The sequence below is a fragment of the Amborella trichopoda genome, chromosome 8 (genome assembly GCF_054954075.1).
Source record: "Amborella trichopoda isolate Santa Cruz 75 chromosome 8, AtrichopodaSantaCruz75HAP2 v2.0, whole genome shotgun sequence".
In the NCBI taxonomy this organism is placed as follows: domain Eukaryota; kingdom Viridiplantae; phylum Streptophyta; class Magnoliopsida; order Amborellales; family Amborellaceae; genus Amborella; species Amborella trichopoda.
Window position 1 is genome coordinate 23,790,411 of NC_142343.1, and position 72,089 is coordinate 23,862,499.

Sequence of the window (72,089 nt, forward strand, 5' to 3'; positions counted from 1 at the left end):
AAGGTTTTATTCCTAAGACATAAACCTTTATCACTTGGACGATAGGATCAATCTTGAGTGTGAGAGGCAGTACGCCTTCAACTTGTCTCTTGGTCCTATCGTATGCAGCGATAGTTAGTTGACATGGCTCAAAGTCATACGGGCTTTTGCTTATCTGCTTCACTGTTTTCATAGGCATATGTTTAAGGATGCCCCATTATTAACAAGCACTTTCTGTATAGGAGGTGAGTTCTCCCCGTAGACCCTAAAATGACGAGAGAAACAGAACACATCCACCTCCCATGGGCCAAGCATCAGTACACGGTGATCCACCTGCATCCTTCCAGGACCAGCATAACGCAGTCTCCCAGGCCGCCTCAATAACCTTCACTCAAGAAGATGTCCAAGCGATGATTAACAAAAGCATCCAAGGCCTCTCGGTGTCGAAAAAGTCCAAAAATAGCAAATACAAAAATCCTTACCCACCTTCAATTGACCATGTCCCTTTCCCCACTGGATATCAACAAGGGAAAATACATACCTTCAATGGGACGGGGTCACCGGAACAACACATAGCCCACTTCACGTCCGCATGCCAAGAGTCAGCCGCAGACACTAGACTACTCTTACGACAGTTCGTCAAAATACTCGAGGGACCCGCATTCAAATGATATGCACGCCTGCATACAAACTCAATCCATTCGTGGGAAGAAATGGAACAGCTCTTCTACAAGCGCTTCTTTGAGGCCAAATTGGAAATCCAAACCATAGAGCTCCTCACTATGATGCAAGAACTAGATGAGTCAGTGGGAAAATAAATCCAGAGGCAGCATGACCTTACCGTATGACTAAGCAGCCCTATGAGTGAAATAGAAACGATGCAAATGTGCGTAAGGAATATGAAACAAGAGATTTCCCTACATGTCGAGGCATCCAACCCCATCACCTTCTCTGACATGATCACTAAGGCTACCAAGATTGAAAGCCTATTGAAACATCATGGAGGAGACCAAGCCCAAGGCTCAGCCACTAGTCAAGCTCATAACATCGGGGGGCACACTAGTCAACCTAAGAATGTAATCAATACAGCCGTCACAACGGTACCCCTCGATGCTAAACAAGCAGCCAATAGCTCCCGCTGTCGATCCTATACATGTCACGAGGGATACCAACCAAAACTCCGACAGACATGTAGCCGCAGGCCCCTCAGAAGCAGAATTATAATAATGTGCCGTCACCCCAAAAATATCATCAAACTAAGGAATTCTCACGCAGACAAAATCAGAAGTACAACTTCAATAAGGAGTGGGTCCCCACCCTCCTAAAATTCTCCTTGATCAAGAGATGTTGGTGCTCCCTGACGTCAAGAAGCCGGAACAAGCATAACTCATTGATGACCCCAAGTATTGTGCTTACCATCGGAGTGTGGGACACCCAGTCTAAGATTACATCCAGTTGAAAGAGCACATCGAAGCACTGATCCAAAATGGACAGATTGACCTAGAAAGCCTCAAGAAAGCTTTTGAGACCCCAGAAACCTCCCACATGGTCATAATCCATGAGGAGTCAATCAGCGACTCTTCTGCAGCCAGGCTGGCTCCCAAACGGCTTTCTTCCCTATTCAACATGATGACCCAACATGAGATGATAACACCTTATGGTCCCAGGAGACAAGAATCGATCATGAAAAGAGACCAAACCCAGTGGTGCAAATACTATCAAAGAAAGGGCCATGACTTGGCTAACTGTAAGGCATTCCACTCTATCTTGAAAAACTACATCCAAATCGATCAGATAGTCCTAACAGATGGACAACCTTCACAAGGAAACCAGGAAGAGCAGACTTCCTCACGGCAAGGGTCCCAATCGACTCAATCAAGTCCGAAGAATTGAGAAGAACCCAATTGGTCCTGAAGGCAAGACCTTAAATCCATCCGCCTTCAAAAAAAAAAAGAGAAGGAGGAGGGGTAAGACAACCACGCCTACCAGACCACAAGAAAACCAAGCAAGAACAGAGAGGAAAGACTGGGAAAGAAGGAACAAGAGAGCCAGACACATCTAAAAACCCTATCAAGAGGAGGGGCTGAACTCATACTCGCCATTATCGTCGCGAACCAGCAAACGCTAAAATATATCCTCCCCGGGAAAAAAGGTGACAAAAAAGGAAAAGAAGAAGGATGCACAAACAGAAAGAAACAAATGAAGGCCACAATTCCTTTCCTTTCTGTTTAGGCAAATGAACTCCTCTTGAAACTAAGAAAGGTCTCCCCCCATCTCGCTTATAAATAAGCAAACAAAAAGAGGAATCGCGCAGAAGCAATCCACAAGATACCCGTCCCGATCACAAAAGGACACCAAGCGACACGAAAGGCGAAACATCCTACAAAAAAAGGGCCCACAAAGCGTCACATGTGTGAAACGTCACATGGTTCAGTGGTACGACAGTACTGAAATGCATGCGCAATAAACGACGTCGCATGAACGAGGATGATGGAGCTCAGCCCAAGGAGAGCAGCCATGCAGCCATCAAAGCATGCCGTCAAACTCAAGTCGTGGTCCTCTTATGCCCACGACACACCAGGTAGATAGCACATACACACCGAGAAAACGGCACTGGCAAACCAGGTCGAACACCACCCAGGTATGCTGTTACCCTTTTCCCTACTCTTCAATGAAAACTCCGGGCTACCCTAAGGGACATATCGCTCTCCTGCGTATCCCGCACACACTTACGCATCCACAAGCAAGAGGAACTTCGTTCCTCATGCTACTCAAACACTCCAAAAAAAAAAAGTGGAGGCATCTAAGCCGTCCGAACAAGGCAGGACAAGCCCTGCTAAACAAAAATAAAAAATAAAAAATTGGAGGCATCTGAGCCATCCAAGCAAGGCAGTACATGCCCTGCTAGAGAGAGAAAAAAAAAACAAGGAGATACGCTAGAGAGTGAAGAAAAAGGTGAAGCACCTAAGCAGAAAAAGAAAAGAAGATTTTATTCATGAACAAAGGGAAGTACAAGTCTCTGTTACAATGAGGCCACCCTCTGATATACAAGTCTTTGTTACAACGAGGCCATCCCCTAATAAACAAAAAGGGAATACAGGTCTCTGTTACAAGAGGGGAGAAGTTGCTCCCACAAAAACTGCTACGAAAAACTACTTCGATTTCCTCAAGGCACAAAATGATCGACCATTCTGGCGGTAAAGGAATCAAACACGAAAAAAGTCAGAGACATCACTCCACAAGATGCAAGATCCTTCACTCTAGTGCGAGTGATGAAAGCTACCCCTCCCTATGCAGGTAGCCATCTCTAAGGAGAAACCTCATTCTCCCTTAACAAGGCCTTAGTTCTCCCTCAACAAAAGCCTTAGAAAAACCAAAGAAGACTCCTTATTCTCTTTCGCGACAAAGTGAAGGTGAACAAGGAGCGCTATCAAATGAAGGCCAGAACAAGACACCCCTCTTATTATAACAGATGACTTATCCAAGCATCAAGCAACGAACACGACCAAATTCCCCATTTGGTCGATCTTCACTACCAAAGGGATGGCCAAGTCAGCACTTTCACGACCCATCCTCAGATGAACGAGACCATATCTGAGCTCGACGACGACTAACATCGGGTACAGGGTGATAAGCATCCTTCTTTGGCCCCCAAGAGAGTGGAAACAACTAGAGGGCTCAAGCCCTCCATCAGGAAGATGGCCCATTCACCAAGCCTCTTGAAGCAAGCTCAACTGTAAAATAAGCAAAGGAAAATTTCCTTGCGCCACATCCCGGCCTGAACCCCCTTTTATAGAGAAACTGCAAGCTCATCATAAAAGCACATGCCATTTCCCAAGCAGACGCCTCATACAACTACATCGATATGTGTTGTCAAACAGTGATTCAACTCTTCGCCCCCACGCCTTCCAGGCGCCATTATCACCAGATCACGAGGTGGATTTCACGTCGATGCTTCACCTGCCAAAAATGTCACCTCACCAAAGGAAGGCCTACCACGTCTATCCGTATTCCATCATCTCCTTCGACCACTCGTCGCCAACGGACAGCAAATCCTTCAAGTAAAAAGACCAGATCCAGGGCTCCCGTCTCAGCTCTCCCTCTACGACCCTCACTGTAGTGGTGAGTTTGAAAAAAAAAAAAAAGCAGGCATGGTGACAACCTGAAAGGGCGCTATGAGTAAAAAGGGAAAATATATCAAAGATGGACGTGACCCCGAAGTAACAAGCAAAAATACGATTTGGTGAAAACCATCATCGTGGCACCACTCCCAATTCAAGTGAAAACCCAGAAAGGGCACTTCGAAAAAAAACAAAAGAAAGAGGGGTGCGTCGCTAGAAAATGACTTCAAAAGAAAATTAGGCCTCAGCGCTGCCCTCCAAAAATTTTTGGCCTCAGCGCTACCCTCCAAAAATTTCTGGCCTCAGCGCCACCCCACAAAAAAGAAAATTCAGCCTCAACGCCACCCTCCAAAAACTTTTGACCCAAGTGCCACCCCACAAAAGAAAATTTGGCCTCAACAGCACTCTCCAAAAAATTTTGGCCTAAACGCCACCCCACAAAAAGAAAAATCAGCCTCAACTCCACCCTACAAAAATTTCGAGCCTCAGCGCCACCCCACAAAAAGAAAATTCGGCCTCAGCACCGCCCTCTTAAAATTTATGGCCTCAGTGCCGCCCTCCAAAAACTTTTAGCCTTATCTCCAACCCACAAAAGAAATTTCAGCCTTAGCCCCACTGTTAGAATGTATTTTTTGGCACCATGGGCCCTGGCTGGAATTAGGTCAATAAAGTGTACAAAACAGTGGAAATTCCTGATAGTCTCATAATGGACCCAAAACTGGTTAGGATCTTTATTAGCACTTTAAAAGGCCACCTGCCAAGTTTTATCGCAATCAAACATGTCTAAGGCAGTGAACACAAAGAAATAATTTCAGCAAAATCGGTCTCTTGCACCCTGAAATGGACCCCGTAACTAGAGCTATATTTTTAGTTTGTCAAACAGCTTTGGGATGACCTCTATTAGATCTGACATGATCGAAAACCCCTATGGGTCAAGTTTCGGCTTAATCGGGCAATTGAGGATAAAGTTATGAGTAAAAGACTAAAAAGGGGTAGGCCACACACTATTCCCGTGTGGCCATACTGCAGCAAAACACCATTAAAGGTGGCTGTTTTTACAGTCATTAGAAGTCACTTTCAGGGCCCATATCTCACTCGTTCCAAATAGGATCGCTTCCAAATTTGGTGAGCATGTTTGTGTCATCAAGACGAACAATTTGATATGTGGTAAGCCCCGTGACAACGCCCAAGCAGAGAGAAAAACTAAATAAAATCCGTTGATCCGTGAAGGAAGTTGCACAAAATTCAGCAGCAGCACGCCTCTTTCGAGCAGCTAGATCAGGACACTCGCATACCCGATCAGCACGAAACCAATTGCATTACGTGCATGAGGTCCTAGGCTATCTTTGGCCCAAGCATCACGTACAATGAATGGTTGAATTTCACACATGAAGGCGTCAAAGATACTATACATTTCGGTCGTCGGATTTCAAGATTCTGGCCAAAAACTCAAGATGACAAAATCCTCATTCGAACATGGAATCAAGCTACTTTCATTGCAACATGATCATGATGGCATGCTCAGTATGATTCATGAAGAAATCATGAAGAAACATCAAAAAACGAGCACACAATCGATCCAAATTTTTCAAGATTCAAGTAAAATTTCAAGTCTCATGATCGTGGTTCGAAACACGATCCATGATTCAAAATTGGTATCATATCGATCGTCATGCTGAGCCTTACAAGAAAATATTCATCTTTTGATCAAACGGGCATCAGAACAACCTCGGGTCAACCACGAAAGATCACACAAATTCTCGAGCAGAAGCAAGGACTGTTCTGGAGTTTTACACATTGTTATGCAGGGGCAAAACAGTTCTTTTACACCCATTTTTAGAATTTCTTTAAATTCAATTAAATTGTAATTATCTTCAATTCTAGCTAGTTTTTGGGCGTACACCCATTTTTTAGCTCAATTCTATATAAACATGCAAAGCTAAATTGTAAAGGACTTCGGTTCATTTTTGGATTGATTCAATAAAATTTCCATTCATGTTTGATTTTGTGAGTACGTCTTGGAGAGGGAGAGAGGAGAGAGAATAAATGGTTGATACCCTTCAAGCAGGTAACTTTCTCTCACCTCCCCTCTTTCTCTCCTCCCTCTTTCTCTCTCCTCCCCTCTTTCTCTCTCTTCTTTCTCTTTCCTCTCCTCATCTATATCTCTCTCTCTCTCTTTTTTCTCTCTCTTTTTTCTCTCTCTTTTTTCTCTCTCCTCTCTTCTCTTCTCTATCTCTTTCTCTCTCTTCTTTCTCTCTTCTTTCTCTCTCCTCCACTCTCTCCTTCTCTTTTTCTCTCTCCTTCTCTCTTTATCTCTCTTCTTTCTCTCTCCTCTCTTCTCATCTCTCTCTCCTCTTTTCTCATCCCTATCTCTTTCTCTCTCCACCTTCCTTCTCATCTTTATCCCCTTCTCATTTTTATCTCCATCTGTCTTCTTTCAATGCAAACGGTGAGGCCCAACGCCAGTCGATTTTCTCCTTCTATCACAATTAACAAGGCTTAGCGCCACTTGATTTTCTCTTGTGACAACTAACGAGGCTTAGCACCAGTTGGTTTTCTCCTTCCTCTGTCAATCAACAAAACCTAGTGCCGGTTGGTTTTCTCTCTCTTTCTGTTTGTCAATCGAAGAGACCTAACACCAATTGCTTTTCTCTCTCCTCTCTTATCAGTCAACGAAGCCTAGTGCCGACTGGTCTTCTCTCTCCTCTTCTATTAGTAAGCGAGACCTAACACCGATTGGGTTTCTCTCTCCTTTTATCTATCAGTCGATAGGACCTAATGCCGACTGGTTTTCTCTCTCTTCTTCTGTTAGTCAATGAAACTTAGCACCGACTGGTCTTCTCTCTCCTCTCCTATTAGTCGATGAGACCTAGCGTCAACTAATTTTCTCTGCCTTCCTCTATCAGTCAGGGAAGCTTAGCATCAACTGGTCTGTTCTCTGTCTTTTTCTCTCTCCTCTTCTGTCAATCAATGAGACTTAACGTCAATTAGTTTTCTCTCTCTTTCTATCTGTCAATCGGTAAGACCTAGCACCGACTGATTTTCTCTCTCTTCTTCTATCAGTCCATGAAACCTAGTTTCGATTGATCTTCTCTCCCCTCTCCTATCAATCGGTGAGACTTAGTGTCGGTCATTTTTCTCTCCCTTCCTTTGTCAGTCGGTGAAGCCTAGCATCGATTGATCTTCTCTCTCTTTTTTTGTCAGCCGGTGAGACTAGCACTAACTGGTTTTCTCTCTCTTCTTCTATCCTCTGTCAGTCGGTGAGATCTAACGTCGACTGATTTTCTCTCTCCTCTTCTATCGATCGGTGAGACCTAGCATCGACTAGTTTTCTCCTTCTTCTTTTGTCAGTCGGAGAGACCTAGCGCTGACTAGTTCTCTCTCTTCCTCTATCACTCGACAAGACCTAGCACCGACTGGTTCTCTCTCTTCTCTTGTCAGTCGGTGAAACCTAACATCGACTGGATTTCTCTCTCTTCCTTCTAAATATAATCGGTAATGCTTAACCCCGACTATGCCTTCCTTCCCTCTCTCTCCTTTATTTTCTCATCTTTCATACTCTTCTCTTCCTTTCTTCTCCCTCCTTTCTTTCCCATCCTCTCTTCTTATTCTCTCCTCAAAGCCTTAATTCTGCAACTCTTTCATTCGTCTAAGAGGGATTTAGATTAGCCTCTCATGGTAGTCCTATCATCTAGCCGTAAGGTTGTTGTGCCAGGGTTACTTGGCTTGCTTTCTTGCCACGACAGACTGACCATCGTGCCTAGTTAGGCGGCATTGGTAATGACGTCTAGTAGTAATCCTGTGAGCCAGTCTTAGTTACCAAGCCCGTTTTACCGCCACGTCAAGCTAATTATCCATCAGCCTACTCACCGCTATGATCCTCTCGCTTAGTTGAATTCTTCTCTCCCCCATCTTTTTTCTCTTCTTCTTTTTGAATGCGCATGCTTGTGTACGTTCATCAAAGAGGAAAAGGGTGAGGTTTGACCCACCTGTTTTATAACATTTGCCATATATGTGTGTGATTGTAGAAAAGTAGAAGACAAGAAGAATACGAGTCAAGGGAGGCGATTTCGAACCAGTTTTATTACTGTGGGGCTTTCTTTCGTGATCTAAGAGGGTGCCCATGCAAGTCAGCGCATGTAAGTCCCGAACCCACCTTTAAATTCCTCTCTCACCGGTTGGTAACACCTACCCCCGTTTTCGAACGGGTTTCCTGAGAGAGCGATCTCAAGAATGTCTCGGGTCTTCTCTCGAAACCCGAGACGTGTGCCGCTCGATCCCAAAAGGATCTGGAGGGAAAGATCGAGGCACCTAATCAGCATGGCGACCCCATTGAGGACTTACTACACCTTAGTAGGATCATTCTTGTTTGGGTAGTTTCTTCTTTTATTTTCTGCTTTCATTATATTTTCACATTCACTTATGGCTAAAAGGTTTTACAACCCATTTATCTAGATTGGGGATTTTTTATCCCCGTATTCGAGAGTGTCCCTAGGGAACAAGTTCCTTCGACTCATGCCCGACCATCCTCTTGAGCAAAGACCCCTTGTCTAGCTCCCAGGTCTTAACCTGGACTGGTGTGAGGAGGACTTGAAGGTCCCTCACTCCCCATCTCTTTGCTCTGGTGGAAACTCCACCAAAGCGCCCTGCATCGGTAGTACTTTTTCTGCCCCACACGGTGTGCACCCAGCCACCAGCAAGTCACTTGCTGGTCGTGTCCCTGAGGTACGCCGAAAGGGCTGCCCAGTCCTTTTTCTAAAAGGCAAACAATTTGTCATTACTTTTGTGAGTCGCCATAAGGCTACCCCCCATATCTTTGCACCACTGATCTCCATCCCTGGAGGCTCAACACATCGAGGCGGAAACCCCACGGTCTCCACCCCTTGCACACATCACAAGGCTCGTGGGTTACCCACTCGAGCCACACCTAGGGGCAACCCTCCTATTACCTCGAGATCGTGTCCAAGATTGAACCTTTTTAAGGCCAGATCTTGTACACGCTACTCATATGCATCGCATGCTTGGGGCAACGCCATTGCCACACCAACCCGAGTACACAGGAGACGACCTTCTCGTCCTCCTACTCTACACAGACAAGCACACCCTGTAAGGGGCAGGCATCTACCTGTTCCCTTGCAAACACTTACTCGAGCCCCGATTGACCCGCAGGTCTCCCGTACCTTTCTTCAAGGGGCGCACATGTGTTGCCATCTCAGACGTCCCCTCACCCTTGACTCAGGCCACCTTATGAGTCAATCGTGCTCCTTTTTCATCTAGCAAGCACCTTCAGACTCGAAGGCTTTTCCCAAGAGTACTATCCTGAACCAGCCTCATCACGTTGGTTGTGTCTCTGGAGCTCATAAGAGAGCTCGAGGCATGAACCTGATGGAAGATCGAGTCCTTCATCCTCCTCGTCCTAAGATGACTCCAGTTCCTGGACCTCATCCATTGTCGCACCTGATGGTGACAGCACTCTCCAGTGCAGGAAGAGCTGACCAGCCGCGACCTAGAGAGCAGTTTTTGCATGAGGTCCATCAAAACCTAAAGCCTAAACGTGATAGGGGTTTGCAAATTTTGACTAGAGAGGCGACCAAGGCAGTCAAAACAAACAATTCTGACGACCCTCTTCTCCCGAATCCCTTCTACCCCCATAGACGATGAAGCCTGAAGAAGAGCCCCATGAGCCTTGTGTTGTGGTTACTGTTGTAGAAAAAGACCCAGCCACTCAGCAGCCACAGTCCCAAGTCCATCGAGAACTGATCCAAACACGATCAGCATGCAAGAGTCGAGTTCAGTCAGGGCATGCTAGCCCCCTGCTGACTGACCTACCATGTACAACCCATCAAGTTCGCAAGCCCTCTGCTGCCACTAATGTTGACCTCCATAGTGAAAAGGTCAGCGTAATGGTCATAAGCGAGCCCGGCGATACGTAGGAAGAGAGCATGAACAAGTTCGAGGATATGGTGCGTGTGATGATGGAAAAGATCGATAGTATCGACATTGCAAGACAGTCGGCTAACCATGAGGTCAATTCCCATCACTCTGATGGTGCACCTCCAAGGCGGTCCCCTCCTTTTACCTCGCAGGACAATTCTGTCCCCCAACCCATCTCTTAGAAAGACATTGACGCTATGGTCACCGATAGCCTAAAGAACAGACAAATCCCAGGGACACAGGGTGCAACACCTTATCAAAGGCCATACCCCTTATATATTGATTAGGTCCTGTTTCCCTCATATTATAAGAAAGGGAAGTTTCCTTTATTCAACAGAACCATGTGCCTGAACCAGCATATTGCCCACTTCCAAGCAGCATGTCGAGAAACAATGACTGACAGGAGACTTCTTCTCCAACAGTTCGTTGAGACCCTCGATGGCTCAACATTTCAATGGTATGCCCGACTCCCTCCAAACTCAGTCCATACGTGGGAGGAGATGGAGAAGTTGTTCTATCAACGCTTCTATGAGGTCAAGAGAGAGGTTCAAACCATCGAATTCCTCACCCCGACTCAAGACCTTGATGAGCCCATGGATCAGTTCATATCAAGATGGAGAAACTTGGCTTCCCGCCATTCTAACCTTATGCTTGAGAAGGAAGCAGTCCAAACTTGCGTGCGAAACATGCGACCCAAAATCGCTCTACATAGCGAGGCTTCTAATCCGACCTCCATGTCAGAGTTGATCTTTAAATCAGTCAGTATAGAAAGTCTATCACGCCACCATGGTGGGACATGACAACCATCTACAAGTTTAGCAAACAACAAGGGCAATGGCAACTCTCGGAATAATACAAGGGGTAGTTAATAAAAAGGGGTAATCAGTGCAGCCGTCATGATCACCGATTCAAAGAAGGCTCCCTCCCAAACTTTGGACCTCTCTAAAGGTGTAAGCACAACGAAGGTAACACCCCAGGCTGGCAAGCAACAACAATCGTACAATCGGGTACCCCCACCAGCCAACCTTGATCAGGATGATTATTTCTCCACCCACATGAACAAGGTCTACCCCTTCAAGAAGGAATGGGTCCCTGCATTGTTCCGGTTATTATTGGAACATAATATGATCCAGTTTCTAAAAACCAATTCCCTGAGCAACCTGGCCTTGACCCTAAGGCGAATTATGGTGCCTACCATTGGAGGATCAATCATCCTACTAATGACTACTACACGCTAAAGGATATTATTGAGGCCCTGATTCTGAAGGGTCAGATAAAGCTTGAAGACTTAAAGAGAGCCTTTGGGGCAGCCTAGGCCTCTCATGTCGTAACTATCCAAGAGGAAGACGAAATGCCCAATATCATTTACACTTCTTCATTATAATGCTTCGGGAAGGCATAATCACACTGAAGCAAGCAAGGCAGCCTCCTCACCTTGCTAAGGGGACTGAAGAATGTTATTGTCCATACCATCAAATAAGAGGCCATTATCTATCAAAGTGCTCAAGCTTCCTTGATATATTCGCAAAGAAAATGCGGGAGTGTCAAGAGTTCTACAATCTCCTTGTAAGTGATCCCCAAGTCATTCCCCTATCAGAGCAAGAAGGCCTCACAGAGCAGAACCTTCCTATCAATGACTCAGACTCTGCATAACCCTCAATTCCTCAGGCATGGATAGTCTACCATGGTCAAAGTAGACTCAAGTCGTTAAGGCGAGAAGCAATTCGCCAAGCTAGGGCTATTTGTCAACCCAGCGAGATTTAATCAAACATCACCTCAGAAACCAGAAAATGATGGGCACCAAGGGCAACTCACCAAAGAAACAAGACGGCTCAACCCATAGTTGAGCAGGAATTTCTCAGGCCCCTTCCTCCACTGCCAACTTTATTGGACTTCAAACCTGACCAAATCTGTCAAGAAAGCGTCCCCATGCTATCTCCCACTTAGCATACGTCCAATGAGGGTGACGACGTTAAAAGCATTCCCAACGGTTTAAGCAAGGGAAAGACTTAAAAGACCCCCTGCACCCTTCCAACCCTGGTGATGACATAAAGAGCTGCCCAAATCGATCTGATGAGGGGAATGACCTTAAATGTCCCGCACCTTCTAACCCTTCTCCTCTTTCTTCTCCTTCTTTTCATTCTTCCTCTTCTGTCTCTTCTGCATGTACAACCTTGATATGCCCGAACTTCGAGGCTCTCGACCGAGAACTTGCAGGAGCCAATGTAAGCAGGACGCAACAAAAATGATTGAGAAAGACCTTAGCACTGGCAGTAGGTTTCCTAACAGTTGTCGATGCCCTGGCAGCTAAAGCCAAGGCAGAGCCACCTTCTCTAAAGAAATACAAGAAGTCAAAGCCAAAGAAACCCCAGTGGCCCGCTTAGCCTGACTTCGAGCAAAGGCTGAGAGAATCGAGGGGGCAAAGTTTTATTCTCAAGAGGCTTGCCATATGGTGCAAGTCTATGAAGCTCAAGCACTACACGCATCTGCGTAAGGGCCGTGTAATTCATACGAGGAAACTTCGCGCCCAACCTTTGCTGAACCCCAAAACAAGCTCCTGCAGCCTAATTAGCTTCCCATGTTTGAGGTCGAACCTTCTGTCCCTCGATTCGAATAAAGGTGTAGAAATCATGACATGCTCTGGAACCCTATTGGAAGCAGAGATGTCAGGGTCATGAGTCTCTGCACTTGAGGTTGATGAAAAGACCTCTGAAAATAATGATGAAGAGTTCCAAGATGCCCCAGAAGAATGGGAAAAAGGTGGTCAGGCCACAGCTGACGAAATCGAAGAAATAAATATTGGAGACGAAGTAGATCCCATATCCACTTTCATTTCAACAAATATGTCTTCAGAAGAGAAAGAGAATTTCACTACCTTCTTCCGAGCAAACCGTGACGTATTTGCTTGGCATTATCATGAGATTCCTGGCTTAGACCCTCAAGTAGTTGTTCACCATCTCGACGTCGATCCGACTATCAAACCCATCAAACAGAAATTGAGAAGGTTCAGGCCTAACTTAAGATGCAAATAGACCCCGAGGTGACCAAACTCAAACAAGCAAGCTCTATTTGTGAATTCAAGTACCCAAAATGGCTAGCAAATGTTATTCCGATCAAGAAGAAGAATGGTCAAATCAGGGTGTGTATTGACTTTTACGATTTGAATACCGCCTGTCCCAAGGATGACTTCCTGTTGCCATTCATTGAGATGCTCATCGACTCTACCGCTCACTGTCAAATCTTTTCCTTCATGGATGGATACTCCGGCTATAATCAGATAAGGATGGCGCCTGAAGATGAAGAGGCCACTGCATTCTTAACTCCAAAAGGGGTCTTCTGTTACACAATGATGGCTTTGGGATTAAAGAATGCTAGCGCCGTATACCAGAGAGCAATGACGACCATTTTCAAAGACATGATGCACAAAGAAGTGGAATCCTATGTAGACGATTTGGCTGTAAAATCTGAAGAGGTGGATGCTCACATGAGAGACCTTGAGAAGGTATTGAAGCGTATGCGTCTTCATCAACTTAAAATGAACCCGATGAAATGTGTTTTCAGCGTGCATTCTGGAAAATTCTTGAGGTTCATCGTCAGACATCGAGGGCTTGAAGTCGAGCCAGTCAAGATCAAAGCAATCCAATAAATGTCGTCATCGACGATGCTTCGAGAACGGCGTTCCCTCCAAGGGAAACTGGCATACATTAGCAGGTTCATCTCCAACCTCTCAAGTCGTTGTAAACCCTTTACACACCTGCTAATGAACACTACCGAGCATAACCTTCTCTCTCTTCTTTCTTTCTTCTGTCTCACATGGTAGTGCATATTATCGAGCGCGATCTTCTCTCTCTTCTCTTTTCTTTCTATCTTGCTCGGCAGTGAATATTGTCAAGCATGACTCTCTCTTCTTTCTTCTTTCTTCTTTCTTCTTTCTTCTCTCTGCTTCGCACGGCAATGAACATTACCGAGTGCGACTCTATCTCTCTCTTCTCCTCTCTCTATCTCGTACGGTAGTAAATGTTGTCGAGCACGAGTCTCTCTCTTCGCTCTTCTTTTTGTCTTGCAAGGCAGCACACACTGCAGAGCGTGACACCTCTTTCGTTCGTTTTTTCTGTCTTACACGGCAGTGCGTACTGCCGAGGACGATCTCTATCTTCTTTCTCTTTTCTCTCTCCTTTGCTTGTTTGACCAGAGGGCAGACTGAGTCTTGTGCTACTGGGCTAGTCTTATCATTGAGCAGCCTAGCGTTCGTGCCGGTTTAGTTACCGTGCCCGTCTTACTGCCATATCAGACCAAGCATTGCGCTAGACTAACCATCATGCTAGTCTTGTCATCGAGCAGCCTAGCCGTTTTGTTGGTCTAGTTACCATGCCCATCTACCTGCCATGCCAAACCAGCCGTTGTGTCAAATTTGCCACTGTTTCAGTCTAGCCGCCCGGTCAAATTTTTTCTCTCTCTTTCACCTTCTCTCATCTCTTTTCTTCTTTCCCTCTCTAAAGCAAACACTTCGTTTACTCCATCTCTGAAGGGTCTGGGTGAAAAACAAACCATCCTTCATTTATCTTTTCCCTCTTCTCCAAAAAAATGCATTTTATATATGAAGCGCTAGGTGAAAGCCAAACCAGCCTTCGTCTCTCTTTTCTCTTTCATTTCCAAAATACACATTACCTTTGAAGTACTAGGTGAAAAGCATACCAGCCTTCAATTTCTTCTTTCTTTATTTCCCTGAATTACTGGGTGAAAAGTAGACTAGCCTTCATATTCTTCTTTATTTACTTCTCTAAAGTACTGAGTGAAAAGCAGACCATCCTTCAGTTTCTTTCTATTTTCTTTGGAGTACTGGGTGAAAAGCCGACCAGCCTTCAATTGCTTCTTTATTTCTTTGGAGTACTACGTGAAAAGCAAACCAACCTTCAAATCATTCTTTCTCTCTTCTTTCCTTCTTTTCCTTTTCACCCTCTCTATCTCATCCTTTTCTTTCCTCCTTTATTGTAATATATGTTCTAATAATCCATTGTCAAGGAGACGTAAGGCTGTCAAATTGACACAGACTTCATCATGTTATTTCCCTTTTTTCTTCGAGCACACACACATGTTTGCGCTCACCCTATGACAAGGTGGGGTTCTCAAACCCACTTGTTTGTGTTCTAATGTGTGTGTGTGTTTACAGGTAAGAAGAAATAAGCCAAGGGAGGCGATTTCGAACCTGCCACAGGCCAAGGGAGCATTCTACGTGATCTAAGATGGTGCCCATGCGAGTTAGCCCGAGTGTGTCACGGATCCACGTGAGGTAAGTCCTGCCTCATGACTAAATTTCTCTCTCACCGGATGGTATTCCTGCCTGCGTCTCCTTTGCACGGTTCATGAGATAGTGATTTCAGGTCCCGAGTTCATCTCGAACTTGGAGCCACGCCACAAGGTCATCCCAACTTGAGGGCGAGATCGAGGCATCTAACAATCTCGGGCCTATATGGTTTTAATATGAAATTTTACAAATTCAATTGTGCAATTATAAAACAAGATCTATTTGCAGCCTTACAGGATTTTTTCTAATGAAGTGAATTGCTAAAGCAGATAAATTCAACCTTTATTTGTCTCATCCCAATGGTAAACTCTCATACTGTTATAAAATATTTTCTCCCTATTGGTCTTTGCAATGTTCTTTATAAAATTATAAGTAAAGTTATCTCCATCCTATTGAGCGCAGTATTAGGGGACTTGAGGGAAGTATTAGGGGACCTGATTGACCATTTGCAAGCAGCTTTTATAAAGGGGAGATTGATCACGAACAATCTCATTATGGTCAATGAACTTATGTCTCTTTGCTGTAGATACTCTAAAAATCCAAAGTTATGCTTGCAAGTGGATTTAAGTAGTGTATATGATCTGGTTTCTGGGGATTTTCTTCTTATCAAAATGTTGCTTTGGGATTTCTGGACATCACCAGGTTCTAAGCATCTGATTCTTAGGGATCTAGGGTTTGGTGAAGGATCTTTTTCGATACAACATTTGCGGTTGCCTCTCTTTCATGGTGGCTTGAAGCATCGTTGTTGTCATTCCTTGGTGGGTAAAATTATTGGTAAAATTGGGACTTGATAGGCAATATCCTTATCGTATGCAGGTCGTCTTCAGTTATTGAGATCTTTTCTCAGCTCCTCGGCAATCTATTGGCTTTTATCTTTTGTTTTTTCTAATCACACATGTCATATGGTAGAAAGGTTGTAATGGAATTTCCTCTGGGCAGGTACTGCTGAAAAAAAAGAGTTTCACTTGGTGAAATGGAAGACAGTATAGCAAACCATGAAAGAGGGTCGATTGGTCATTCGCAATATCTTAGACTTCAGTACTGTATACATGATGAATTTGGCTTGGAGATTAATTGCATATCCCACTACTTTTATTTGTTGTTTTATTATGTATAAATATTTCAAAAGTTCATCTATATGGGATTCAAAAAATAGAATTTCCTTATATGCCTGGAAGGGGATTTAGATGGGATTATCTTATCTCAAACATAATGTCGGTGGATTATTCGGGATGGCCGGATAGTGGATTTTTTGACAGATCCTTAGTTATCAGAGAAGACTGTTTGGAGTCTTATGGTGCACAAGTTTATAAAGATCTTGAAGTTCTTGTTGAGCCTAAGGTCGCTAATGATTTGCAAGATTCCCCTCAGAATTGGTCACTGCCTTCTCCTACTTCTGGTCCTGTGATTAGAATTTGGAAGGAGATCAGAGCCTTTGTAATTCCGTTACAACCACAACGACATTTCCTAGTGTAGATCCACTTTTCTAATGGATTATTCTCTATTAAAGAGGATTGGAATTTTATTCGAGCCAATTTTCCAAGCTTTGTGGTCTTCGAAGTGCCACTCTAGGACCAAATGGTTTTCTTAGCTGACTATTCATCATTGACTTCCTCCTTCTCTCTTTTACAGCAAAAATATCTACAGATACCATGTGCCCCTTTTCTAGCTTTAATGATGATAGTATTTGCCATTTGCTTTCCAATTGTGTTTTCTTGCAAGGTATTTGGAGATCTGTTGCATGGAGGTGTGGTAAAAGACATTTCAGACACATCTATTTCAAACATGCTCAGGACCTGGATTGCCTTCATATTCAAGTCCGAGGGTCTTTTGAATGTCTGGTTATCCCTTTTCTTTTCCATAATCTAGATGCTATGGGAGGAACGAAATCATCAAGTTTTTAGGAGAAGGTATCCAGAAGGGAGCACTTGCTAAAGAGAATTACCTCACATGTTAGTCAATTGGCAGATGCTAAAGCCTAGTCCTAACACTTATCAAAGAGAGTAAATGTTGACAACCTCCATATCACATGGCGACAACATCAAATCACGTTCCATAAACCAATTGCATGGTCCTTTCCTAGTCCAAATCATTTCAAACTAAATGTTGATGGTGCTTCACTTCAAAACCCTGGGCTTGCACGTAGTGGAGGCTTAATTAGAAGTGATGATGGATCTTTCATCACAACATTTGACAATTCCCTTAGTATAGCATCAAATAACTATGTAGAGTTTCTAGATTTACAAACTGGCATTGACCTGATCATCCAGCTCAATTGTTTCCCCTTGCAGCTCGATATTGTTAGTTAATACAATCCATAATTGATGCAAAGCTCCATGGGCATTAAGTGTTGTTGCTGCTAGCGGATATAAGCTCAATGATCGTGCTAGGTCCCATACCACATTTATCGTGAAACTAACATGGTAGCCGATTTACTTGCCAAGAAAACCATAGCTTTCTCAGATGCCACTGTTTGACGATCTAAACTGCCTGATTTTCATGCTATTGATTACTTCATGATGTGACAACTTCTCTATTCTAGGGCTATAAAATTATGAGCAGTATTTTCTTTTTAATATTAATAAAAATTGGGTAGGGGGCTTTCTCTCCCACTCACTTACCCAAAAAAAGAAAAAAAAGATCCCTGAATATCCGAACAATGTAATAGTGGTAGCCATGATGGTTAGTATTGTTGTTGTGAAAACACATTGTGTATTGGTATTCAAGCTGATGATGGTACCTCATATTCAATTTACAATATTGTAGATTAGGTCATGTCGATTACATGCATTAAGGAAAATGACTTCCATGAATTTATTCCAAATTTTGGTGATAAGTTGTCGTTGTGATGTGTGCAAAGAAAAGAAAAGCCTTTGTCTCCATGAGTGATGTGTGTACAATCCACAAGCACAAGAAAGATGAATATCCGAACGAACCTCTTGGTAGCCCCCTCTTTAATAATAGCCGATTTAGTTTTTTCTTTGTTCTCCCCTGAAAAATCCAACAAATTCTTGTTGGTCAATCTTATGGTTATAATAAAACGTACGAACCTCTTCAATGATATGGTACCTCCTCGCAAGACATCTTTAAAATGGAACACGGTATCTCATATCATGTTAATTTCCGAATTTTTCCGAATTAAACAAACGGAAAATCACATAAACCCCTTACCTTGAATTTTCTATACCCCATAATACTTTTCTATTCACACCATAAACCTTTTACTTCTTTCCATTTCATCAATTTTTAGGTCATTTTTTATAAACATGGCATAATAGTTAAACTCAGGGGAAACTCTTGGAGCCAAGATCATTCCAACCGACCAAGGATCAAACTATCCAACAACTAAAAAAATATTGGTGCTTGACTGGAAGGGACATTGTCATTAAAACTAGCCTAAAAAATTCACCTGGGTAGACTTGCCCTGTTTCCTAAGGGCTCGTTTGGATCCCTGGATTTTTCAATCATGAGAAAAGTCAATCTTGAAATTGAGATTTACTGGAATTGACAATTCTTGGATTATGGTATATGTTGTTTGGATTGCAAACTCCTTATTTGGATTGCCTGGAATATTTTTTTCTTAGAAATGCAAATCATCTTTCTCTCTCTCTCAAAATTTTGATATAGTTTCTCTCTCTAATTTTTTTTTCTAAAATTTTAATGAACTCTCTTTCGAAAACTTAAATTTTGAAATAATCTCTCTCTCAAAATTTTCAGATAGTTTCTCTCCTAAAAATTTTATATATTTTCTCTCTAAAAATTTATTATAATTACTCTCTCTAAAATTTTGATATACTCTCTCTCGCTCTAAAACTTAAAATTTGAGATGGTTTCTCTTTATAAATTTTGAGATAGTTTCTCTAAACAATTTCAGGTAGTTTCTCTTCCTAAAATATGATATAGTTTCTCTCTCTAAAATTTTAAGATATTTTATCTATCTAAAACTTAAAATTTGAGATAGTTTCTTTTCAAAAATTTTAAAATAGTTTCTCTTTGAGAAATTTTAGGTACTTTCTCACTCTAAATTTGATATAGTTACTTTCTCTAAAACTGTAAGATGTTTTCTCTCTAAAACTTAAATTTTGAGATAGTTTCTCTCTAAAATTTTGAAGTAGTTTCTCTATCTAAAATTTTAGTACTTTCTCTCTAAATTATTAAATTTGAGATAATTTCTCTATATAATTTTCTTTAAATAGTTTCTCTATCTAAAAATTTCAGGTACTTTATTTATGTAAACTTTGATATAGTCTCTCTCTAAAGTTTTAAGATATTTTCTCTCTCTAAAACTTAAAATTTGAAATTTTCTTTAAACTTTTCGAGTATTTTTTCTCTCTAAAATTTTAATATACTCCCTCTCTAAAACTTGAAATTTGAGATAATTTCTCTATCTAAAATTTTAAGTAGTTTCTCTCTTAAACATGTTCAGATAATTTCTCTATCTAAAATTTGATAAAGTTTTTAAACTCTAATATTTTAATATGCTCTCTCTCTAGAACTTAAAATTTGATATAATTTATCTCTATAAATTTAAAAGTAATTTCAGATTTGAGATACTTTCTCTCTCTAAAATTTCAATATGGTCTCTCTAAAACTTTAAATTTGAGATAGTTTCCCTCTAAAAATTTAAGATAGTTTCTCTATCTAAAATAATTTGTTTACTTTCTCTCTCTACAAAATTTTGTACACTTTCTCTCTCTAAATTTTGATATAGTTTCCTTGTCTAAAATTTAAATTTGTTTTCTCTCTCTAAAATTCGATATAGTTTCTATATCTAAAATTATTTTTTTTTTATTCTTTAGCAGCAAAATGGGTCATTTCCATGAAATGTCAATTCCACCTTTTTTGGTGGAATTGAGATTTCAAAAATTTAGGATTAAAATGAGCATTCATGAGTCCCACGAAAATCTCAATTCCAACGGAATTTTCGATTCTAAGCGAACCAAACACGATTGGCCCAGCTTTTTCAAAAAAAGTAACTCCTATAAATCTGGATTCAAAAAACCAAACGAGCCATAATGGAACCCGATGGCGAGTCTATGAGATCAGACAAAATCCTAGTCCATATCTGTGATTCACAATCTCGACCAACGAATTTGGAAACACTGGTGGTGGCATAGAGTCTTTGTGAGGTGTGTAAAATCCAAAAGCATAAAGAAAATCATTTCCCTGGTGAAAAGTATCCCTTTGTTACTTGAGTTAATCCACAGTAACGATGTTTGTGATCGTTTGTGAAGAAATATTTCCCTGTCTAAAATTTAAATTTGTTTTCTCTCTCTAAAATTCGATATAGTTTCTATATATAAAATTTTTTTTTTTTTATTCTTTAGCAGCAAAATGGGTCATTTCCATGAAATGTCAATTCCACCTATTTTGGTGGAATTGAGATTTCAAAAATTTAGGATTAAAATGAGCATTCATGAGTCCCACGAAAATCTCAATTCCAACGGAATTTTCGATTCTAAGCGAACCAAACACGATTGGCCCAGCTTTTTCAAAAAAAGTAACTCCTATAAATCTGGATTCAAAAAACCAAACGAGCCCTAATGGAACCCGATGGCGAGTCTATGAGATCAGACAAAATCCTAGTCCATATCTGTGATTCACAATCTCGACCAACGAATTTGGAAACACTGGTGGTGGCATAGAGTCTTTGTGAGGTGTGTAAAATCCAAAAGCATAAAGAAAATCATTTCCCTGGTGAAAAGTATCCCTTTGTTACTTTAGTTAATCCACGGTAACCATGTTTGTGATCGTTTGTGAGGAAATATTTCCCTGTCTAAAATTTAAATTTGTTTTCTTTCTCTAAAATTCGATATAGTTTCTATATCTAAATTTTTTTTTTTTATTATTCTTTAGCAGCAAAATGGGTCATTTCCATAAAATGTCAATTTCACCTATTTTGGTGGATTTGAGATTTCAAAAATTTAGGATTAAAATGAGCATTCATGAGTCCCACAAAAATCTCAATTCCAACGGAATTTTGGATTCTAAGCGAACCAAACACGATTGGCCCAACTTTTTCAAAAAAAGTGACTCCTATAAATCTGGATTCAAAAAACCAAACGAGCCCTAATGGAACCCGATGGCGAGTCAATGAGATCAGACAAAATCCTAGTCCATATCTGCGATTCACAATCTCGACCAACGAATTTGGAAACACTGGTGGTGGCATAGAGTCTTTGTGAGGTGTGTAAAATCCAAAAGCATAAAGAAAATCATTTCCCTGGTGAAAAGTATCCCTTTGTTACTTGAGTTAATCCACAGTAACGATGTTTGTGATCGTTTGTAAGGAAATATTTGACTGCAATCTGAAGTATAGGCATAAGTGAAGGTAGTTGTTTATTACTTTTTATAAGCGATCAAGAGATTTACACTTAAGGGCATGTTCGATTGGAGAGGAAGTTCTCTAAAAATAGGAAGTTCTTTCTTGGGAAGTGGAATGTGATTTTTCTTGAACTGTTAGTAGTTGTGTTTGATAATCTTTGGTAACCTGCTGTTTAAGAAAGTTTGGGTGCATGTATTTGATAACCTGCGGGAATAATTGGGGACGTGAATGTCACGCATCATGATTTTCGGATGTAAAAACTGAATTGTGACATGAATGTCACTAAATCTTAGACTCACTAAATGGTGTGGTTTGGAGATGGCATTGAGTATTGTTTTGTAATTTTGAATCTATTTTCATACTCAAAAATCATTTTATAAATTACAGTATACATATGATGGCCCATCATGAGCTATGGGGCCCACCATAATTTACATGTGGGTGATGGATGGGGCCGACTAGATGCCCCATGAGAGGCTTGCCCCACTTGGTACACTCATTCTTATTTTGATGGCCACCAAATCAAGCCACTTAATCAATTAAGTAAAAATGATAAAAGTCTTGAAAATTAAGACAGATGGTTTTCAAAATAGAGCATGCGTAACATATTTATGAAAGAGATAGGAAAGTATGATATATTTTTCATATTAATTATATTTGATAGGATTAGATTAAAGAAATTGAAAGATAAGATTCTATCACATTCATTTTAATCATGATGATTGATCTAATAATTATATAGTTAAGATCTCTCACCCCACAGGTTTTCTATGATTAATGGTCAAGATCTATTCTCTATAAGAATGACTAATACTAAAAATTGTATATAAATAATCATCATGAAAGTCCTGGTCTTTACACTTTGAGCTTTGTCTCTCCTTCACGAGGTAGCACGCCACCCTCTCTATCTCTCCCTCTCCCTCTTGATCCCCTCTCTCTCTAACCTCTCTAAGACTGAGTTATCTTTGAGAAAAGTAAAGCAGGCCACACCCTAGGAGTTTCAAAAAGGGAAACACCCCAAAACTAAGTATTGAAATCTAGCCTACCATACTATGTATTAAGACCTAACCTATAGTTCCACTATCGCTCTTTGATTTGACAAGATTGATAGCATGAGATTTCCTATACTTTAACAGATTTGATAAAGACCATAATCCGATGCGCTATCAACGGAGGAGACCCAGAGTGAGGTGTGCAAAATTCTACAAAAAATTTTCAACAATTTATTTTTTGTTTTTAGAGTTGTGCTTCATGCTCCCAACGATCAAGTTTATGCAATTTCATGTGTAATAAAAAAACGATTAAAATAGCAAGTGAAAGTCCTTGATATTCTTTATGCTTTTATTGTTTTTCATAATATATTTGGACTATTGTAAGTAATCCGGGTGGTGAAAATAAAAAAAAAATTAATCAGTATATACACTTGCCCGGCTTACATAGTCCTACTTTCGAAGACCAGCACCTAATGTCAATGTCCATGAAACTAAAGGCCACCACGAATGAGAAACTTCAATTCATACCAAAATGATTGAAAGCCCCAAACATTTACGAAATTTAAGAATCAATGATCCGTATAACGATGCCACCCCCTCTTATCCCCAAAAGTAGGAGCACCCGAAGTCATGACGACCTAAACAGAATCTTGTTTAGAATTTGGAGGTCAAAATAACATCTTTTAAGACTTGTATAGGTGGTATTCAGCATATACTTGTTTGCCAAAGAGATTTTCATTCTGTCAACTGAATCTTTTACAAAGGAGCTAGAAGGGTGACAGCAGTCCGCCAAAGCTTGTAAAGATATTTTTCTTTGCCAGAGACTGCAAATCTAACTAGGGAAAATCCATCTATCATGCTTTTACAGTATACAAAATTGAAATGTTTTAGCTCCCTAAAACTCCACAATTCACAATGATATTACAGCCAAGAACAAAGGAATACATTAAAGCTCAGGAGTGAGGCAGCCTTGGTAATCATTACACACTCTTCTGCAGCACACATGGCTGGCAGAGATGCATACTTGGAATTGGACCATGTTTTAAGCACAATAGTAGTTACTTGTGTTACAAAGGCTTCTTTGCCGGTAAACCAGGCTGGCGAGGATACTTTTTGGGCGTCGGACTATCTTTCATGCATACAACTGCAGTTCGCTGCCCATATGGACCCTTAGATTCAACTGCATAAAGAAACAACATAGACCTCAGTTTACACACAAATGCACATGTTAATACAGTTAGTATACAAAAACTCATACAGTAATGTAGATAAGACAAGTATTAAGATTCATCAATTTCCATTCTCCCTCGCGTCATAAATTGCCTGCCTATTGATCCCATATCTTTCTTCACTCTGTTACAATTGTTATTTCAATTAAGCCAGCCATTTCTCATTTAGGGACATTTTCTTCATCACAACTGTGTTTTACTTTTCACATCCATGATTAGTGTGATTATTTTGGTTTCTTTATGTCTGATTGCTAATGATGTCTATAACGTTTTTCATATTCAGCAGCTGCTCTATACATGGACAGATTGATCACGAAACGCTATAATAGTGGTTGTGTATTCATCTAGGACCACATGATTTCCTCTTCAAAATATTTGTTTCTTCACCTTGACTAGATCATTCCTTCTTATCATTTGCATCTTCCCCCCAAAGATTGTTCACATAAGTGGCAAAAAGAGTCAACTGCAACTCAATTTTCAGAAAGTAATTCATTTGCCTAATGGTTGTAATTGTTGAAATGTTCCTGGTTTTGACATTGTATTTCATTACGTAATTGTGTAGGACGCCACACTTTCAAAAGGGAGTTCTTGGAAAGCTCTACAAAGAGCCGCATGATGGGACATCAAGCCTCTTCGGACCACACACAAGTGAAAGTTGGCGGAAGAGATCTTTTATGACAACGCTTTCCCACAAATTTCCAGTTAGAAAAGTTCTACAGAAATTAACTTTCAATAGTTAAATTTTTTACTCAAATTTTTTCTTGTGATACAATGAAATTGATCAATCTTGCTGTCAATCACAAGGATTAAGGGATGAAATGGTCTATATGGCATGCTATGGTTGGAGAGGTATTGTTTAAGGGGACAAAACTATAATATCCCAAATAAACAATTCAATAGTGGAGTACGAGTAGAAACACAAGCCCTTGTTGACTTTTATAATAAGCTTTATACATATGATGGGCTGTGCAAAACTCAATACAAACAGGCTTGAATTCAATAGACTAACACCTGAATCAGCAAAAGTGCCTGAGACATTTTCATAAAGATGAAATTTATATGTCATTAATCCTTTTAAGCCATGACAAGGCTGCAAGGTCAGACAGTTTCCCAATGACCTTTCTTACGAAAATTGTGGCTTGTTCATTTATAAGTTCAGGTGAACCTTAGACTGGTTCTTTAGATAAAAGTCCAGGTCTTTTTACAAGCAACTGGATGTAGCTGGTTTTCCAATTAATACTCACGATAAAGAAGAAAAATCTAGGATAAAATAGCTAGGAAGACAATGGGAAGATCTCCAACAATTAGAACCCTCTAAAGATAGACATGTAAGCTACATGGTCTACAACTCTTTACGAAGACTTACCTAGAGGTGTACCTTCTCATGCTATGAGTATATCAAAGTCTCGTGAAAGATCTCTTATTGGGATGTCCAAGGGGATGGAGGAAGTGAGCTCCCATGCCCCAAAGGGAACATGCCTTGAAGGCCTTCAAGTACAAGGATGAGCCCTTTGCACAATGAGAGGCAGTTTCAATCTATCAAACGATGCATTCTCAGAGTCCCTAAGTGAAGGGGTAAAAAGTTTCAATGACTCAACTGCTTCTGAGATGAGGGTTAACAAGGTATATACCAAGGGGCCTCCTGATGAATGTCATCTCATAGCCTGTATCTCTTCCCAAATAGCTCTTAAATTTCTTCTTTATGTGGAGTGTTTAATGGTTGCAAGTACAGTTTGTAATTCTGGTTTCCAAGTTTCCATAATTATCTCACGTATTTTTTTCTTTCATATAATAGGCTTGGGTGCAAAACTGTCCTTCGAATATTTACGGTATTCAAGTCAATTCGCCCTCTCCATTGTAAAACTCACACACATTATATAAGGGGAATAACAAAAAAATGTTTCCTCATTCTCTCAAATACACTTTAGACCTTCATAGTATTTTAAATATTTCAATACTTTCTGAACTGTCTAAATAAAGAAAATTTTTGATTTCTGAAACTACCCTGGTTCAGTTTAAACAAAAAGATCCCACAAGGCTTGCTCCCAAAACTCATACCCAAACTTTAGAAATAGCAGGTTTAATATTTTGTGACAGTCCCTTTGCTACAATACTTTCATGTGATATTATAAATTTCCAATGCACTGTCTTATTAGAGTACAGAAGCAGTTAGATAGGAAGAAATGTTTTAATATGCAGCCGCATCACCGCACATGCGGCCGCCTATGCGCTGCGTACTGCATCAAAATTGACCGCACATGCGGTTTGGAGATATGCGCCCGCATATCTCTCTGCATCAAAGCCGCATAGCTCATACACCACATCATGGCACATAATTTTCAGCAATTTTTTTCTCAAAACAGTATCCCTCAGGGACGGGTAAAATGGTATTTTTGACATTTGAAATTTGGGGGAGAGGGTTTGGGGGTGTATTAAACCACCCAAACAACAATTTTCAGCCACATTCGTGGCATTTTTGTGATCGATTGGATCAAAAGACATATTTGCGCTGAAATTGTTTTCGTTGAAGTTCTTCTATATGTGCATTTGTTGATACTTGGTTATTGATTTGTACCTTTTGGGTGTGGATTTGAAGAAGTTTAGATGAACTTGTGACGACAAATCCAGGGTTTCATAGCCCGTCAAGAATCGATACCCTCAAGATGACTTTTCGAATTAGTATTTGAAAAATTGAAATTTAAAATCTCACTCTCAAGACTTGAGAAATAATGATGAATTGATGATTGTATTTACTCTTCTTGAACTTAACTTTAAAACTTTTTAATCTTCATGGATTTTTAGTTTGTAGTATTTTCTAACTTTAAAGTTTGTGGTTGCAGATTTGTGCTTACGGTTGTTGATTGTTGAATGTTTTATGAAGGTAGTTTCAAGTTTTTAATTTCTATCAGGGGACAGTGGATACAGAATCCCCGACAGCTAATACTTTTGGAGTTAATGAATAAACTAAATACCTACTATCACATATCACCTCCATATATTTTTTTATGCATTAACCTTTCTTTTTTAGATTTTTAAATTTCTTTTATATTTATTGCCGGCATTGCTGCATCGGCCCCCCCACCGCTTTCGACCGCATCCAGCATTTTAAAACAATGATAGGAAGCATATCCACTCACTACACTCTAATCATACACCCAACACAAAAAAATAGTAAGTAACATCATTCAAACAACAAGGGTTTCATAGAGATCAAAGTATCAGTCTCAGATGAGCTACAATCTTGGCCATTTCCTTTCTTTTTTGAGGCCTATGAATACCTATCCTCATAGTGATCGCCATTTATTCCTCCACAAATTAATGCATCAAGTGCTCCCAACATACCAAGCCACAAAATTTCAAGATGTAGTGAAGCAGTCATTATAAAGAAAAACATTTATTTGATTACTATTGAAGCTATGAAATGGTATTTTGCTGGCAGATCCATAACAAACGTGGATGGTTCAGAGTCATCCGATATTAAAACATGGGAATATTTTATATACCTTAGGGATTGAGTTTTCATATTTTCAATTTTTCAAGTTATTCAGCTGACAGTAGAATGTCCAACAATATACTACTTATATAGCAATGAACTTCTCATTTCCATGGCATGCTTTTCTTTTATTGGTCCAAGTAAAAACTGCAGGCGTTCAAAAATAGAAATCGCAAGGACTGTTTCAAAATGAATTTGAAAAACGATTGATATTCTAAGAACCAGATATTCCCTCGATATGTATATGCATATTGTACATATTTAGTTACCATGTATAGTTTCGGCTGCTTTATAATAAAGATTTCAAATGCGACATACCACAACACGATTGTAGAACGGAAGCACCTAGCACTCTAATAGCCTTCTTAGCATTTTCTACTTCTTCCTGTGGAAAACATAAAATCCAATAACGCAAGAGGGTTGAATAATATTACATCAATTTTCTTCAAACCGCTTCTCAAGAAACTACGAAAAGGAAATTCGTTTTGAAGTGACTTGGAGGGCTATGTAGTACATAATTTTCTACCTGCATGGAATAAGGAAAAGGAAGCTACACAAACACAATTTGAAACAAACAATCAGCATTTGCACTTCAGCCAATAGATCACAGGCATGCGTCAAATGTTTTGAAGTGTTATGATAGTCAATGTTTGGTTTGTGTAACAAAATAACATATCGAAAGTAAATAAATATTTCAATAGAGAAACACTTTGGACACCCATATCCACCAATTGACCTGTTTCCACATCCACCTCTCCAGGTACATTACAAAGACCCGAAATATAAAAACTTGCCAACAAAGTGTGATTCCTGTTAAACTTCTTTTCATACGCAATTGGAAATAAGGAGCTGATCGGCAAATCAAGCTATTTTATCGCAAAAGTAGACAGGGCAACAGACTATTCTTACAATCTTCATTTCGATAGACCACAGAAGAAAGTGTAGTCCGTACTAGTAATATTGCCCAGGATCCATCCCCATATTTTGGGATGTCCATTTATACTAATGCTCCTTTCACTTATAAACCATGAGGATGAAGCCTGTCAATTCTTGTCCTACGCAGAAAAATCAGATTGGTTTGTCAGAACCTGGGGGTTCCATGTTAATGTCAGAATCTACAGAGATTTCTATAATGTACTGAGAATAAATGTCAGTGCAAAAGGCATTCTAAATTACAAAAGGCAGTTTTACATCATGGAGTATTTTTCGAATCAGCACTACTTCACCCTTTCTGAATGTGTATGGTACTGGAAGATTTCTGGGCTAATGACTCCCTAATAACAGCAAAAGTAGTGGATGACTGGTAGCTGTCAGAAGTAGAAACATATTCGATTGGAGGTAGATAGAGAATATTCGATTGGAGGTAGATAGAGAAACTGTGGGACTAGTTCTCATTTATTACAATTGAGATTAATACAAGACTAATATCCGTATTAACACCATCCACCCCCTTCCCCCACCCAAAACTGGCTCATCAGAAGAAATAAACCTTTAATAAGAGCTTTTGTAAATAGGTCAACAAGCTGATCTTCGAGAAACAAAAGGGAGGGCATAAGAAGGGCACAAAGCTCTTGAACGGAATGACATTTAGCCTCAATATGCTTGGTACATCACAAAATACAGACTGGTGGCAATCCTAATAGCGCAAATATTATCCTCGGAGAGCGGCATTGGCAATGAAGGGTGGACACCTAAATCAAGAGAAGCATATGAATCCATAAAATCTCATCAGAGGGGAACCCAAATTAAAAGAAAAAAGAAAAAAAAACATGATACTCTTCTTCAACTGTTAATTTGGAAACCATATCTTGTTTGTTGCATCACCAAAAAACAAAGTGTTTAACCAAGAAATACACAATACATTGTAGTTGATCTGCACATGTCTGGAGAGCGAACCCAGGCTGAATTATCAAATTCCATAGGGTGAAGATTAAATAATTCAAAGCAGAAGAGACCATAATCTAGTGCGGACTGAATATACCATAAGATCCACTCAGTAGCAACTGCATGAGCTGAGCAAGTAACCTAGAAAAATTGGCAAATAGAATGAGGTGCATAACTGATATATGGTCCAGTAATTGTGAGATATAGTAACCCATTGAACAACTGGAAGCACAGAACAGGGTCATATAATGGTTTTTCATCAAATGCAGATACAACATAAACGAACATTAAGTTCTCCTGAAGTATCAGTCTTCGAATCTGTGAGGTGGCTCAAGAAATAAGTTCATAAGCATAGTTGGGCTAATAATGATCCCTCAAGCAGATTGAGTAATCTCTGAGCCAACAGAATATAATAAAGGCCCCATATTGGTCATTTGAACTGTTGTAAAAGGTGCCTCATCTGAGTAATGGTTTCTGTATCATCAGCTGTGAGAAACATGTCACCTACACAAACAAGCAGAACTGCTACCAAGCCACCTGAATAGTGCACGAATTAAGGAAATGTAAAACATTCAGGGAAACCCCCTAAGCCACTGCCAGTTTAAAATGACTAAACGAAGTTGAGGAGCTTGTTTGAAACCATAATCACCTGTTTAAGCAGATGTCCAGGATTTGGAGGGTCAGGATATCTAGGTGGAAGCGTCATTTAAATCTCTTCTTGAAGAATGCTGTTAAGAAAAGCATTCTTTACGTCCATCTAATGCAAATGATGATGTCCGGCAGCCACAAGTAATGAAAGCACCAGAACAGTGGTAAGTTTAACAGCTAGAGCAAATGTTTCCTCATAATTCAGACCTCCTCCTATGTGTATACAGCCATACCATACAAGACTATCTCGTACATACAACAGTATCTTGTACAATAACCTTTAGCCACAAGTCAAGCTCTGCTTTATATCATTGATCTTCCCAGTAAGGTTTCAATGTTATATAAATACTTACAACCAATAAGATTCTTCCCAGGAGGATGAGGACCAAGTCCAGGTTGGCAATATGACCTTTCAAAGCCTTAATGCCAAGAGTCTTTCGCTTAGTGGGAGTGAGTGAGAGAGATAGAATCTGGGTACTTTGCGAACTAGGGCCCAGATTCTCTTTACCTCGAGTACATGAGGCACTGAGAGTTTACGTTTTGATAAATCAATTTCTTTAAGAGGTGTGAGGGTCACCGCCTAGTTAGGAATTTTTATTAGAATGCCTCATGATTAGTTGTGATTAGCCAGGGCTTGAAGAATCCAATCGAGTAACATAGAACCCGAGTGTTTGTTGAGAGTTGGCCCTGTATGAGATGGTCAAGAATCATGGGAAATGAGTCTATAACCTGACACGAGACCATTCCATGGCATGTGTGTTTTCATTCACAAGGGAAGCCACTATTCTTAAATTTTATCCGACTTAGAAGAGCCAATGCACATGCGCTTTGAGATGACACATGTATTTAAGTAGGAATATGTCCCACAGGGGTGCGCCTGTAATCTATTGAGAACCCGATGATGGAAGCTCTGCCTCAATAACTTTGATGTGTCCATTTATGTGTCTCTGCTATAGACTGTGGAGTATAATTGCATTGAGTCAACTTGAGACATAGTGGAACATCATTCGAGACTAGCCCAATAGAGTACTTCGATGCCTAAAATCAAAACCTCGCGATCTAACATAACTTTTGTCCGATTTTATTTAAATAAGAAATGATGTAAAAATGTTTAAATATGATTTAAATATTTATTGGAATTTTTTAAGAATTTTTTGGATTTTTTAAATCACCAAAAATGTAATTTTCAAAATTGTGCGAGCTTATATGAGGATGCCCAGTGGCCATAGGGTGGCCACATGGCACCATGGACCCCTCACATTGGGCCCCCTTGTTTGGGAGAAGATTCCCATGCATAGGAGACCTTATGGCACATGGTCACTTACCTTCCTTTTTTCTCTTTCTTTTATTTCAAACCTTATATTATATTGCTATGACTTAAAGTTGGATTTTAGTCACATGCTTAAATTTCACACATGTGTCATGCTTGGCTTGTGTAGAGACAAAGCAATTTTAAAATAAAATAATGTTTTAAATATTATTATCCACATGGGAATATGTTATGTGAACATTTCATGTGGATGTGCCCCATTTGTATGACCCACATGAAGAGTGTAAGGTGGATGTGATGGGTGTGGGCTGAGCTAATTCTATTGGTGGTGTCATAAGCCCTTTTTATCTTTCCCATGTGATTGACTCTTTTTACCAAAATGTCCTTACCCTTGACCAATATCTACACTTATATATCTACTAATATTCAAAGGTCTTTATGTAAAGCCCTTTTGGATATGATTCGAATTAAAATATAGGGACAAGGACAAAAAGGTAAAGTGGCTTTGATTTAGGGTTTATGAGGTGATAAGGTGCTTAAATCTCATCCCTTCATCCTAGTGGTTGGATGGGAATGAGTGGCTAGGATAATTAGCTTCTCATGTGCCATTGATGAAGTACATCAAGGGTCATGATCAATTCATAACTTATACATTTCATATAAATACACTTGAAGCCCCAATTCAAACTCTAAGAAAACACTTTTCATGAATCAAAGAAAGAGAGAAAAGAGATCAAAACTTGAGCTCCACGTTCGGCCTCTTTTGGTTCATGTTCTTGATCACATGATGATCTTTAATGGTGCTCCTTCCTTCTACAAAATTAAGTCAATCATGTCATCATCAAGGTATCATCTATTTGTGAGTTTCTCCTTCATTGCTTCACTTCTCCAAGATCTAAACGGGCTGTAAATTCATGTTTACATAAGTTTAACTTCCTTTTATCATTGTTTTTCCTTGATCTTTAAGCTAGAGTTATAAGGTGTGCCCCTTAAACCTTGATTTATGAATCATGTCTAGTTTCTAATAGATCCTTTCCATCCAAATTTTCTTGAGCACATCCTTTATTAATCTTCAAGTTTAGAAAATTAATATCCATTTTAAAAGTTCAATTGTTGAGTTAGAGTTCCTCTTGTTACATTGAAAAAAACATTGGTGGACCGGTGGACCATATGGAGTAGTTTGTTCATATTTGGCTCGTTTTGAGTCCGATCTCTCTCATTCCTTTTACAAATTGATCACCATTATTTTAATATCTCTCATTGGGCTTTATTAGTTGTTTTAAAAGTGTTTCAAGCTTCCCATTTGAATTGATCACCCTATGATTACAAAACCACTATTGCATTCATCTTTGGGACAATATTAAGTCTTCAAAAAGTCCGGTTATGACCCGGGCCTAAGGGTTCGAATCCATTGGCTTTCCCACTTAATATTAGCACTCAACTCACTGTTAAAAGTCTAGAAAAGTTCTGTAAGTTTTGTTTCAAGTGTTTATATTATGTCATTTGGTTATGTAAGAGTATAAGCTCATTTCTTGTAAAAATGTCATGCTTTGTGACAGTTTTGATTTGTGGGCAAAAATATGTATTGTGCCCCCTAAGGGGACTGTTATAGAATCATTTTTAAGTGGTATTCATGTCTTAAAGTGTTCTTACTTCTGATTTGAGTCGCTGTAATTGTTTATTTGCTTGTTTATGCAATACCGCTTATTGAAAATTTAGAGTTGTATTGTCATTTTGGTTTTGCTCAAAGGACACCCTAGACTCTATACGACATCAATCCCAACTATCAATTTGTTCTAGAGATCAAATTTCTTCAGCCATAGCATGCTTCCAACAGTCATGCTTCAAAGCTTCTTCACAAGTACTAGGTTAAGAACCATAAGAGAAAGCAGTGACGAAAGCACAATGACAAAAAGACATTGACTCAAATACATAATTAACAGGGGGAAAAAAGCACGAGTAAAATTACAAGGAAAGATAGCTACCTGATCTAGAGCCTCAACTTTAGGAGGCGAAGGTGAGGAGTTGTTGAAGAGCCTGTGCTAGAAGGATGCAATGTCACACCTACATAATGTGTGCAACAATGGACTAGCTATGGGTAATACTAAAGATGTAGTAGTAATAGGCAGAATAGAGTCCACTAGAGAATCATGAAACACATGAGGGAAGAAAAAGATTGGTTCTGAGTACCTGATTTAGAAACTAAATAATTCCTTCAAAGAAGGTTCCATGACAACATACAAATAGACAGTCAGAGACTGGATCAAAGCAACGATAACCTTTGCTCCACACAATAAAAATTTTTCATTGCATGAAGAGAACTTATATTTTTTAGGATCATTAAATAGAACAGTGCACACACAATCACATGAAGTACAAAGTAATTAGACAACTGACTGGTAAGACAAAAGGAAACTACTGAGACAACAGAGGAAAAGGAGTCAGATTAATCGGATATACTACAGTAACGAAAACTTCAGCCTAAAAAGATGTGGTAGGAGACCCTATATTAAAAGAGCACAAGTGGTTTCAAGTATATGCAGGTTTAATTCTCACCATCCCCATTCCGCACAGGATTGTATTGTTTGTGAATGATGATACCCCAACTTTCGAAAAAAAATTAAAAATCAGCCAGGCACAAACTTGCCCTCAGACCTGAACCAAGGTTTGGGAAAATAATGGGAAAGAAAAATAGTACAAAAAATAAAAGAAGAGTGACAGATTTACGTGGTTCGGCACGCTGCTAAGTCCACAGGGCAGCAAAGTTCTCTTCCATTAATCATACAAGCATGGATAATACAAAAGATACAAGCTCTCTCTCTCAAGCCCTAAAGTCTTTCTCTCTCTAGAAAATTCACCCAAGGACTACACAAAACTAACGCTTTCTCTCTATTTTTCTTTCTCTTATTTTCTCTCTACAAAGCTACAACTCTTATAAAGAGAAAAATCAAGAGGCTATCCACATGATGCCTCACTCTTGTCTTCCCTATTGCTATGGTTTGGCATCACTCTTGTTTTCCCTATTCCTATGGGTTTTCTTTCCTATTTTTAAGGTTTGGGAAAGCTTTCTTTTTCCCAATAGAAATCATGGGATATACAAAACACCAAAAGATTCACACCCCCTAAAAATAGGGTGTCCGTTAATATAGGAATAAAGATTGTTATCAAATAGATAGGTTCCTAAAATCAAGGATACGATATATCGAACATAGCTGCATGCCAACATTTGCCAACTTGAAGACATGTTTCCATTCTGACTAGTCATGTAACGACCGAGAATTTTTCCCGACAAGAAGATGGGCGAGGCAATCGGGAAAACCAAGAGATAAGAAAGCACGCACAACAATAAGAAGAGAGCAGAAGGTAACGCTGCGCGTGAAGAGAGAGGAGTAACGCCGCACGTGATGAGAGAGGAGTAATGAAACGCGTGAAGAGAGAGAAGGGGTAACACCGCGCATGAAGAGAGCAAAGGGGTAACGCCGTACGTAACGAGAGAAAAGGAGTAACGCCGCGCATGAAGAGAGAGAAGGGTAACGCCGCGGATGAAAAGGGAGAGAAAGAGGCAGCACCATGATAGTATAAGAAGAAGAAATTTTCACGAACGGCAGTGAGAGGAGCAAAATGGGCTAGCACCGTGCATGTAGCGCCGTGAGTGTAGCGCCGTGCGTGTCACTGCCGTGCATGAACGAGGTTACCACCTGCTAGATGCATGCTGCCACACACGCCACTTGTCTTTGTGCATATGTGGCATTTGCCACTTATCCACCTTGGGACTGCCGCCCCAACCAGCTGGGTACTTAAGCTCTCTCTCCCTCCCACACCATTCATTCTCACTCCCTCTCTAGAGCACACTTAGTGCCTTTCACCTTAGGCTCACCATTACCCCACTCTTAGAAGTTGGAATAAGGGGGCTGTAGAAGGGGTTTCAGTTGGAAGAAGCACAATTGAACCAGGTAAGTGGATTAAATCATCCTTGTACCCATAGTTTTGGGGCATGAGAATAGGGGTAGTTTAAGTGTGAATGTTGAGATAAGAAGTGATTACATGTTAGTAGAATCATGCATTGTTTTTACTGATTGAAGCCTTATTGCCTGATGCATTTTAGTGATGTAAATGACTTTGTTATTTGTGAATTTTTGTAGAAAAATGCCCCTGTAGATCTATAGTAAGAAGGAAGGAACTTCATATTGTTATTATTTGTGAATGGAAACGTTTTTGAGTATTTGATGAGGCATGTCTTGTATACACTAAGAAATTCCAGGAAGTTTCCATGCTTTTGTAATGAACATTTGAGCAGTCAAATGAGGTCCAAATGACCTCAAATCACTGCCATAAAAAGATATGTGAGTCTATTATAATGTTCATGTTCAATATTTGTTCAATTTCCCGATAAATGGGAAGTTATGCCCCAATATGAGCAAGCATGCCACTGTTAATAGATTTCTCTGAGTTTCAGAACTGTCCCTGTTGCTGCCATGAGTTTTAACTAACCAAATGAAATCCAATTTCTCTCAAACCACTTCCATTTGAAAGATCTTTGCATTGGCTGAAAGTTGCATGCTGAAAGTATTTCGAAATTCCGCCTAGATTGAAAGTTATGCATGAAATTATGAGAATATGTCAATGTTGGCAGAATTTACTAGATTTCCAGAACTGTATATGTCTAGTGTGATAGTGTGATACTGAACAGGTGATATTGAATATGTGATAGTGTGATACTGAACATGTGATACAGTGATACAAAATATGTGATAGCGTGAGACTGAACATGTGATACTGTGATACTGAATATGTGATAGTGTGATACTATACATGTGATACTGTGATAGTGTGAAACTAAACATGTGATATTGTGATACTAAATATGTCATAGTGTGATACTGAACATGTGATACTGTGATACGGAACATGTGATAGTGTGAGACTGAACATGTGATACTGTGATACTAAATATGTGATAGTGTGAGACTGAACATGTGATACTGAATATGTGATAGTGCGATACTGATACTGTGATATTGATACTGATACTGAAATTGTGATACCGTAATACTGTTACTGATACGATGATACTGATACTAATACTGAAACTATGATACTGATACTGTGATACTGATACTGATACGGATATTGATATTGATACTGTGATATTGATATTGTGATACTGATACTGATAAATGTGATATGAAGCACTATGCAATGGGTCATCCATTGATAGTGTGATGTGACACAATGAGATGTGATGTGGGAGCATGGACTTGCACCACGATGAGATGTGATGTGGAAGAATGGACTTGCACCACGACGAGAAGTGATGTGGGAACATGGACTTGCACCATGATGGAATCTTTCCCTAACTCTTGAAGATAGGAAGAGAGCTAGGATGTGATGTGAACTTGGGTGGATCGTGCCCACCAAGATGTATGGGCATTATCCATTGGGACCCCTTTGGTAGTGTAGCGCCCTCTAGGGGATGGAAAGAGAGGGCAGTGTCTTGCAAAGCCAAGAGCCTATCAATAGCCCCAAAGCATGCTGGGGATTGTGTGTGTGTGAGGACAATACGAAGTGGGTCACTCACTTGTCATTGTCTTCGCTCCTGAGTGATGATAGAGGTCCTAAGCAATGGGATTGGCTTGGCCTGATGAATAGGACTTCTATTTCGGGAGTAGGTGGACTAAGGAGCGCGTTAGCTAGTAAATGTGGTGTTTGGCTAAGCATACGACTCTGTTCAGATTAGTACTGTTGAGTAAATAAATGATCCCCTTCTGTATCGTATCTGATGGCATAACATGTTATTGTTGCATTGTGAATCATCTGTGATAGATGTAGTTTTAACATATGACTCATGTTTATTGAGGATTTTCTTATAATATCTCGCAATTGTTATAAAATGATATTCTTAGGTAGGGAAGCAAGGTGTTATGATCCACTTACTAGGCTTTGTAGCCCATTTCGTTTACTTCCTTCTTTGTAGATTGACAACTGCAGGTCGAGGACAAGCGAGTGGCAATCGAGGTTAACTACGTGAAGATCCGCTCAACGAGGAAGCTTTCTTAGGCTGTAGGTGTCTGTTGGCTATAGCCATTCAATGATTTTATTGTATATGTCATGTATGTTTGTGAGGCCGTGATGCCTCGGACCAATTGTAATATTTTTGGGTTCTGTATATGTGTAACTTGATAGTTTTTATTTATCCGACTTTTTCTATGGCCCTAGTGAGAGTTGATGTTGTACCTTGTGGTTTGCTCTAATTTTCCTCTTTTAAAATGTGTTGAGCTCACTCCCACCTGAGTTGCGTTCGTGACGTCCGGTCGTGATCTCGCACTCTGTCGCCCTCCGGCGTGGTATGGTAGGGGTCAGGGGGCGAAGTCGTGACAGTTATGGTATCAGGGCAGCCAGGATAGAATTCTTAGCCTAGAAAGTCTTAGAAGTGTCCTTAGAGTGGTTCTTGGATAGATTAGTAACTGGGGTGTTCATGTTTTAGGTCAAGATGCCGAGGACTTGTGCCAACAATGTGAGTTCCAATAATGACAACACTGAAGCCGTTGGGGAATTCTTAGGACACTGGGGGCTATGACCCAAATTATGAAAGACTGCATGCCAACCTCGGCTGCCTCCACCCCAGATCAAAGTGACAATGGACTAATTGAAAAGTTTAAGAGACTTGCCCCTCCCGCATTTTCGGGACATGGAGGAGTGGAAAAAGCTGAAAGATGAAGGAGGCAAGTAGAGAAGATATTTGAAGTGTTGCATTGCTCCGATGAGCAGAAAGTGAGATTAGGGACCTTCATGCTAGAAGGGGATGTCGAGCATTGGTGGAGCTCGGTGAAACAATCCTGGGATGAGACAGGAACTGAGGCAACCTGGGGAAATTTTCTACTAGCCTTTTTTGAGAAGTACTTTCCTTAATCAGTCTGAGAAAGAAAGGAGGTAGAATTTATTGAGTTGTAGCAACAGAAGATGTCAGTAGAGTAACATGCAGCTAAACTTGCAGAACTTTCTCGCTACGCGCCACACATCATCAATATGGAGGAATGTAAGGCGAGTCAATTTGAAAGGGGTCTTAGGCCGGATATCCGTGGGAGAATAATAACAGCCAATCTTCAAACTTTCTCCCCATTAGTAGATTTAGCCCTGAAGATTGAAAAGGATTGTGAGGATTTCCGGCTGAGAAAGGGAGGAAGAATCGACCACCTCCTGGGGAAGACCTTAGAAGGGAGATTAATCCAGATAATATGAAAAGACGAAAGATTTTCCCAAGGGATGTGAGGGAGAACCATCGGCCGACCTGCTCATATTGCGGACTGAGCAACCATTCTGCCGCTGAGTGCCGAAGAAGGCCAGGAGCGTGCTTTGGATGTGGCAAGCTTGGCCACTTAATTAAGGACTACCCTGCAAAGACGCCCGGAGAGAGACCCGAGAATCAAGGTCAGGTGTTTGCCCTCATGGAACAGGAGGCAAAGCATCTACCTCCACGGCCCGAGGTGAGCTCTTTGGTAATGATGAGAGAAAAATTTGAACCTTCTTGTTTGACTCTGATTGCCTTCCTATATTGTATTTGTTATGCCCCCCTAAGTATTGAACCTGCACCTCCTAATTATACCTTAATACGTGCACATCTTTTTGGGGAAATACTTGGGTATTTTAGCTCAAAGTTTAAGTATTGTGGGAACGACTAAGAGGTAGAGAGCCTTGCCCATAACGTTTGTTTTCTTCTAGAAGGTTGGATTGTATGCTTTGCATTGTATGCTTTATATGTCTTAATAGCGTTGCAAAAAGTAATGTACCGTTTTTAAAACCCCCAGTAGATTTAATTGGTGAATATGTGATTTTGGGAATAAAATCCTTTTTAAAAAGGGATGATGTAACAACCGACAATTTTTCCCGACAAGATGATGGGCGAGCCAATGGGGAAAACCAAGAGAAAGGAAAGCACGCACGGCAGTAAGAAGAGAGAGCAGAAGGTAACGCCACGCATGAAGAAAAAGGAGCAACGCCGCGCGTGAAGAGAGAGAAAGAGCAGCGCCGCGCGTGAAGAAAGAGAAAGGATAACACCGTGTGTGAAGAGAGAGAAGGGGTAACACCGTGTGAGAAGAGAGAGGAGTAACACCACGTGTGGAGAGAAGGGGTAACGCCGCGCATGAAAAGGGAGAGAAAGAGGCAACACCATGAGTGTATAAGAAGAAGAAGAAGAAATTTTCACGACGGCAGTGAGATGGAGCAAAATGGGCTAGCACCGTGCGTGTAGCGCCGTGTGTGTCACTGCCGCGCATGAACGAGGTTGCCACCTGCTAGATGCATGCTGCCACACACGCCACTTGTCTTTGTGCATGTGTGGCGCTTGCCACTTGTCCACCTTGGGACAGCCGCCCCAGCCACCAGGGTACTTAAGCTCTCTCTCCCTCCCACGCCATTCATTCCCACTCTCTCTAGAGCACACTTAGTGCCTTTCACCTTAGGCTCACCATTACCCCACTCTTAGAAGTTGAAATAAGGGGGCTGTAAGAAGGGGTTTGAGTTGGAAGAAGCACAATTGAACCAAGTAAGTGGATTAAATCATCCTTGTACCCATAGTTTAGAAGCATGAGATTAAGGGTAGTTTTAAGTGTGAATGTTGAGGTAAGAAGTGATTACATGTTACTAGAATCATGCACTGTTTTTACAGATTGAAGCCTTATTGCCTAATGCATTTTAGTGTTGTAAATGACTCTGTTATTTGTGAAATTTGGTAGAAAAATGCCCCTGTACATCTATAGTAAGAAGGAAGGAACTTCATGTTGACATCTTTTGTGAATGGAAAAGTTTTGGAGAATTTGATGAGGCATGTCTTGTACACACTATGAAATCCCAAGAAGTTTTCAAGCTTTCGTAATGAACATTTGAGCAGTCAAATAAGGTCCAAATGACCTCAAATCACTGCCATTAAAAAGATATGTGAGTCTATTATAACGTTCATGTACAATATTTGTTCAATTTCCCGATAAATGGAAAGTTATGCCCTAATATGAGCAAGCATGCCACTGTTAATAGATTTCTCTGAGTTTCGGAACTGTCCCTGATGTTGCCATGAGTTTTGACTAACCAAATGAAATCCAATTTCTCTCAAACCACTTCCATTTGAAAGATCTCTGAGTTGGCTTAAAGTTGCATGTTGAAAGTATTTCAAAATACCGCCTAGATTGAAAGTTATGCATGAAATTATGAGAATATGTCAATGTTGGCAGAATTTACTAGATTTCCAGAACTGTCATTTCCGTTGTCATGAGCTTTTGAATAACCAAATGGAGTTTAAATGCTTTCAAATGACCTTTGTTGGAAAGATACGTGTCTTTACTCGAACTTTGGCTTTGAAACCATCTTAGTGGATTGAAAGTTATAACTTTTCAAAGAGGGACATGTCATTGTTATAATTGCGTAGCAGATTTCAGATAGCATGTTTTCATTGTATTAAGCTTCTGAAGGGTCAAACGAGGTCCAAACGCTTTCAAACCACCCCCATTTGAAAGATATGTATATCTAGTGTAAAATTGGTTTTGGAACCGTCTCCGAATTCCAAATGGATCGGAAGTTATGACCCTGTTTATGACCGGATGTCACTACTTGAAATTACAGAAAACATGAATATGTGATAGTGTGAGACTGAACATGTGATACTGTGATATTGAATATGTGATAGTGTGATACTGAACATGTGATATTGTGATACTGAATATGTGATAAGTGTGAGAATGAACATGTGATAGTGTGATTCCAAAGAACTGTGATATTGTGATGTTGAATATTTGATAGGGTGAGACTGAACATGTGATACTGTGATACTGAATGTGATAGCGTGTTACTGAACATGTGATATTGTGATACTGAATATGTGATAGTATGAGACTGAACATGTAATATTGTGATACTGAATATGTGATAATGTGACACTGAACATGTGAGACTGTGATACTGAATATGTGATAGTGTGATACTGATATTGTGATACTGATACTAATACTGAAACTGTGATACCGTGATACTGTTACTAATACGGTGATACTGATATTGATACTGTGATACTGATACTATGATACTGATACTGATACTGTGATACTGATACTGATATTGTGATACTGATGCTGATACTGATGTGATATGAAGCATTATGCAATGGGTCATCCATTGATAGTGTGATGTGACACGATGAGATGTGATGTAGGAGCATGAACTTGCACCACGATGAGATGTGATATGGGAGCATGGACTTGCGCCACAATGAGATGTGATGTGGGAACATGGACTTGCACCACGATGGAATCTTTCCCTAACTCCTGATGATAGGAAGGGAGCTAGGATGTGATGTGAACTTCCGTGGGTCGCAGCCCCCCAAGATGTATTGGCACTATCCATTGGGACCCCTTTGGTAATGTAGCATCCTCTAGCGGGATGCAAAGAGATGGCAGTGTCTTGCAAGGCCAAGAGCCCATCAATTGCCCCAAAGCGCGCTGGGGATTGTGTGTGTGAGGACAATACGAAGTGGGTCACCCACTTGTCATTGTCTTCTCTCCTGAGTGATGATAGAGGTCCTAAGCAATGGGATTGGCTTGGCCTGATGAATAAGACTTCTATTTCGAGAGTAGGTGGACTAAGGAGTGAGTTAGCTGGTAAATGTGGTGTTTGGCTAAGCTTATGACTCTATTAAGATTAGTACTGTTGAGTAAATAAATGATCTCCTTCTGTATTGTATCCAGTGGCATAACATGTTATTGTTGCACTGTGAATCACCTGTGATACTCTGATAGATGTAGTTTTAACATATGACTCATGTTTATTGAGGATTTTATTATAATATCTTGTAATTGTTATAAAATGATATTCTTAGGCAGGGAAGCAAGGTGTTTTGATCCACTTACTGGGCTTTGTAGCTCATTCTGTTTGCTTCCCTCTTTGTAGATTGACAGCTGCAGGTCGAGGACAAGCGAGTGGCAATCGAGGTTACCTACATGAAGATCCGCTCAATGAGGAAGCTTTCTTAGGCTGTAGGTGTCTGTTGGCTGTAGCCATTCAGTGGTTTTATTGAACGTATTATGTATGTTTGTGAGGCCGTGTTGCCTTGGACCAATTGTAATATTTTTTGGTTCTGTATATGTATAACTTGATAGTTTTATTTATCCGACTTTTTCTGTGGCCCTAATGGGAGTTGATGCTTTACCTTGTGGTTTTCTCTTATTTTCCTTTTTTAAAATACGTTGAGCTCACTCCCACCTGAGTGGCATTCACGACCTCCGATCGTGATCCCGCACTCTGTCGCCCTCCGGCATGGTACGATAGGGGTCAGGGGGTGGGGTCATGACAAGTCTGCTCCTAGAAATTGTTGCCCACCAATTACTAATAGCCGTCCTCCTCTGTCTCTTCTTAGTCTGCCTCTGATTCCTCCAGCACCCTCGTCCTCTGTGAAGAACAAGTGGACTTAAGAGGGTCGGTTGTTGTCCCTGAAGCCTCCATGAGCATATCCCATGTCAATCCGTCATGCCCCTAGACATCATACTGAAGTTTCCAACAGTGCTTTGACATAAACCCAGCCAACCTATGTCAAAGGTAGACGACTAGATGATGTCTATGCACTGCAGGAAACTTTGTTACTCATTGTAAACAAACCCTTAACTTATTATCCAATTAGTATTTCCAAGAAGCAAATTACTTACCTGAGGATCATAACCTTTTGCTGCAACAAACAAGCCTCCAACACGGACCAGTGGAAGGCAATACTCAGCTGAAAGGGAGAATGATTTATTTCAAAATAAAATCTTGGAAAACAACAATAGAATCATATTTTCAAGATATGAAAGGCAACTATAGTCAAATTATACTCATTATGTTATTCATGACCTAAAATTCTCATTTCAGCAACAGCTCTTGCAACTGCGACATCAAACGCCTCTCTGAATTCAACATTTTGGCCCACACTCTATCATATTCAAACAAAATCCACAAAAGCCTAAGATTTAATTCCAGGATCAAATTAGTTGAATCAACACTAGACATAAATAACTTGACTTACCCATAAAAAGAAGTATTTTATCACATGTATAGAAACATTAAGAGATAACAAGGTGTTTCTCCAATACACAAGCATGAAGAGTTAATGATAAGATGACAAAAATATAAGTATTCATGCATTTTGGTATGGAACACTAAGTAAACACAATAACGAGTACTAATAAGAAGATAGCGTAGATTGAGGATTCAAGAAAAGTTTTGACAAAGTTTTATGCTGACTACCTACCAAATACAACACACCTCCTTTACCAAAGCTTGGGATGAGTTTAGGGAAAGTTTAAGGTCCTCACCGTTCATAGACCAATAACGAGTAATAATAACAATTCTTAAATTACACTACAATATCCATCGATTTTACATATCACTCAGATGGGAAGAATGAGTGGAAACATAAGAAGATCCAATTGCCAATAGCATTAATTTGGAAATCAAAAAATAATAAGAGGTGATGAATAATAACAAAAATAAATTTCAAAGAAATGGGGTATCTTAATATGATCCTACAAGGAATGCAAGAAGTAAAGGCTTGGGGAAGCTGCAGGGCCTACAAAAGGTGGTGAACCAAGCTCATGTTTGGTATGCAAGCGTAGATCCTAGATTGTATTAGGGTTTATTTTCCATAATTAAAAAGATGTAATTTTTAGACTCCTGTAAGTGTTCTAGCTGGTATGAATAAAGAAAGAAGGGAAAAAGTTTTAACTGCATGTACCTGGCTGGATCACATTGTCCACCTTTCATTTCATGTATGTGGCCACATGCGATCTACCAACACTAAGCCATTTGATGAGGATGCTATGCTATTCTGAATGTATGTGGCACCCAGCATTGGATGACAACCATATGCGGTCTTAAAGAGATTAAAGTCTGTTGTGTATGCTGGATCGGGCTTGAGCTGGGGTTTGGCGGCATATGGGAGTATCAGATATGGACAGACTCATGTAATGGAGAGTCAAATTTTGTATCCCATTGTAGATGATGTGTCAGACCCCGAATGGCATGAGTGACATTATGCACACCGCGCATGCCTGCAACTACAAACAAGTTGCCCTGGTTTTCTGTAATTTGGGATATTTCGTATCTTGAGAAAAATTTTAGCATTTTGTGATCAATCGAAAAATGATGTTGCATATTGAGTGTCGTAGGATGAAAGTCTGTTCAGATGTGCAAGATAAGCATTCAATAAATAACAGAAAACATAAGCACATAGTAGTTATGACAATGTTCCAAGATACTTAGGTGCTATTCTACTAGAAAAACTCCATCAAGTTTACCTAAATCTATAATTGTTTAAATTCAGAAGAATCAAATATGATTTTATTAAGAGCAAATAATTAAACACCGCAGTAATTCTTTTTCCCTCACAACACACAAGCACTACAGATAGCATGGTTCGAACCATCTCAGCAAAGACATCACAAGATAAGGCATTGTACGAGTATATTGCAATTGTATTCAGTAAATTCACCAATTACAATAAATTAATAAGGGTATGGATGCATATTCTGATGAAGTGAAAATTCAAGGAAAAAATATATCACAAAAATTTATGAAGAAACCAACATTAGCATCCACAAAAGATATGACAATTTTCAAATAATAACAGCATATTCTGGAAACAAAGTGTTGGTATTATCAAAACTTACATATAAAGTTGCCATTTTGATGAGAGTTTATGTGAGTAATAACAGTGAATTTGGGAATCTGGCTTCACATAAATGTCAATAATTGTGGTGTGCAAACCAAGTGACAAACCCATCTACAATGACAGTAAGAAACTTATGCTAACATGTTAGACTTGAAACAAACCATCACCTCAGCTCTTGCACATACAACTTGCACATTCAACAAGCCTGAAACTCTGATAGCATGCTCTAAGAAGAGGCACCTTTTATGCATTGAGTCCAGAAGAGTAAAATGCCAATCTATAAAGTACAAAAATAACAATAAATGTTATAATGTAGGATTTATGAGCCTATATTATCAATTCTATAATGAATATGTTTCCTTCTCAAATCAACACAGTGTTTCTTTAACAGCACGATGAGGTATGCAAATGAAAGCCATGTAGAAAACAAATTCTCTTTTTACTAGACCTGAACAACAAAATCCTTGGCAGTTCAAGAGTTGAAAAGCACAAGGTGATCATTAAAGATGTGAACATAAACCATGTAAGCCGGCTGCCACCCATAAAACACACACTCTGAGGAACTGTTACAAGTAACATTCCTCATTAAATCAGGAGCATAATTCCAAAAAAAAAAAGCTAGTCCAAAGAACATTGTAAAGAGTTGCACGGTCCCAATGTATGTTCATATATTTTTTGTGCAGCTTCTTCAAAAATAATTATTATGCATCATACATAGGGACATATAAGGAATAAACACATTGTCAATTCGGTGTAGTCACACCGAAGGATTAGTTTATCACATACATCGAGACATATTTTAGATTTTTGAATAATTGATGTCCATATTTTGGGAGAAGGCTCAGAGGATGATGATGATGAATAATTGATGTCCATATACTAGACAACACAAACAGCATGCACTGGTGCTATTGTTAACGTGGCATTAGAGCTAGGATGAGAAAAAACTAGAATTAGAAGAAACTTCTAAAAACAATAGAAACACGAATGTTGATCAAAATGCTAGACTTGCAGATTACAGTCCACAACATCACTATATCGAAAGTGCGAACAAAGAAAATTGTCGAAAAAATCAATTGAATATTACATATGTGTGTGTGCATGTGTATGTTGCAATTTGGAGGCTGTTAGTCAAAGATAATGACTAGCAATCCCCAAAAATAAAAAAGAACTCAACTAAAATTTGGGTCGTTCTCCGCATAAAGAAAGAATTGGAAGTTCCTTTCAAAGACGATCATTGCCCTCGGTTGCATCATAGGCTTGGTAGTGTTTCCGGAATTGATATGTAACACAGAATATATATAACCTATCTCCTATCCAACAGCTATTATTTTCAAAGCCTTACTGAACAATAACTAGACACAATAACAAGACAACATTTTCCTCATTTTATCAAGACAGCTGAGCACAGCCTCGTGTTGGCTTCCATATTCATCAACAACTCTAGAAATCAACTCATAACTTCATTTTCATTGTTTAACTTCATTTTCATTGTTTGATAGGTAAGAAAGATATCCTTCATGGAGATTAATTGATTAATTAGCAGCCACCATCACCAAAACAAGTCAATCAAAGAACCAAATCTCTTATGGTTTTCTAATTCTATTGTGCAGGCCGCAGATACTTCGCAAATGTGGTTCTTTTATTTACTTCAATATACAATCTTAATGGCCAGATATCACTTGTTATTTTCATTATTGATGACTGAATACATTTAAATACATTCCAAATACAATGTACATGAAAAATGATCTATTTCAAATATTTTCCTTTACACTTTGAGTCCCCCGTTTAATCAGTGTGCAGTTGAACACATATTCCCTCCATTAACTCTCAAACAAACAACTCAAGCCACACATTTTCACCATGGTAAGCAACCATGGACGCATAAATTTCAAATTAAGCTGCTTCTCTGAACGGTTACGATTTTAGTCCCATATGTATAGAACAAGAATGGATTGCATAGAAAAGAAGAAACAGAGGCCAGTAAGAGAGAGAGAATAGCAAACAATCTCAAAAACCTGGGCAGGCAATGGCCATGATGAGGCCAGGGAGCTCAGCTCCGCTCCCCACATCAACCGTTTACATTTTGAATCCCCCGTTTAATCAGTGCGCAGTCGACCACATATCCCTTCATTAACTCTCAAGCAAACAACTCAAGCCACACATTTTCACCATGGTTAACAACCATGGACGCATAAATTTCAAATTAAGCTGCTTCTCTAGACGGTTACGATTTTAGTCCCATATGTATACAAAAAGAATGGATTGCTTAGAAAAGAAGAAACAGAGGCCAGTAAGAGAGAGAGAATAGCAAACAATCTCAAAAACCTGGGCAGGCAATGGCCATGATGAGGCCAGGGAGCCCAGCTCCACTCCCCACATCAACCAACTTCACAGTCGACGTGACGGCCGAGCATCTCTCTCTTATCACCGGTAGGATAGAGAGGGAGTCCTCCACATGCCTCTTCACAACCTCGCTCCACTCTGTCACACCAGTGAGGTTCATGCGCTGCACCACCAAAAGCTCAAAAAATTACCGATAAAGAACATTGGAGAGGGACAAAGAATGTCGCGACAATATAACGATAGAGAAGGAGGAGGAGGTTGAAAGGATGGGGACCTGATTCCAGTCCAGTAATGTGTCAATGTAGAGAGAGACCTGCTCCTTCTGCTTCGTGCTGAGAGCTCCCAGCAAGGAGGAACTTTGGCTGGAAGATGAGGAAGAGAAAGAAAGAGTAATATTGCCGCAATAGTAGGAGAGAGAGTGACGCCTGTTCAGCCTCCTCCATGTCCATGGTATATGTGCCCTGACCCTGGTAAAGGAGAAGGAGAGGGAGAGACGATCCATGTCACTCTTTCCTTTTGATCATCCACCGCTTCTTTTTAACACTTTATGATTTTTCTTCCAATCATAATGTGCAAGCGGCCTATAACAATTTGCGACGAGTTATTGGCGCGGTTTTACTTATTTTGATAGGCAAACTATTTTTCAGTATTAACTTGGACGAGGAAGCCTTTTCTGTCTTCCTTTTTTTAATCTTTTTAATAAATTAATTATGGAGATGGAAGGCGGTATATTATGTGAAAGGCACCTATCTCTAGCCTACGCTCAGACCACATTCTCTTAATCGGAAATTCTTCACCACTTCATGTCCCTAGGCACCAATGCCCCAAACCCGTTCTCTTAAATTGGAAATTGTTTATCACTTCGCATCTCGAATATCGTACAGAATTTTTGTCTAGTTTTTCTTTCCCTTTTTTCACTGTTGTAGTTCGAATCTCTAGTAGGATTTTTGTCTATTTTCTCCTTCCTTTTTTTTAAGTTAAGCAGGGTGTTCTTTCTACGATATGATTGAAATTCAAGACATCATATTGAGATGATCTCCCAGTCTAACCACGTAGGAGCTCATTCCTAATTTGAAGCATTAAGTAAAAATTAATCAACAAATTCATATCACTCTTTAATAGAGAAGTATGTGTTAGGTTTGGTGATAGTCAAAATCACCATATCTAAGATCTTCACTCCTTTAGAGAGAAAGTCTCTACGGTTGCTCTCAAGGTTCCAGTAGCATCATTGTGGTGGGAAGGAAGATATTAAGGGATAATGTTGCTCAGTCGAGAAGCGAGTTTACAAGAGAAGATTGGTGAAGGCCTTTTACCGATGTTTAGAGAGATGTATATTTCTCGTAACCAAAAACAGTAATATTCAATGTGATAGTGGATTTCTATTTGTCAAGGTCATGGACATAGCGCTACAAGATGAACCACATAAATATTGTGTTATTGTGGTACGATTTAATTTTTGTTTTATTTCATGGTTGAATAGCATCAATTTCATATTTAACGACTTATGTACATAATCTTGAATAGGATCCTGGGATTTGGGATTTGGGATTCGTGATTCCTCTAGGCAGAGGTTCTTGAGGACCCTACAATATCGATATGGTCAAGATATGATATGTTTAGGATGGTCAAATCTCCACAAAGAACTCTCCACAATCAATCACCTAAACTACAACGCAACAATATGCCCAGGAAGAGAACCATTACTCTATGCAACTAATAAATTATAGGACGAATAGCCATGAGTCTTAGTTTTCTACTAGTAGATTAATGTGCATTGCACGGGTGAATGTAGGTCATGGCGATGATTAATCAAGGCCTTCGGGGTGTACAAGACTTGAGAGTTCATGTGACGGCAGGTTAGGTGCCTCGATCTCACCTTCCAAATCCCTGGAGGATCGGGTCGCACGCGTCTTAGGTTTCGGAGAGACCCATGACGCTTGTGAGATCGCTCTATCGGGAACTTCATTCGAAAATGGGGGCAGGTGTTACCAACCGGTGAGAGAGGAATTTAAAGGTGGGTTCGGGACTTACTCGGGCTGACTCACGTGGGCACCCTCTTAGATCATAAAGAAAGCCCCCCCAGTGATAAAACTGATTCAGAATCACCTCCATTAGCTCATTTTCTTCTTATTTTCCACTTTCCTACAATTACACACATATATATATGGCAAAGGTTATGGGACAGGTGAGTCAGGCCTCACCTTTTTCCTCTTTGATGAACATACGCAATCATGCATATTCAAAAAGAAAAAAGAAAGACAGGGGGGGGGGGGAGAAGAATTCGACCAAGTGAGAAGATCAAAGCAGTGACTAGGCTAGAGGATGATTGGCATAACGTGGTGGAGAAACAGGCTCGGTAATTGAGACCGGTTCATAAGATCGATACTATGTGTTATTGTCAATATCAACTAGCTAAGCACAATGGTCGGTTTGTCATGTCAGTAAAGCGGGCCAAGCGAACCTGGTGCAACAACATTACGGGGTAAACGATAGGACGACCATGAGATGCTAACCGTAATCTCTGTTGGTCAAACGAAAGAGTAACAAAGACAAGAAGGGGATAGCCAGAAGGAGAGAGAAGAAAGATGAGAGAAGGGAGAAGAAGGAAGAGGATATGTAGTTGGTGTTGGACATTGCCGACTGTTTCAGGAGATGGGAGAGAGGGGAAGTAGTCGGCGCTAGGCTTCGGTGACTGTGTTAGATGAGAAGAGAGTAAGGGGACTAACTCACACTAAGTCTCGCCAGCTGATAGAAAAAGAGAGGGAAAACCAGTCGACGCTAAGTCTCGCCAACTGACAGAAGAGGAAAGAAAAGACCAACCTTCGCCAAGTCTCGCCGACTGATGGAAGAAGAAAGAGAAGACCAACCGGCACTAGGTCTCGCTGACTGATGGAAAAAGAGAGAGAAGACCAACCAATGCTAGGTCTCGCTGACTGATAAAATAAGAGAGAGAAAACCAACCGGCGCTAGCCCTTACCGACTGATAGAAAAGAGAGAAGACCAATCGACGCTAGGCCTCACCGGCTGACGGAAGAAGAGTGAGAAAACCAACCAACGCTAGGTCTCTCCGACTAGTAGAAGAAGAGAGAGGAGACCAACTGGCGCTAGGTCTCGCCGACTGGTAGAAGAAGAGAGAGAAGACCAACCAGCATTAAGTCTCACCGACTGATAGAAGAAGAGAGAGTAGACCAACCAGCGGTAAGCCTCGCCAGTTGACAAAAGAAGATATAGAAGACCAACTGGCACTAGGTCTCACCAGTTGACAAAAGAAGATAGAGTTGACCAACCGACGTTAGGTCTCGCCGACTGGTAGAAGAAGAGAGAGAAGGCCACCAGGGGCTAGGCCTCGCCGGTTGATAGAAGAAGATAAAGAGGACCAATTGGCGTTAGGTCTTACCAGTTGATAGAAGAAGAGATAGAGAAGAGAGGGATAAGATAGAGAGAGAAGAGAGATAAAGAGAGAGAAGAGAGAGAGAAGACAGAGAAGAGAGAGAAAGAGAAGAGAAAAGAGAGAAGAGAGAGAAAGAGAGCGAAGGAAGAGAAAGAGAGAGAAAGAGAGCGAAGGAAGAGAAAGAGAGAGAAGAGAAAAATACAGAGAAAGAGAAAGAAAGAGAGAGAAGAGAGAGAAAAGATAGAGAGAGAAGAGGTAAAGAGAGAGGAGAGAAAAAAGAGAAAGAGTGAGAAAAGAGAGAAGAGAGAGAGAAGAGAGAGAGAAGAGAGAGAAGAGAGAGAAGAGAGATAAAAGAGAGAAAAGAGTGAAGATTGAGAGAAGAGAGAAAGTTGCCTGCCTGAAGGGTACCGGCCCTTTCCTTCTCTCTTCGCTCTCTCTCTCCAAGACGTACTCACAGACTCAAGCAATTAATTGAAATTTTTATTGAATCTTCAAAGAATCAACTGAAGGCCGAGGAGTCTCTTTACAATGAGGCAGTGTCTGTTTATATAGAATTGTGCCCAAACATGAGTGGATTGATCAAAATTCGACCTAATTGCTGAAAATTAAGATTTAATTGAATTAAAAGAAATTCTAAAAATGGGTTCAAAAAGACTATTTTGCCCCTGTATAAAATGTGGGGAATTCCATAACAGTCCCCGCTACTGCTCGAGATCTTGCGTGATCTTCCATGGCAGAGCCGAGGGTGTTCTGATGCCCATTTGATAGAAAGATTATTGTTTTCTTGTAGGGCTCGAAATGACGATCATTTTGATACCAACTACGAGCCATGAATCATGTTTTTGAGCCATGATCACGAGACTTGAAATTTGTTTGAGTCTTAGAAATTTTGGATCGATGATGCGCTCGTTTCTTGATTTTTTTTTTCTCTAATTTTTTTGTCGTAGCGTACTAAGCATGTCGTCATGATTGCGTGGCAACAAACGGGGCGCGATTTGGAGCACGAACAAAGATTTCACAATTTTTGAGTTTTGGCAGGAATCTAGAATCCGACAGCTGGAATTTCATTTACTTCGTCGACATCGGGCATAAAATCTGACCGCCCATCATGTACGAAGTTCAGACCAATGATAACCCTAGACCTTACGCACACAATGGAATTTGTCCCGCGTTGATCTGTTGCGCGAGGGTCGTAATTTGGTCTATTGAGCGAGGAGTGTCGCTGCTAAATTTTCTGTAATTTTTTCATGGATTGACAACATTTATCTAGCTTTTCTCCCTGCTCAGACATCATCTGGGGGCTCGCCACATATCGAATTGTTCGTCTTGATGAGACGATTATGCTCACCAAATTTAGGAGCGATCCGACTTGGAACAAGTGAGTTACGGGCCCCAAAAGTGACTGCCTGTGACTGTCAAACAATCACCTTTAATGGTGTTTTGGTGCAGTGAGGCCACACGGGATTAGTGTGCGACCTCTCCTGTTTCAATGTTTGGCTCATATCTTTGTTTTAGAGTATCTGATAAACCAAAACTTGGCCCATAGGGGTCTTCGACTGGGTCAGATCTAATGGCGGTGGTTCCATAGTGATTTAAGACACCAAAAATGTAGTTCCAGTTGTAGGGTCCGTTTCAGGGTGCTAGAGACCGATTTTGCTGAAAGTGTTTCTTTGTGTTCACTGCCTTAGACATGTCTAATCACGATGAAACTTAGCAGATGGTCTTTTACAGTACTGACGAAGATCTTAACCAATTTTGGGGCCTACCAGGAACCAAGGTGCTGAAAAATACGTTCCAACAGCTTGCCCCGCTGAATGTTGTGCTTCAAGAGAAGCGAGAAGGACAATCATTTGGAAATTTTGCTTTGGCTTTTACTTTTTTCCTTCCTAGCCACAGGACCACGTGAATGCTGAGGAGATTCATGTAATGGTGTAACTACGCTGCTAAGACGTAGGGATGCATTGTTCAAGGGTCCATCCGTGGAGACTTTAGGGAGAGAAGATACTTTTTTTAGGGGTCTTGTTGAAGTCCTCACCCTCGTGTGGACTGTTTGTGATTCTGAATCTGAGGATTTTATACGGACCTTGTCAGTCAGAATCGGGCCCATCTGGCAATTGAGTGCCATGGTGAAGGGAATTGTTCCCATTTGGTCTGGGTTTGTTGGTTTGTTTTGGTAGGCATTGTTTGCTGCTACACCAGGTTTGCTTTTGACTTTCAGAGTACCACTTTAGGTCTTGACTATCGGGTCCAGTCAGAGGCAGTGTTAGCCAGTCCCAAAGGTCTGGGCCTGTCGACTAGATGAGTTGAACTCTCTGACAGGTTCTCCCCTTGCTTTGTCAGTTTATTACCTTTGTAGTGTTTGTTTCTTAGAGTGTAATTGTGACCTCGTGAGAATAATGTTCTTCCTCATGAGACTTGTCTTGTCGTCTTGGTGAGTCTTTTGTCTTTCAAGTCCTTTTGCAACTGGACTCACATTGTCTGAATCTTTTCCTTCAAGCTCATATTTTTGGATCCCTGGTTTTATACCACCAGGGATTTTCTTCCTTTGAGTGAGGGTTGAATCTGCCTGTTGAGACGAGTGCTGCATCAACCTGTTTATTGGTCCAAGCGTCCTTTGTGGATTTTAGCTTGAACTTGGGAAGCGGCGTCGTAGAGACCGTTTTCACCAACTTCTTTTTATTTGGGGCTCTTTTACCCATGACCTTTCGGCCATGTCCACATTTTTTGTCCATTTTTACTCAGGATGCCCTTTCAGGTTTTCATCTTGCCCAGGTTCTATTCACGGAACTCTTTTACTCATGGTTTCGTGACCATGCCCGTCCGTCATTTTTACTCATAGCATTCCCTATTTTAGGTATACACCATGCCCGTTATTCCTTTATTTTACTTTTTTTGTGAGGGCGTGTTTAAGGTCATGCCTCCGGGACTTGTACGAAACAGTTTAATGTCATATAGCCTGAACGTGCACTATGGTTTAAGGTCACACAGCTGGACCGTAATGATGATGGATGGCAGTCTGTGAAGGCCATGGAGAGAGTATGGAGGTGGTTTGACTCACTTGGGGAGATGGCTTGAGGCTACCTATGAGACATGGACGATGTACGAAATGTGAGTGGATGATGGTGACCCACTAACTTACGACAAGTATGGATGGTGAGATGGTTCACTGTTTGATGAGCATGGGTGAGACTCACTGAGGAGTGATGTAGGATGATGAAAGGAATGAACTCACTGGGGAGGTAATGAAGGTGGTGCGCGCACCCTAACAGGTAGTTTAGAGAACGCATGCGTGAAAGTGCACCAAAAGGCGTGTGCACGTATGTGGTGGAGAGTTTATGATCATGCTTTCGGGACCTGTGCGAAGCAGTTTATCGTCATGCAGTCAGGACATGCATTATGGTTTAAGGTCATACAACTGGACCGTGGTTATGCAATTTAAAGTCATACAACTAGGACCATGCAGTTTAAGGTCGTGCAACTAGACCTCCGCTAGAGTTTAAGGTCATATAGTTTGGACCATGGTGCTGAACAGTTTAGGGTCATGCAGTATGGACCGAGGCTAAGCAGTTTAGGTCATGCAGTATGGACCGAGGCTGAGCAGCTTAAGGTCGTGCAGTATAGACCGAGGCTGAGTAGTTTAGGGTCATGCAGTATGGAGGGAGGCTATGCAATTTAGGGTCGTGCAGCACGGACCATGGTTGAGCATTTTAGGGTCATGCAGTATGGACCATGCAGTTTAAGGTCGTACAACTAGACCTATGCTACAGTTTAAGGTCGTATAGTTTGGACCGAGGTTGAGCAGTTTAGGGTCATGCAGTATGGACCGAGGCTAAGCAGTTTAGGGTCATGCACTATGGACCAAGGTTGAGAAGTTTAGGGTAATGAAGTATGGACCAAGACTGAGCAGTTTAGGGTCATGCAGTATGGATCGAAGCTAAGCAGTTTAGGGTCATGCAGTATGGACTGAGGCTGAGTAGTTTAGGGTCATGCAGTATGGACCATGCAGTTTAAGGTCGTATAGTTTGGACCATGTAGTTTAGGGTCGTGCATCTAGACCATCGCTACAGTTTAAGGTCGTAGAGTTTGGACCATGCAGTTTAGGGTTGCGCGTCTAGACCATGCTGTAGGTTGCCATGTAGGTGGAGCTTCATAGGGAATAGGTATGTGGATGGTAATCCGAATCCCTAGGGAGAAAATGGCTAAGACTAAGACTATTCACAAATTGAGGGCTCAAATGGAAATGGTGGCTTGATGAAGGATGACCAACAGAAGTGGATCTTGTGGTTTTAAAGGGGTGAGCATACTCTCTGAGTGAAAGATGAGTCTCTATAATAGGTAACCCGACTCCCTGGGGGTAAGGTAGCTTAGTGTGAAGTGTATTCGGGAAGTAAGAGTGACCCTAACTTCACTGGGGATGATGGGCCGCAGTATGGGTGTGACTCCTAGTGGGGGATGAGGGACAGCTCCAGACTCCATTGGGAAAGTCACAGTTTAGGTGGAACCGCCCGGGTGTAAGTCCACTAGGGATGACATATCCTAGCTTGCGTACAACTCCCCTAGGGATAGTGGTAGGGCATACACTGCTTGAAATACGGCCGACGTCATGTGTAGCACTGATGGTTTATTACGCATATTCAGCTGGAGCTGAGTTCTCACAACACAACCAACGCTGTTCAGCTGACGTTGTGAATGACCCAGGGTATTATCTGAAGACAATTGGCGTTGAGTTAACCGGCATTGGGGGGTCGTTTTGGAGACACGCCCGGTGCTAAGTCAACTGGCGTTAAGGTTGCATATGAAAATCCACCCGACGCTAAGTCAACCGACATTAGGGTCGTATTTGGAAACACGCCTGGTGTTAAGTCAACCAACGTTAGGGTTGTTTGAAGACACACTCGGTGCTAAGTCAACCGACGTTAAGGTTATATTTAGAAACACATCTGGTGCTAAGTCAACCGGTGATAGAGTCGTATTTGGAAACACACCCGGCACTAAGTCAACTGGCACTGAGGTTGTTTGGAAATTTACCTGGCACTGGGGTTGCTTGGAAATTTACCCGTCGCTGAGGATGGATCGATGAGAGTTACTTTGGGCCTTGTGTCGAAGCCAGACCCGGCTCATTGTCACTTAGCTTCCCTTGGATGCAACTAGTATTCCGAGTTTGTGAAGGGCTTTTGAGGGGAGTGTAGTCTATATAAGGGGGTAAAACCCCGTTTTCCCTTATTTTTTCACCAAGGGTAAAAACTTAAGAAAGTTTTCTTTAACCATGAGGAGAGAGTGCTCAGTTGAAGTTTCCAACGAGCAGTGGGACTTCAGCAACAGTCTCTACAGGGAAGGTTCTTCGACAGGTAGCAAGATTTCGGCAAGGGTTTTACAGAGAAGACTTTAGATGTGCGGACTTTGCTCAGAATTTGGTGAAGTTGCAGAGAGAGTAGTAGGGAAAGGAGAGTCCTCCAGGAAGTTTTCTGTAAAAGGGCAGGAATTTTGGCTGTCGTTTCCTTTATGGTAGGGATTTTTAGGGATTTCCCGGTGATTGTGGTAGCTTTCTGACACCACTCATGGTGTTGCAGAAGTTTTCAGACACTTTGAAGAGGTTTACCGGGGTTATCTCCACTTTTCGACATTGTTAGTGGTGTCGCAGAGGTTTCCTGAGTGTTTTGGTGAAGTCCAGGCCAAAAGACTTGGGCGAAAAAGTTTTCCTATGAGTTTTCGGCCGCGTGGGAGTAATTTCGGCAGCAGTCGAACAGTCACAAGAGGTGGGCCATATGATCGTAGGACGTGGATCATTGTGGAGAAGTCGTATGGTTGCTGAGGACGTGGTGACGGTTGGCCTTCGTCCTTGGAATTGTGTGACCATTAAGGAGGTGCAAAAACTTATGTTTTGAGAATCGAGTAGTCTCGAGAGGCGAACAGTCACGACAGAGCCGACGCTAACAAAAATGCAACTATCGGCGCTAAACCTCAAGAAAGGCAACCAGTGCTAAGGCTAGGAGCACAACCGACGCTGGTCTTTGGAGAACACCATCGGCACTGGATTCAGCAGGTGCTCGTCAGCACATGTGGCTTACCACGATGCGAAGAAAGACGCTCGCGTATGGCGACAAGTCACGTGCGGCCCTTGACGATGAGCTACGTACATCAATGAGCTACGTACGACAATGTTCATGGGCCGGCAAAAAGTGGCGAAGGATGGGGCATGGCTTGTGGTACCTGTTGGAAGCCAAATCCTTCAGAATAACAGTGAGGTCCATGTTGTTTTGTGGAAGGGCATCCATTGTGAACAGGGCATGCTTTCCATCATAGGCCAACTCCTTTCCAGGGCAGCCCCTCTTGGATGATTGATATACATGTCGAATGGATCCTACGTCGTATGTTCGACATACACGTCAGATGAGGTATCTGGCTTGTATGTTTGACATACACGTTGAATGCACTGAGGCTAACTTCTTGGAGTGGCTTTGCTTTGTCTTCTAGCCTATAATCATCCTATTACTCGTCAGATGAATTAAAGCTAACTCTCTAAGTGGTTTCGCTTCTTCTTCAAGAGGAGGTCCTTCCTTTTGTGGTTTGCTTCTTCATCATGGGAGATGCATTTGTTTTGGCCTGTAACCATCCTCTTACTCTCAGATTCAAGAGCAAAAGCACAAGTTTTGGTTTCTAACCGTCCTCTTATCCTTAGATGCAAGAGACTTGTAACTTCCCTAGTAACGGGTTCTTGTAACTTGTAACTCATTTTTACTGCAATAAACATAAAAAGAGTTAGCATTTTGTTTGGAATATCTTGCTTGTTTTTACATTAAGTCCCTTTCTTTTGAGTACACATCATGGATAATACTTCTTTAGGTATCGCCCGTTGATAGGGGGCATTGCCTCTTCTCAATCAGGATGTGCCAAACAAGACCTTTTTTATTGTAAAGGGACCTTCCCACTTAGGCTCAAACTTCCTTTTGTGCCGACCATGCATGACAATAGGCCTCTTGACAGTTATGACTAAATCACCACGGGCAAATGAGCGAATCTTGACAGACTTGTCAAAAGTCCTCTTCATTCTCCCTTGGTTGAGTTCAAGGTTCTATTGAGCCTTTAGCCTCTTTCCGTCGAGTCATCCAATTCTTGATCCCGGAGCTTGTCTCTCTCATCTTCGGTTATTCCTTGGTGAATAGTGACTCGGAGTGAAGGGATTTGTATTTCGAGAGGTAAAACTGCTTCACCCCCCATAGACCAGAGAATAAGGAGTGGAATCAGTAGAATTTCGTGTAGTGGTACGATAAGCCCACAGTGCTTCGGGAAGCTTCTCATGCCATTTCTTCCTTGTTTTTTATACCGACTTCCTTAGAACATTGCACAGTCTTATTGAAAGCCTCACCTAATCCATTCGCCCAAGGGTGGTACATAGTCGAGTACCTCCATTCGAAACCGAACTGGTTAACGAAGCGATCAATGTGATGACTCCTAAATTGAGGGCCATTGTCAGATATTATCCAGTCGGGCACTCCGAAGCGATATATGATATGATGTCGAACGAAGTAGGCCACTGTTGTCTTAGGAACTTGCTTCAGCCCACTTAGAGAAATAATATGTTGCTGCTAGGATAAAAACATGGCCCATTGCGAAAGGAGGGTCAATAAGCCATACGATGTCCATACCCCAAGGTCATGATGCAATCGTAGGGTGTAAGGGCTCTGGAGGCTGGTGAACCAGGCTGGAATGTATTTGGCATACTTGACACTTTTAGCATAGCTTAAGGAATCGGCTATCATGGAAGGCCAATAGTATCCCAACCTACATATTCGTTCGTAGAGCTTGGAACCAGACTGGTGTAGTCCACCGATGCCTGAGTGGACTTCTTCTAACACATTGCTTGCTCATTGGATATCGATGCATCTAAGAAGAATGTTGTCAAACGACTGCTTAAAGAGAGCATCTCCTTTGAGGAGGGTATACTTGGTGGACATTCGACGTATGCTATTGTGTTCGGCACGATCTTCTGAGAGCCTATCATGTTTTAGGAAATTGGTGATGGGCTCTCTCCAATCTTTTACCTGCTCAGTTTCTGCGCACATTGGGTCAAAGAATTCTGGTCCCTGATTTTGACCCTTAGCTCCTTGACTATGTGTTATTGCTTGTTCAGTTTTGATTACTTCTTTGGCCGATAAAAGTGCTCCAAATGGATAAAGGGGACACTCGGGGAAGATATTTCTCTCGTCATCCACATCGACCTCGATTCTTAGTTTGATGTATTTCCATTCTGCCACCCAAACAAGTGTGGGCCCTGATGAGGATAATTGATTTGTAGTGTCGAGCTTTGCGAGTGCATCTGGCTGCGAATTTAGCCTCCTGGGGATGTGGCTCAGGGATACGTCTTCAAACTGGGCGATATACGATTTTGCAGTATCGTGACAAGGCTTGAGAGTGTCTTTTCTCACATCACAAATCCCTTTCAGTTGCCGGATAACTAACTCAGAGTCGCCATAGATCTTAAGCTGCTCCAAGTCGAGATCGAATGCTATCTCGAGTCCGATTATAAGGGCTTGATATTCTGCCTCATTATGAGAACCGGCTTGAGCGAGAGAGAAAGAAAGTGACAATACTCCTCCTCTCGGAGTCAGGAATACTACTCCGGCGCCTCCTGGATCTGATTGGAAAACTCCGTCGAAGTATAATTCCCACGTATGAACAAGATCAACATGTAATACTTCTTCATCGGGGAGGTCGCTTGATAAAGGAGATTCTACCGGTACAAGGTGTGTTGCGAGAAAGTCAGCCAAGGCATGGCCCTTGATGGCCTTCTATGGGACATACACGATATTCAACTCCATAAACAATAATGCCCACTTGGCAAGGCGTCCCGACAAACATGAGCGTGTCATGAAAAACTTTATAGAATCATCTTTTGATATAAGTTTTACTTCATGACCAAGCAAGTAATGGTGGAGTTTATGTACTGCGAAAATAAGGGCTAGACACATCTTTTCTATTGGGGGATAATTCTTCTTGACACTTTTGCTTCTTCTTTGCAAATATGTCAGGGAAAGCTGTGCATTTTGACAAGTAATGACCTCTTATATGATGGTATGGACACCAATGATCTTCAGTCCTCTTAATAAGGCGACGGGGTTGCCTTGCCTGCTTTAATGTGATTATGCCTTTCTGAAGCATTATAATGGAGAGGGCGTAGAGGATACTCGACATTTCGCCCTCCTCTTGAATAGTTACGGCATGGGAGGCCTCAGCTGCCCCGAAGGCCTTCTTTAAATCTTCATGCTTTAGCCTCAATGATATCCTTCAGCGTGTAGCAGTCATCTATGGGATGATTGATCCTCCGGTGGTAGGCACAATAACTTGCCTGAGTGTCAAGGCCAGATTGCTCAGGGAACCTGGTTTCTGGAAGCTGGATCATATTATGCTCCAATAATAACAGGAACAGCGCTGGGATCCATTCCTTCTCAAAGGGATAGACCTTATTCCTATGCTTGGTTAAATAATCACTCCGATTGAAGTTGGCTGGTGGAGGTACTCGATTGTATGACTGTTGCTGCTTACCAGCCTGGGGTGTTACCTTCACTGTGCTTACCTCTTTAGAGAGGTCTAAAGTTTGGGAGGGAGCCTTCTTTGAATTAGCGAATGGCTGCACCAATTACACCTTTCTGTTGGCTGCCCCATGCGTTATTCCGAGAGCTACCAATGCCCTGGTTGTTTGCTGAACTTGTAGATGGTTGTTGTGCCCCACCATGATGGCGTGACAAACTTTCTATGCGAACTAATTATAGATCAACTCTGACATGGAGGTCAGATTAGAGGCCTTGACATGTAGAGCGATTTCAGGTCGCATGTTCCGCACACAAGTTTGGACTGCTTCCTTCTCGGGCATAAGATTAGGACGACGGGAAGCCAAGTTTCTCCATCTTGATATGAACTGATCTACGGGCTCATCAGGGTCTTGAGTGAAGGTGAGAAGCTCGATGGTTTGAACTTCTCTCTCGACCTCATAGAAGCGTTGATAGAACAGTTTCTCCATCTCCTCCCATGTATGCACTGAGTTTTGAGGAAGTCGGGCATACCATTGGAATGTTGGACCATCAAGGGTCTTAACGAACTGGCGGAGAAGAAGTCTCTCATCAGCTGATGTTTCTGACATGCTGCCTAAAAGTGGGCGCTATGCTGGTTTGGGGAGGTGATTTCACTGAATAGAGGAAACTTCCCTTTCTTATAGTCTGAGGGGAATGAGACCTGATCAATATAGGAAGGATATGGTCTTTGATAAGGTGGTCCTTGAGTTTTTGATGGACCTTGCGCCAAAATTGCGATCTAGATTGTGGCTGGTCAACTCTTCTTGCACAGGAGAGAGCTAACTCTATCAAGTGTGGCAATGGATGAGGGTCAGAAACTGGAGTTATCTTGGTTCGGTGAGGATGAAGGACTCGATCTTCCGTGAGGTACCTGCCCTGAGCTCTCTTATGAGCTCCAGAGACATGACCAAAGTGTTGGGGTTGGCTCAGGATGGTACTCTTGGGGAAAACCTTCGAGTACCAAGGCGGAAGATGCTTGCTTGATGAAGGAGGAGTAGGCAGGAGCAGAGTCGACTCATGAGGAGGCCTGAGTCGAGGACGAGGGGAGGCATGAGATGGCGACACATGTGTGCCCCTTGAAGAAGGATTACGGGAGATCTGAGGGTCAACCTGGGCTCGTGCAAGTGATCTGGCCTTAAGAGGCCGAGAACTACGAGCAGGTGTCTGTAAGAGAATAGGTGCAGGCCTGCCCCTTACAGGGTGCGCTTGTGTGTGTGTAGGAGATGGACGAGAAGGTTGTCTCTTGCGTACTTGGGTTGGTGCAATAACGACGTTGCATCGTGCAGTGAGATGCACATGAGTGGTGTGCGCAGGATCTAGCCTTGGAAGGTTCGATCTTGAACATGGTCTCAAGGCAATAGAAGGGTTGCCCCGAAGTGTGACTCGAGTGGGTGACCAATGAGGCTTCTGGTGTGTGTGAGAAGACCATGGGTTTCCGCCTCGATGTGTTGAGCCTTTAGGGATAGAGACCAATAGTGCAGAAATGTGAGGGGTAGCCTTATGGCGACCCACAGAAGCAATGATAGCTTGCTTGCCATTTGCAGAAAGGGACTGGGCAGCCTTCCAGCGTACCTAAGAAACACGACCAACAAGAGACATGTTAGTGGCTAGTTGCATGCTGTGTGGGGCAACATAAGTGCCACCCATGCAAGGTGCCTTGGTGGAGTTTCCACCAGAGCGAAGAGATGGGGAGTGAGGGACCTTCAAGTCCCTCCTCACACTGGTCCAGGTTAAGACCTGGGAGCTAGACAAGGGGTCTTTGCTCAAGAGGATGGTCGAGAATGAAGTCGAAGTACCTTACTCCCTAGGGACACTCTCGAATAAGGGGATAAGAAAATCCTCGATCCGGATAAATGGGTTACATAACCCAGCAGCCATAAGTGAATGTGAAAGAGAATGAAAGCAGATAAAGAAGAAACTAGCCAAATAAGAACGATCTGACAAAGGGGTAGTAAGTCCCCAGTGGAGTCGCTAAGCTAGTTAGGTGCCTCGATCTCCCCCTCCGGATCCTTAGAGGATCAGGTGACACTCCTCTCGGGTTTCGGAGAGACCCGAGATGTTTGTGAGATCACTCTCTCGGGAACCACGTTTTAAAATGGAGGCAAGTGTTACCAACCGATGAGAGAGGAATTTAAAGGTGGGTTCGAGACTTACTCGGGCTCACATGGGCACCCTCTTAGATCACGAAGAAAGCCCCTAATGATGAAACTGGTTCGAAATTGCTTCCCTTGGCTCGTTTTCTTCTTATTTTCTGCTTTTCGACAATCACACACATATATGGCAAAGGTTATGGGACAGGTGGGGCAGGCCTCACCCTTTTCCTATTTGATGAGCATATGCAAGAATGCGTATTCAAAAAGAAGAAAGAAAGAAGGGGCAGTGGAGGGGGGGGGGGGAGAAGATTAGACCAGTGACTAGGTTGGTGGATGATTGACGTAAAGTGGTGGTGAAACTGGCTCGGTAACTGAGACCAGCTCACGGGATTGCTATTAGGCGTTATTGCCAATATCGACTAGCTAAGAACGATGGTCTGTCTGTCGTGGCAGTAAAGCGGGCCAAGCGAACCTAGTGCAACAACGTTACGGGTAGACGACAAGACCACCATGAATGTTAATCTTAATCCCTCTTGGTCGAACGAAAGAGTAACTGAGGGAATGGTTAAAGAGAAGAAGGGGATAGATGGAAGGAGAGAGAAGAAGGAAGAAAGGAGGGAGAAGAAGGAAGAGAGGAGGGAGAAGAAGGAAGAGGAGATGCAATCGGCGCTGGACATTTCCAACTGTTTTAGGAGATGGGAGAGAGAGGAAGCAGTCGACGCTAGGCTTCGCCGACTATGTTAGATGAGAAAGAGGAAGGGGACCAACTGACGCTAAGTTTCACCAACTGACAGAAAAAGAGAGGAAAACCAGTCGGCACTAGGTCTCGCAGACTGACAGAAGAGGAGAGAGAAGACCAATCGACACCAATCTCGCCGACTGATGGAAGAAGAAAGAGAAGACCAATCGGTGTTATGTATCATCGACTGATGGAAAAAGAGAAAATAGATCAACCGGCACTAGGTCTCATCGACTGATAGAAGAAGAGAGAGAAAACCAACTAGCACTTGGCCTCGCTGACTAATAGAAGAGACAGAAGACCAACCGGCGCTAATCCTCACCGACTAACAGAAGAAGAGAGCGAAAACCAACCTGTGCTAGGTTTCACCTACTGGTAAAAAGAAGAGAGAGGAGACTAACTGGTGCTAGGTCTTGCCGACTGGTAGAAAAAGAGAGAGAAGACCAACCGGTGCTAGGTCTCATCGATTGGTAGAAGAAGAGAGAGGAGACAAACTGACGCTAGGCCTCGCCAGTTGACAAAAGAGATAGAGAAGACCAACCGATGCTATGTCTCACCAGTTGACAGAAGAAGATAGAGATGACTAACCGGTACTAGGTCTTACCGACTGGTAGAAGAAAAGACAAAAGTCCAACAGGCGTTAGGCCTCACCGGTTGACAGAAGAAGATAGAGAGGACCAATGAGCACTGCGTCTCGTCAGTTGACAAAAGAAGAGAGAGATAATAGAGGGAGAAGAGAGAGAGAAGAGAGAGAGAAAGAGAGAGAAAGAGAGAAGAGAGAAGAGAGAAGAGAGAGCAAAGAGAGAGAGAAGAGAGAGAAAGAGAGAAGAGAGAGAAAGAGAAGAGAGAAATAGAGAAAAGAGAGAGAAGGGAGAAAAAGAGAGAAGGGAGAGAAAGAGAGAAAGAGAGAGAAGAGAGACCAGAGAAGAGAGAAGAGAGAGAGAAGAGAGAGAAGAAGAGAGAGAAAAAGAGAGAGGAGAGAGATGAGAGAAAGAGAAAAGAGAGAGAAGAGAGAGAAAGTTGCATGCCTAAAAGGTACCGACCCTCTCCTTCTCTCTCTCACTCCAAGACGTACTCAGAGGCTCAAGCAATGAATTGAAATTTTTATTGAATCTTCAAATAATCAACTAAAGGCCGAGGGGTGTCTTTACAATAAGCTAGTGCCTGTTCATGTAGAATTGTGCCCAAACATGGGTGGCTGATCAAAATTAGACTTAATTGCTGAAAATTAAGATTTAATTGAATTAAAAGAAATTCTAAAAATGGGTGCAAAAGGACTACTTTGCCCTTGCTTAACAATGTGTGAAATTTCAGAACAGTCCCTGCTGCTGCCCGAGATCTTGCGTGATCTTCTATGGCTGACTCGAGGGTGTTCTAATGCCCGTTTAATCAAAATATTATTTTTTTATTATAGGGCTCGGCATGATGATCGTTTTGATACAAACTTCAAGCCATGAATCATGTGTTTGAGCCATGATCACGAGACTTGAAATTTGTTTGAGTCTTGAAAACTTTGGATCGATGATGCGCTTGTTCCTTGATGTTTTTGTATGCTTTTTTCATCGTAGCATACTAAGCATGCGGTCATAATCGTGTGGCAACAAACGGGATGAGATTTAGAGCTCGATCGAAGATTTCACAATTTTTGAGTTTTGGCCGGAATCTAAAATCTGGCGGCCAAAATTTCAGTTACTTCAACGGCTTTGTGCATGAAATCTGACCGATCATCATGTATGGGGTTCGGACCAGTGATAGCCTCGGACATTGGACACATAATGGAATTGGTTTCGTGTCGATTCGTTGCGCGAGCGTCATGATTTGGTCTATCGAGTGAGGCGTGTTGTTGCTGAATTTTCTGCAGCTTCTTCATAAATCGACAACTTCTCTCTAGCTTTTCTCCCTACTCGGACATTGTCTTCGGGCATGCCTCATATCGAATTGTTCGTCTTGATGAGACTAATACACTCACCAAATTTGGGAGCGATTCGGCTTAGAACAAGTGAGTTACAGTCTTTAAAAGTGATTGCCCGTGATTGTAAAATAGTCACCTTTAATGGTGTTTTGGTGCAGTGAGGCCACACAGGAATAGTGTGCGACCTCTTTTGTTTCAATGTTTGGCTCATATCTATCTTTATAGTATCCTATTAAGTTGAAACTTAGCATATAGGGATTTTAGACTGTGCCTGATCTAATGGCGATGGTCACATAGTGATTTGAGATATTGAAAATGTAGTTACAGTTGTAGGGTCCGTTTCAGGGTGTTAGAGACCAATTTTACTGAAATTATTTCTTTGTGTTCACTGCCTTAGACATATCTAATAGCGATGAAACTTGGCAGGTGGTCTTTGGAAGTACTGATGAAGATCTTGACCAATTCTAGGGCCATTATGAGATTGTTTAGAATTTCCACTATTTTGTAGGCTTTATTGACCTGCTTCCTACCAGGGACTAAGGTGCCGAAAAATATGTTCAAACAACAGCCCCTTATAAAAATCCCTATCATTGATCAGCTTTTGTTCTCTCCCACTTACAATTTGAAGATATTGTTTAGTACCATGGGTCCCCGATGGTGAATAAAAGGGAGAATCCAGTACAATAAAGGTTGAGAAACAGTGAAAATTTTGACAGTCTTAGAATAGCCCCAGAACTGGCCAAGATCTTCATAAGAACTCCGAAAAGTCTCCTGCCATGTTTCATCACTATTCGACATGTCTAAAGTAATGCAGACTGAGAAATAGTTTCGGCCGAATAAACCTCTAGCACCCTGAAACGGACCCCCGTAACTAGAACTATATTTTCAATGAGTCAGTTAGGTGCCTCGATCTAGCCCTGTGGATCTAGGTGATCTGGTAGCACGTGTCTCAGGTTTCTGGTGAACCCGGGATTTGAGATCGCTCTCTTTGAACCTTGCATGAGGGTAAACGTAGGTATACCAACCAATGAGAGAGGAATTTTAAGTGGGTTCGGGACTTACTCGGGCTGGCTCGCATGGGTGCCCTCTTAAATCATGAAGAAAGCCACCCAGCTGCTTGAGCGGGTTCAAAATCGCTTCCCTTGACTTGTAATTCTCTTATTTTTCTGCATAACACTTCTATGGTTAATTTGTAAGACAAGTAGGTCGAAGGGACCCACCCTTGTCTTAGGGCAATACACGTTCATATGAGAAGGCGATGAAGTGCAAGGCTCGGTGAAAGATAGAAAAGAGAAGAGAGCTTGATGTAAGGGTGAGACTAGCATGATAACCAGAAATTACCGACTCGGAGTGATAGCAAGACGGGCATGGTTCTTAGGACCAGCATGACAACGATACTACTTGAAACCGAGGTCGGCGTGTCGGTGATAGGCTAGGTCTACCCTCAATCAAGTGTGAGAGGAAAAAAGTGAGGAGGAAAGAACGAATTGACGAACAGAAGGGGCAATTCAGATGTCAATAGGCATCGCAGTGAACAATGCAAGGAGACGACGCATCCCTCGTGGATGGCGCTAGCTCCTAACGAGGCACACGGAAATAGTTTCTCCTAGGTCACACGACGATAGGCTCGGGATGTAGGGAGAACGGTGAAGAGCACCGGGCACGTGGAGGAGGCTGGCAAACGGCGATAGGTGTTGCTAAAGCCCCTAGCAGGCAGCGATAGGTATCACCATCTACACTAGACACGCAATAGGGAGACCCCACAGGTGGCATCAAACCTTGCCATCTGGGTTCTTCACCGAGACGTCAAAGCTATGTCTATGGGCGGTGATGGGTCGTCTACAAATCTCACTTGAAGGAAGGAACATGCGAGTAGAAGGGGAAGGAGACTCGCACATGGCGCTGCCATCACCATGCATGCCCTATGAGACCAAGGGAGAGGCATGCATGGCACTGCCACTGCCGTGCATGACCCCTACGAAGAGCTTTGACAAAGAAGAAGGAGAAGAAAGGGGAGAAGAGAAAGAGAAGAGCTAAAGAAAAAGAAGAGAGAGAAGGTTTACCTCAAACCTAAGGGTACCGGTCAAAAGTTTCTCTCACCTCACTCCCTCTCTCAAGCGTGACACAACAATGATAAGAAAGAGAAACTTGTATTACGTGAAAACCCTCTCCTGTGTACGTATGCCTTTGTCTCTTCTTTTTCTTTGTGTACAATGATGATATGTATATATAAAAGTGTGCCCCAAACATGGGTGGATGTTCAAAAGTAACCCTAATTACTAACAATTAAGATTAAATTGAATAAAAAAAAATAGAAAATAGGGTGCAAAATGACATATTTGCCCCTTCCTAACAAGTTGTAGAATTCAAGAATAGTCCTTGTGTTTCCCTAGGACTTGCGTGATCTTGCGATCCAGGGTCATTCTGATGCCTGGTTGATCATAAGATGATTGTTTTCTTGTAGGGCTCGGCATGGTGATCGATTTGGTACCAACTTCGAGCCATGGATTGTGTTTTTGGTGTACGATCATGTGACTTAAAATTTGAGTAGATCTTGAAACTTTGGAAAGTGTGTTCGTTCCTTGATGTTTTTATGTGTTTTCTTCGCTGAATCACATTGAGCATGCCACTACGATCACTGGGCACCAAATGCAGCTCGATTCTGTGGCCGAATGAAGATTTTACAAGCTTGGAATTTTGGCCGGAATTAAGGATTTCGGTGACGAAATTTACAGTCTGTTCATCGGCTTCGTGTGTAAAATCCGATCGTTAATCGTGTACGGAGTTTGGGTCAGAGATGGCCTGAGACCTTACGCTTGCAATGGAATTGATCTCTCATCGACCGGGCTCGTGAGCGGCATGATTTGGCCACTCGAGCGAGGCACGACGCTGCTAAATTTCCTATATTTTCTTCACGGATCAACAACTTCTCTCTAGCTTTTCTTCGTGCTTGGGTATAGTCATGGGGCATGCCACATATTGAATCGCTCGTCTTGACTAGACAAACATGCTCACAAAATTTTTGTGCAATCCAACTTAGGATGAGTGAGATGTGAGCATCGAAAGTCACTGGTCGTGACTGTCTCTTCAATGGTGTAGTGTTACAGGGTGGCCGCATGGGAATAGCGTGCGGCTTCTCCTGTTTCACTATTTTGTCTATAACATTTTCCTGGAATGTCCATTTGAGCTGAAACTTGGCCCCTGAGGGTTTTTAACCATTCCAAATCCAATGGTGGTGATCCCACAACAACTTGGGGTGCTGAAAATGTAGCTTTAGTTATAATGGTCGGTTTCAGGATGCTAGAGGTCGATTCTACTGAAACTGTTTCTCAGTCTACATTGCCTTAGACATGTCGGAATGCAACGAAACTTGGTAGGAGACTTTTGAGAGACATCATGAAGATCTTAGACAGTTTTTGGGTTGTTATGAGACTGTCAAAATTTTCATTACTTGCCGGGCCTTCATTGAGCGGGGGCCCATGTTGATGAAAAATACCTTCCAACAGCATGCCCCACCAAATGTTGTGCTTTGATAGAATTAAGAAATGTAATCATTCAGGAAGTTTGAGGGATCTTTGTCAAAGTCCACACCCTCAAGAGACTATAAGTGGTTCTAGAGCATGAGGCCTTTGTCTGGACCTCCTCGTACAAAACCAGGCCTTTTTGAAGGCCAAATGCTATGAACCTTTGATCGACATTGTTTACTGCTACATCAGGTTTGCTTTTGATGTTCAAGGTATCTCCTGTAGGTCCCTTCTAGCGGGGTCCAGTCAGGGACTTCTGACCTAATTCGAAAGTCTGGTCCTATGTAGGCTAGGGGGTTTCTGAAGCCTGGTCCCATGTAGGCTAAGGGGCTTTTGACCCAACCCGAAAGTCTGGTCCCATGTAGGCTAGGGGGGTTCTGAAGCCTGTGGCAGGTTAGACCTTGGCTTCATCCTTTTCTTGCCTTCGTGATGGATCTTAGCACTTTCAGAGGGATCTTGTGGTCATCGTCCTCACCCTCAAGGACTCTTGTTGTTCTTGAACTAGGGAGATCTTATGTGGTTCTCACTTCCTAATGAGCCATGAAACTGGGGAGATCTTATGCGGCTCTCATTCCCTGATGAGCCACAAAACTGGAGAGATCTTATGCGGCTCTCACTCCCTAATGAGCCATGAAACTGGGGAGATCTTATGTGCTCTCACTCCCTGATGAGCCATGAAAACAGGGAGATCTTATGAGGCTCTCACTCCCTGATGAGCCATGAAACCTGGAAGATCTTATGTGCTCTCACTCCCTTATGAGCCATGAAACAGGGGAGATCTTATGAGGCTCTCACTCCCTGATGAGCCATGAAACTAAAGAGATATTATGTGCTCTCACTCCCTGATGAGCCATGAAATTTGGGAGATCTTATGTGCTCTCACTCCCTGATGAGCCATGAAACTGGGGAGTTGGCTGAGGCAGTGGAAGTGTTTCAACCTGCTTTGTCGATCCAAGAGCCCTTTCGCGGGTTTTCACTTGAACATGGGAAGTGGTGCCGTGAGGACGGTTTTCACCAACTTTTGTTATTTCTGGGCTCTTTTACCCATGACTTTGTGGTCAAGTCCACCCTTTTCATCCATTTTTGCTCACGGTGCCCTCTTGGGTTTTCACCGTGCTTGGGTTTCTTTTTCCACAAAACTCTTTTACTCATGGTTTCGTGACCATGCCCATCCATCATTTTTACTCATGGCGTTCCCTGAAATGCAGTTTAAAGTCATACAACACAGACCGTGGCAGTGCTGTTTAAAGTCATGCAGCACGGACCATGGCAGTACAGTTTAAAGTCATGCAGCACGGACCATGGTAGTGCAGTTTAATGTCATGTAGCGCGGACCGTGGTGGTAGCGGTGAGGGGATGTGACTCCATGAGGGAATAGAGCCGTCACCAGAGACTGGGCTCCTTGAGGACCGAGATTGTGATGTAGGGAATGAAGTTCTTGAGGATGAGAGATGATGGTCTAAAGGGGAGTACCAAGGCCTATGCTTGACACTAAGTGTGGAGTGGCACATTCATCAAGAAGCATAGGCGATGCGTTAAGTCCCTTGAAGAAGCACGTGGAAGTAGCCATTGACGTCCCATGCGGCAGTGATATATGGATGAGACGTGCGACGATGACCCCTGGACGAGATGCACAGTGATAATCTCTGGATGAGATGCATGGCGATAGTCTCTAGTCGAGGCGCTTGGTAAAAGTCTTGATGGGGCACGCTGCACTAGCTTCTGATGAGGCACGAGATGCAAGTCTTGACGAGGCGCGCGATGATGATGCTTCAGGTCTTGAGCTTGGCCTGCCCCTAGTCTTATCGCCATCAAGAGCTGAGGACTGGAGCATCATTTGTCGGGGGCAATTCGTGGTACTACAGGGTATAAAAAAGGGAGAAACCCTAGTTTACTATTTTACCAAAGGGTAAAACAGTAGAAAGCTTTTTAGAGAGAGAGAACGAAAGCTTTCTGGCAAGGGTTTTCCAGTGAGCACTTCCCAGCCAAAACTTGCAGAGACAGGTCCTTAGGGATTTTTCTGACGAGCTTCAGGAGGTGCGAAGCTTTGCAGCGTGACTGCGAAGACTTTTTAGCAAGTGTCGAGGGTTTCTGAGAGAGGAAGAGGGTTTCTCGAGGCCTTAATAGAATTTGCAGAGGTCCTTTACTAGGGTTCGAGTGCTGCTCCGGCCGTTCAGCTGTTGAAGTGGAGGTCACGGAGAGTTCAGATGGCTTTGTCAGCTCTCTGGTTGTTGGAGGAGAAGGAGAAGGGGCCAGCAGCCTGGGAAGCCATGATAAGGGGTCCGATCAAAAGTTACTGGACCTTGAGAGCTCCTTGAGGGAGCAACTGGCTTTAGAGGACCATGAGGCCAACATGGTGGCCAAATTGAGGGCAAAGATTGTGCAAGTGAAGGCTTCAACCGAAGAATGTAGAGGGAGGGTCAATGAGATTATTGACCGCTTTTGATGGTGCCTTCTTTCCATTTTTTTTGTAAAGAAATGACACTTGTAATATTTTTTCTTGATGAATGAAATGAGCCTTTTTTCTTCCTTGTGCTTGGCATGTCTTTTGTTCCCCCTTTTTCTTCTTCATTTCATTGCTTCCGCCATTTCATGGTTTGCGACGAGAAAGAGTAGCCCACTCCTTGCTTCATCTTGTGGCAGCCTGCTGTGGCTTTAATGACCTCGAATGGGGGAGCATTTGCTACATCACGTCTAAGTGTTTGATTGGAGAGGGGCTCATAATTCATGGTCCTCATGATTTGATGAGCCTGCTTGTTGTAAATGTTCCAGTCTAGGGGAGCTTTGTCTTCGATTTGAGGTACATTGCTTTTGAGCTCATCAAAGGTCTTAGTTTCAGGGACAAACTCCTTTAAGTGCTTTGAAGTGACTCGCATAGCCTTTAGCTGATTCTGGAGGTTACGCACCTCGCTTCTCAGCTCCACCATGGGGTCTTGTTCCTTAGAGCCAGAGGGTTGACTCTTGTCTGCTTGTACCTCCTTGACAACCCCAGAGAAGTGCAAGACCTTCTTTTGGCAGCCGGTGATCTCCTTGTTCTAGGAGGACAGAATTTGGAGCACCTTCCGTGGCTGTTGGTGCGCCAGTTTTGCCTCTAGGAGAGCGATGGGGACATGCAGAACTTTTTGCTGGTCAGATATATAGGTGATCCCTGGTGTTGGAAGGTCCACCTCTGGGGCTTCCTCTGGCTCAAGGGCTACTTCTGACTCATCGTTTTGTTCTGATGAATTAGAAGTAGAGGGAAAAGCTTCGTCTTTGGGAGAGGATACCATGACCTTGCAAAGGTAGCAAGGCATATTTGGGTGAATGGGGGTCAAAGGGAGGATCTTGCCTTGTCTTTCCTCTTCTTTGAACATATCCATGATCATTCACCTCGGATCCTCAACGTCATCATGAGACGAAGGCCCTGTTTCTCTCACCGACTTCCGATCATCATCTTTTGGCTTTTATGATGCTGGAAGGTCTATGAAATAGTACTTGTCGTCGGCGTAGTGAATTTTAGCTATGGGGAACGGTCTTTTATCAGCATAGACTATGTGTTGCCTTCCAACTCGGCTGTACATGAAACATTGGTGGAGTGCGGAAAGAACCACTCCCTGATCGTGAAGCCAAGGACAACTAAGAAGGACGTTGTAAGAGGTATCGGTGTCG

General features: G+C 41.8%; 1 protein-coding gene and 1 long non-coding RNA gene across 20 annotated transcripts; both read right to left on the reverse strand.

Annotated features, from left to right (window-relative positions):
• Positions 1 to 23,375: 23,375 nt before the first annotated feature.
• LOC18427358 (S-adenosyl-L-methionine-dependent methyltransferases superfamily protein) lies at positions 23,376 to 47,830 on the reverse strand. Of its 19 annotated transcripts, none has more exons than XR_016061533.1 (8): positions 47,488 to 47,830; positions 47,196 to 47,376; positions 45,032 to 45,141; positions 43,049 to 43,127; positions 42,865 to 42,932; positions 42,372 to 42,610; positions 27,697 to 27,763; positions 23,766 to 23,836 (listed from the first exon to the last, which is right to left on the reverse strand). XR_016061533.1 is itself a non-coding variant. In XM_006836404.4 (7 exons), exons 1-7 carry the CDS (start codon positions 47,713 to 47,715, stop codon positions 23,724 to 23,726), a joined length of 846 nt encoding a protein of 281 aa, XP_006836467.1. In that variant the 5' UTR covers positions 47,716 to 47,830; the 3' UTR covers positions 23,376 to 23,723. The 19 variants fall into 19 exon arrangements, 10 of the variants coding, with proteins under 10 accessions (XP_006836467.1, XP_088730993.1, XP_088730989.1 ...); XR_016061529.1 differs by having other exon boundaries at positions 42,372 to 42,651; XR_016061532.1 differs by having other exon boundaries at positions 42,372 to 42,658.
• LOC148780956 (uncharacterized) lies at positions 28,749 to 42,062 on the reverse strand. The gene is made up of 2 exons (XR_016061537.1): positions 29,912 to 42,062; positions 28,749 to 29,799 (listed from the first exon to the last, which is right to left on the reverse strand). It is a non-coding gene; the product is annotated as an uncharacterized LOC148780956 (long non-coding RNA).
• Positions 47,831 to 72,089: the final 24,259 nt, after the last annotated feature.

Excerpts from the sequence above, each read along its gene's own strand:
- LOC18427358 (XM_006836404.4), bottom strand. The coding sequence starts at position 47,715 with ATGGATCGTCTCTCCCTCTCCTTCTCCTTTACCAGGGTCAGGGCACAT. Across the intron at positions 27,764-42,864 it reads CAAAAGGTTATGATCCTCAG|GAAGAAGTAGAAAATGCTAA; the intron begins GTAAGTAATTTG and ends TGTTTTCCACAG. Across the intron at positions 23,837-27,696 it reads CGTTCTACAATCGTGTTGTG|TTGAATCTAAGGGTCCATAT; the intron begins GTATGTCGCATT and ends TTCTTTATGCAG.